At 48.6% G+C, this 60,948-nt stretch overlaps 1 protein-coding gene across 1 annotated transcript; it reads left to right on the top strand.

Annotated features, from left to right (window-relative positions):
- The first annotated feature begins 1,115 nt into the window (after positions 1 to 1,115).
- MAP2K6 (mitogen-activated protein kinase kinase 6) lies at positions 1,116 to 57,029 on the top strand. The gene is made up of 12 exons (XM_072881075.1): positions 1,116 to 1,495; positions 28,144 to 28,210; positions 29,151 to 29,199; positions 31,703 to 31,816; positions 33,412 to 33,531; positions 34,309 to 34,425; positions 34,887 to 34,938; positions 37,032 to 37,159; positions 37,881 to 37,958; positions 38,740 to 38,879; positions 41,829 to 41,874; positions 45,369 to 57,029. The coding sequence occupies exons 1-12, from the start codon at positions 1,480 to 1,482 to the stop codon at positions 45,444 to 45,446; spliced, it is 1,005 nt and encodes a 334-aa protein (XP_072737176.1). The 5' UTR covers positions 1,116 to 1,479; the 3' UTR covers positions 45,447 to 57,029.
- Positions 57,030 to 60,948: the final 3,919 nt, after the last annotated feature.

Genomic DNA, 60,948 nt, shown 5'->3' with positions numbered 1-60,948 from the left:
AAGACCCCCGTGGGCAACGCTTCCGCGCTCCCGCGTCGCCCTGGGCGCGGCCTTCCCCCCACGGTCACCTCCAGCCGCAGCCCGAGCCCCGGAGCCCAGGGGGCCCCGGGATCCCCCCGGGGCAGTGCCCGCCTCGGGCGGTACCACCTTCCCCCGCAGCCGGTGACAGAGGGCGGGCATCCCGGAGCCACCGCAACCGCCTCCCGCACCGCTGCGGGAGCGCACAGCGCGCAGGCAGGGGCGCAGGCAGGCAGGGGTGTAGGCAGGGAGGCAGGCAGGGAGGGATGCAGGCAGGGGCGCAGGCAGGGAGGCAGGCAGGGGCGCAGGCAGGGGCGCAGGCAGGGAGGCAGGCAGGGGCGCAGGCAGGCAGGGGCGCAGGCAGCGGCACAGGCAGGCAGGGATGCAGGCAGGGGCGCAGGCAGGCAGGGATGCAGGCAGGGACGTAGGCAGGGACGTAGGCAGGGATGCAGGCAGGGACCTGCTCCCTCGCAGCCACAGCAGTTTGGGGAAAAAAAAAGGCGAGTCGCGGCGGCGCGGATCCCCCGCCGACCCCGGGCACCGCTGCGCATCACCCCCAAACCGCAGGCGCGCACCGCCGGGAAAAGCCGCCTCCGCGGCGCTCTCGCTGTTTGCGCGCTATTTGCGCGCGACTTGCGCATCCCCCGCCTCGCGCTCTCCCCCCCGTCCCCGGGCGGCGGGAGGCGCGGGCGGCCGCGCGCAGCCTCCGCGGCCGCTCCCCCCCCCGCCCCCCCCGCCTCTCCTACCCCACGCAAGCTCCGCGGGCGCTCCCCCCCCGCCTCCCCTACCCCGCGCAGCCTCCGCGGGCGCTCCCCCCCGCCGCCCCTCCCCCGCGCAGCCTCCGCGGGCGCTCCTCCCCGCCTCTCCTACCCCGCGCAAGCTCCGCGGGCGCTCCCCCCCCGCCGCCCCTACCCCACGCAGCCTCCGCGGGAACTCCCCCCTCACCCCTACCCCGCGCAGCCTCCGCGGAAACTACCCCCCGCCTCCCCTACCCCGCGCAGCCTCCGCGGGCGCTCCACCCCCGCCCCTACCCCGCGCAGCCTCCGCGGCGCCTCCGCGGGCGCGCAGCCCCGCCCCCCTGCAGGAAGCGGCGGGCGGCGGGACTACAGCACCCAGGCGGCCGCGCGGCGGCCGTCGGCAGCGCGCCTGCGCACTGCGCCCCCAGCTCCAAGTTTGGAGCTTTTAGCTGCCAGCCCTGGCCCATCATGTAGGTGCAGCAGAGCCTTCCCTACCATTGCAAGGAGGGGGGGAGGAAACCCCCCGCTCTGCAAGCTGCCCTGCAAAGTGTGCAATTGCACGGCCCCCCCCGCTGCAAGGAGAGCTGCTGCAGCAAGTCAGGAAAACTCCAGTTGCATGAAGATTGAGCGCTTGCAGTTTGCATCTTTGTTGCAAAACTAGCTCCAGAAGAGAGGCAAGGCAAAGTCTTTTGTGCTCCCCTCCCCCATCAAAGCAAAGGGGAAAATGTCTCAGTCGAGAGGTAAGGCTCCTACTTCTGTTCGTTGCAAATATGCAAAAAGTCGTGCATGCATTTTTAAGTGCATGCATGCATTTTTCGGGATGCAATTGCATTTTGAAGTTTGAGGCTTTCAATGGCTCTCAGTTGCATTTCCTGTTTAGTATGTGCCTTTTTGCAGACACACACACACTCACACACACAGTTCCTGTAAGGCAGGGCTTGCAGTTCAGCTGTGCATTGACGTTATTTGAATTCTTCTGCGGGGATTACTGAGCCCTTTTTGCCTTTTGCACAGTCAGGACAGATAAAGGGTGTTGAAGAGCAGATGCATTCGCTACTGTATATATGCATGCAAAATGGGCACAATGCATGCGAATTTCAGCTAATTTCAAGTGCAAAATTAAATGAAACTTTTACAGAAGTCCGTGGAGGAGATGAAAGGTGAAACTTGAGTGGAGTTACCAGGAATTAAATATATACCTATGTTTCCATGGGAAAGTATTGTTCTTGTGCCAGGACTGAGATCATTTTCCACCGATTTCTCCCCCCCCCCCGCCTTTAATATTTGGTAACTTTTGGTCAGAGGCAGGAGTGTGGTTTGTAACACCAGATCGCTAAGAGCATGCAGAAGGGCTGCTTTATTTAGCATTTCGGAGCAGGGGCTCAGCGCTTCGGATGGAGCGGGAGGGGCGTAGTTGGGTAGGGGACAACAGTGATTTTTATTTTATTTTTTATTTTTTTGCCAGCGCGGTGGGGAAGGCTTGATCTTTGCTTTTTAACTTGATGATTATTCCGGAGTGGCTCTGCCTTGTGTCCTGCAAGGGGGGGGGGGAGGTGGAGAATTTAATATTGCAAAAATGCTGTGGGAATGCAATAGTCCCTGCAAGTCCAGGCTGAGATGTTTAAGGAGGAGTTGCTCTGGCCATTCATTGTGAAAATAGATGCACATATGTCAGCGGCTGGCCACACAGACACAGCTTTTGGAGCTTCTTTTAAATGTTTGGATTTGATATTGCAGCTGCCTCTCCTTGCATTTTGCAGCCCTCGCACGTATTAGGGAGTGGGGGGGTGAGAGACAGTGCATGGCCGGTGGGAGAGCGGTTCCCAAACTGGGACTGGGGCTTTTTTGGTGGTTGTTGTTGTTTTTTCTTTAAAAAAAAAAAAAAATCTGTGAACTCAGTGGCCTTCTACAACAAGCCTTGCTGGGAGGACATAGGAAGGAGGTGCTTTCACAGCTCTTGCCACACAGTTTTCCTTTGTAAGAAAAATGTAAAGTTGTTGTATAATTTATTCCTAATTTGGGTTTGCTGCAGTCATCTTTTCCAGCCAAGCAGAGAATTGTAAAAGTTTCCAATAGAAAGAGCCAAGGAAGTTTGATAATGCAAAATTGAATCAAATGATACCCACGGCACGCTGCCGCTCGCAGGAGGGTCCCTGCGAGACCCACGGAGGGGCAGGGGCTGGGCAGGGGAGCAGCCGCTTCCCGGGGGTCCCCGGAAAGCCTCGGGGTGGGAAAGCCTGACGGCACGGAGCCGGGGACGGGCAGGGACCCGTGCTGGTGGCCCTGCAGCCCACCCTCGCAGGGTGCCGCTTAGCCCCCGCGCTTGCCAGCACTGGCCTTGTCCGTCCTTCTCAGTACCAGGAAAATGGGAAAATACAAGTAGCCAACCCACAAAACATGATCTCAATGAATGGCATCATTCTTGAATCCATTTTCCGTCCATCTCACGCTCTGCAATATGAGTGTCTAAGTTTGAATTCCTTACACAGATAACTTTTCCAAGTTCAGCTGTTCAGGCTGAGGTTTTGCTCGGGAAGGGGTTTCAGCTCCGGGGTTTGCTCCAGAGGTATCGTTCTTCAGGATGAATTAAGGGAGGGATAATCTGCATTTCAGGATCAGCTTTCATGTGTTGCACAGGAGGTTCCTCGTCAGCTTTCTAAAATACTGCACAGAGCTTCAGCCAGCTGCTGAGCTCTGGAGCCCTCTCCCTACTTTGAATCATTTCCAAAGTTGTTCTGAGAATTTGCCAGAGATTAATTTTTTTAATGCTGCTTGTCAGGGGGACAGTATTCAGGAGGGTTATTCTCTGATCAGACTTATTCCCAGCAAGGAATCTCACCTAGTTAAGAGGGCAGAATCGCTCCTCGGACCCTACCCGTGCCACACGAAGAAGCGGAGGTGATCTGCTTTCTGCACAGCCATAGCACGGGCTGTAGAAGATAAAACTCTCCCTGGAGTTTGGAAGCAACAGTTTCATTCTGGCCCTTTCCACGGCAGATGCCTCCAGCATTGTGCTTGCAGTACTCAGCCACATTACCTGTGCCCCGATGGACTCTTCAAGACTTCGCAGTCAGCAAAATACAGGTCAAGTCAGAAAGACATCCAGGTGCAAACTCCTGCATTTCACCCCATGCTCATTTCTACCTTCATTCCCTCGTATAAGTTGCAAAATGGTATTTTTAGTTGGACGGAGCAATCCATAGAAAATAAGATTTCCCCAAGCACAGCAGGTCCCTGCAGTCTGTTTGTCACCTTCAGAGAGGAGTCTACTCGGACAAGTGGGACTTGGTGTTGATGGTAGTTCAGAAGAAGTTGAATCGTTGCCCAAATGTGGCACATTTGGCTGTCATGACTAATAGGATATTATTCTGGAAGAGAAAAAAAATGCGGAAGTCCATATTAATTACAAGCTAAACGCAGTTTGAGGCTATAAATCTGAACTCTCGTGACAGCAGATACATTCAAGAGTCTTCCAAATACACTGTAATGGGGGAATTATGCACTCGCGAAGCCCACATCAGAGAAGCAACCTGCAAATATGCAAATTTCTCCATTGAAATAAGAAAAGGGAAGGGGGAGCAGTTCCCATTAGAGCACTAATTCATAAATAGTACATTGAAATGAGCTACATTTAACTCAATATTGCTGTCCATTGATCTCATTCCTAATTCTTAGTATTTGTTGTTTCAAATACATTTTTTTGTTCTCCAGCTGAAAAGGGATACTGAGATTATGAGAATCGCATCCCATGTGATGCTGGCTGTGTACCCTATGGACTTTGACCAAAGGCCCTGCACCTATTAAAAATACTACATTTTATGTAAAATGCTCTTTTTTTTCCAGCTAGAAATCTCAATGGAACAGATGTAAAGCCTAAATGGCAGCTTGCTTTTTTTTTTAAATCCTAGGTAGGTGGCAGGTTTTTGCTAGTATAAAATTAACCCGTAAGCAGCGCGAGGCTCCTGTTGGTTGTGCAATGCGCAGTTTGCCTCGTCAGCACCACCTCAGCTTCTCGCCATTAACACACTCCCATGACATAGGCACTTGGCAAGGACAGGCTTTGCAAGAGCACAGTGAGCAAAGCTGTGGCACGGTCAGTGAGGTGCAAGCCTAGCAAAGCCTAGTCTAGCAGCAAACACGGCCAATTTCAGTTTGAGTTGTTGATTTATTTTTAATTTTTTTTTTTTTTAAGGCTACCATGTTGAATTACTATTTCACCCTGTTGCATGTGCTGCCTGCTCTGCTATACCACTTTTGTGATGGAGGTGCCTGTGTACTTGCTTTGGGTTAAGAGGGGTCAAACGCTTATAAAGAGGTTTAAAAGTTTCATGCAATGCAATGCTGGAGGAATTAACCAGCATGGGGAAAAAAGAAAACCAACTAGTTGGAGTAGAAAGTATTAGGCTAGAAATGGCGTCTGACATGAGCCAAATGCTCTACGCAGCTGAGCAAGTGGGAACCGAGGCGCCCGGTTGAGCCCCTCCCATGGCTGCATTTTGCTGCCTGCTCCCTCTGCATTGCACTGAGGAGGCATTCGCTTGCAACGCTGCTGGGCTGGGAAGGAGCTCTCGTCCCCTCCGCCCCAGGCAGCAACGCTGGGGGTGCAAAAACCAGAGTGCATTTGCAGGATGCCGTGTCCCGACACGGCACGACAGCCAGCAACGTGCTCGTCGGGGCAGCAGCTCCCCGGCGCTAAGCAGGCTGCTTGGCAGGGACAGGAAGACACAAGCATTTAAAAGCTCAAACTATAGAAGTAATTATAGCAATAAAAGTGATAAGTTGCAGGGAAAAAGGAGCAAAGATCTGTTTTCTCCTCCCAGCTGAAAAAAGTTTAGGTTTCTCACTGCCCCAGTAAGTGTTGCTCATTTGTTACTTTCATCACCAAAAAAATGGAGCTTCCTTTGGGGTGAATTCCCTCCCATGACACGTCCATAAACTGCTAAGGTGAGGCAAATGATACTCAATTAAAACCACAGGAGTAATTTAGAGACATGAGACACTTCATTCCTCCAAGAGCATTGGCATTAATGGAACACAGTTACCTTCAAAGGCAGATTTGCACATTCTGTGTACTGTGGTTGCAAATACACAAGATGACTAAAATGTTGCCTTTTTTTCCCCCCAAACGATACATGCATTTGATGTCCTTGTCCATTTTCTCTTCCTGAAAAGAGCCATAAAGACACCTATAGAAGCCTCTTAGAAAAGGATATAAAAATAACATCTGAAACAAGCCCTGATCCCTCTTTTAAGTTGGAAAAAGAAGGAAAAAGAAAAATAGCATGGGAGCTTTGACAGCACAGGAGTGGGAACACGCTTGCCACCCTCCTCTGTGAATGCACTTGGAGGACCGCAGTGTCTGTTACCCCGATCATTGGGCACGGTCATGATTCCCAGCCCTTTCCCATGGGGTTCCCTGCCTTCACCCCATGAACTTGCATTTCTAATGCTCGGCCTGCCCACAGGTCTCCTCCCGTTCCAGCTCCGAAGGCAAAGCTCTGCATCTCTGCTCCGGTCTCACGGGGAGCTAAAGACCCGTGGGCAGCGCTTGCAGGTCCTGCTCGGGCTGGGCAGGTCCCAGCTGCCCGATGGCAGCGGGTGGGACGAGGAATTCCAAGTAAGGGAAAGGGGTAGAAACCAGAGCACATAGGTGTCCCTTACCGCAGTCACTCATGTTTTGGGGGACAATCAGGGCATTGTACAAGTTTGGCAGCGTGGCCACCAGCAGCATCATTATATAAAGTATTGAGTCAGTCTCCGGTGGCCGGATAAATTGCAGGACTGTTCTTTTAATTTTAGACATGGCCAGAGCTATAATTAAAAAAAAAAAGTGTCATTACCTGTAGAGTTACTTAGCTCCCTTCCTTAGGGCCTGTCTGGGCATAGTTTAAGAGATTAGCATTATCAGCTAGAGCAACATTAGCAGGAAGGCAGATCTAGGACCCTGGAGCTGTCCCACGCTAGATATTATGCTCTGTGGTGCCAGAGTGGTGAAGGCCATTCAGTGCAATTTCCATATCTACTCATTGTGCAAAAAGTTGGGGTATTTTTTGCTTTTGTCTTCCAAATCCACAATATTCTTCATGTTGACAAGTGTGAATGGAAAAGTGTCTTCTGTTCAGTAATCCTGGCTCCGTAAAAAGCAATTTGGAGAGGGGAAGCCTGAGACTCTCGCTTGTAGGGCTTTCTTTTGTCTCAAAGCCAAAATTAAAGCTATCCTTCCTTTTAAGCTAGAAATTCCAAACACCCAGTTGATGTTTCAGAGGGTTCATCCCACCATGAAAATCTCTGGGGTGCTAAAGCACTTCTGAGTCATCTTTACTTTGGAGATGCTGCAAACAGATGCTGAACATCCTTCATGGTAACTCCAAGAAGCCACTTGTGCATCTTGGTCTGCTGGTGCCAGCAAAGCTGCAGCTGAACATCGCTCTGGATTTGCATCCCATAGTCAAGTAAGGGCCTGAATTTGTACGTGCATGGTAAGAGCAGCATCCGACCACATCAGGAGAGCAGTTTGGGGTAAGAGCTACTCAGGCTACTTTCCCCCCCCAGTTGCTGTAGGGGCAATGGCCATGGCTTATTAGGCTGCTGCAAAAAGCTGAGTGCGGTGAAGCCCAAGGAGCATTGTGCAAACAGCTGGAGGGAGCAGCCTCTGCAGCTGAGATAGTTTCATATTTGTAAGAAAGATCGCAGAGAGAAAGCATTTTTTCCCCTGTTTGAGCAGGAAAACTTCACTGAGCAGAGCTGATCCAGTTTCTTGCTGTTGCTGTTTTGTTAGCCTACTTAGCTTGCAATTTTCTAATCAAGGCTAGATTTTCCTAGCCTGCACCCAAGCAGATCAAAAATCATTAGAAGAACTGAAGCCCAAGCAGCATCCACTTTTACTGCACTCAGATGAAACCAGTGGAAAAAAAAAACAACACAACAAACCAGCAGAAGTTGAAGATGAGATGCCAAAGATAAGGCAGCAATAGAAAATAAGTACAGGAGTCAACACTTCACTGTGTCTGCAGTAAGAGGCCTTTAATGAAGGCTGAATCAGCATAGACTTGGTAGCTGCTTTTGAAGGAGAATCTTTTTCTAAACAAAAATATGTAATTGCACTCAATGAAACAATGCTTATCAGTGCCAAATGGCCTCAGAGCATCATCTGGCTGTTCTTCTGTGGAAGTCCCAGGCAACATGCTTTTGTGCTTATTTTCATCCTGCAGTGGGGTCTGATCTTGAAGTTCCTCATTTGTGTGTTTTCAGCAGGGTTTACTTGTCACTCAAGCAACAAGTTATATTATAAAAGTTCCAGCTTCACTCCACATTATCGTTCCTCTTCAGAATGTTTATTGCTTATCCAGTAGTTCAAGGTGAGATATAGAAAATGACTCAAAGAAGTCTTTTGTTGTTCTGACAGCTCTAAAGTAATGGAAGTCCCCATCTGGCAAAGACAAACCTTGCCAGAGTACCAGCTTCGAAAAGAAAGGGAGATAGAAAATTTTAAAGGGAAACGCAGCATTGATTACCAGGTTTCTTGCCCCGGACTTGCTCCATTATATCTGCTCTCATCAACTCTCAGCATCTCCCATCTCTCACACACAGGAGCCCCAGTAAGGGCCCGCTCGACTTGCATGCTCACGCAAGTACCTGCATGTAGGAGGTGAAGCAGGTAACAGGGCACACGAGATGAGAAGGTCCTTTTGGCACCGGCTCTGCGCAGAGGGTTTGTGCAGCGCCTAGCACTGCCCTTGGCACCGGCTCCTTGTTCCTGGGGCACTCCTCCAGTGCTGGCAACTGGCACCCATTTAGAGGCACACTTTCCAGCTTTGATTTCAACACAGCCCTTTCTTCCTAGGGCTGCTTTAATTGCCTACAATTAGGGTTTCCAATGCTGCAAAAGTATGAAGAAATAAAACCCAAATTTGGCTTTGAAAGGACTGGAATTGATTTCTTCTTTCAAACAGCTGATGCTGTGGCCTTTTAAAAAGGAACTGTCAGCCTGCATTTATGCCTGCTACTGCCCAGGGATTAAAGCACAGATATGTGACATTTATTGTAGTTTTATTCAAGGAGTGAAACACCTGTAGGAGCTGAGAACAGCTGCCCCCCTTCTTCCAGTTAGATGCATCATGAAGGAAGAGACAGGGGCTTTACATGCTATCATCAAAATGCCAAAACCCCATTGGGCAAAGCTACATCTTAAGTAGATTTGTTTAAGCACTGAGCCTCAGCACTTGCAAAAATGCCTCAGCAGAAGCACAAGCCACAGCACAGGGCTTTTGGCAGCCTGATGGGTCCCTGAAGGTTCAATGGGTCACTCCAGCCCCTGCACAAGGCAGCCAGGATCTGGCCAGCTGGGACTCTGTGCTGTTAGTGATGTGCAGAGATCTGAGCTTGATTTCCAAAGCCCACGCCGGTTTTGGAGCTAGCAACAGGACACGGAAGCCACAACAGTTTTCCTCCTAAGCTTGACCACCGCTGAAGTTTCGGACATGGAGATGTCGACTTAACCTGCAGTCCCCTCTTGTAGGTTGCTTCTCTGAATTGAAAGATGCTGATGGTTAATGCAGAAGCTCACTCCCAAGCAGACCTCAGTACTTAACTGTACTAATTAAATGTTTTCAAAAACCACAAGATTGACCTTCACTGCATGCCCACAGATTTTTCTCTCATTTAACAAGCACAGGGCTGACAGAGTAGCCTATTAAAGGAGAAGAAAGGCAATGCTCTAGATACTGTTGTTTTTCAACCTGTTCCAAAGTGTTTTCTGCTTTTTAACTAGAAGATATGGAAACCACAATCCCCTAATAACCTACCAGGAGAAACTAGGCTGGAGACAAAGGGTCCTTGGCTCAAATAAAGCACAAAGCCTGATAAAATAGTGAACATACTTAAAACTGAAGTTTATGCAGATATCTATGCAATAAGCCACGACAGCCATTATATATACAGGTACTTATGTAACCAGAGAGCCATTCTAGGTGGCATAGAGTTGTTCGTTGGGAGATACCCTCTAGAAAAAAAATAAAGGCAATTAACATAGACTCTGACTTCCTTACCTTTCCCAAGGACACCAGTAATTTGCTCATTGCTAATAAGACTTGGAACATCTCTACAGAGAACTTGAATTCCTGCCAAGGAATCAGTTTTACAAATTAACTAAAAGACCAGATTGGTGTGGTGCACTGCATGAAAGGACGTCACAAAACAGCCCCCAGACAGAGCAGCATCTGAACTGGAGGCAGAGCCCGAAATAGTCCCTGGCAGCTGGGGAGGGCGACACAGACACTGCATTCAAAGATGATTAGTAGTAAGTTGCTTTCTGGAGACAAGGAGGACTGAATTCACAGCAGGCACCTTTTTGGCAGAGGGAAGGACCTCTGGGCTTGCACCTCTCCAGGTCTTTGCAGGGTGACAGTATGGGAACGTGCCCTTGCTCGTAGCCACCTGAGCCACGCAGCACAGCAGGCTTGCTTCCACATAACATGACTTCAGTTTCATTCATGTCATTAGGCAGCTTCCTTTATAGCTAAGCATGTGATTTTTTTTTCTTTTTTCTTCCCCTCAAAAACATTTGGTACTTCCCCCGCAAGAAATCAGAAGCTTTATGTCTGATAAGAGGCTGGAACAGCTTCCTGCAATAGGAGAGCATTCCGCCTCTCGCTCTTCCTGCGCAGACCTCAGAACAATGCCAGCGCTTCCAGCATCAACAAGCATTTACTTTACCTTGTAGCACACTCATTTAGGGCCCATCCTGTGCAAGCATCTCCCTGGCCAGCACCTCCTGCAAAGGGAGGGCTGTTTTTCCAGGAGCTTGCTTTAAAAAGGCATTGCTGCAGCTGAAACACAAGGAGCAATCTGGGAGATTGAATCAGAGCCGATTCAGAGCAGCTGTAGCCAAGGAGGGCCCTCATTTGGACGAGTGGGGTCTGAAGAATTTTTTTCTTTCCCCTTAAAAGAGAAGCTAAATAGGGTTTTTTTCATACTCTGATCTTGAAACTACTTGTGCACGTGCTAAACTTGGAGCATATGAGTCCTTTTGCAGGAATCAGTGGGACTGAATGTGCTTGGAGTTGAGCACACACGTAACAATTTACAAGGTTAGGGATGTATTTTGTCCTGGTTGCTAAGTAGGATGGACTTTATGGATCTGTGTAGATGATTTATACTACCCTGCTTTCTCCTGCTTATCTGTTCTTGCAACTGAGAAAGCAGTATCGTATTTGAGAGCATGCATGTATATAACTGAAACTGCAGTCTCGAACCTCGCACAGGGAGTTCTATAGAGGCTTTGATAGAAAGGCTCATAAAAGGAGTTTTGTATTTACAGCTCCTGATTTAGAAGGCTGGGTGGAGAGACGTAACCTGACGAGCTTTGATCCACGGGGATGTATGTGGACAGAAAAAAGTCTGCCCAGTTGTGTCAGGGACACTTTATTGGAAGAAAAAAGAGGAGAAGACTTGCTGTCTTCTGCCGGGGTACTATGCCATAATGCATTTCTTCAGCATGATTTCAAAATGGAAATAAAATTGCATGATAAAAACTGGGGAGAGGCTTTTGTTCTTTACATACTGCTTGCTTTACTTTATTATATGACATGGAAGCAAGTGTATGCTCTTAGCAGGTGTCTGGAAGGAGAGCTAGAAGTTCATGCTCTCTGACCTCTGGCTAAAATCTGTTTGAACTTGAAAGAGCTTCCTTGGAAGCCCCAAGAGCTGCGCTGCGTGCTGCAGACCTTCACGTGCACAGCTTTGAGCTTCTGAGACTTCTTGCATGTGCAAAGATACATTGCTGAAGTGGTTGCAGGACCGGGACTTTATGTTTGTGGTTGGACAGACCTGCTGCTGCCGTAGTGGTGGTGGAGCAGCTCTGGTTCTCACGTGTCTCTGCTGCTGGCGGTTTCTGGGAGCCGCTGCTGTTACTGCTGACAGTGCAAACCGGGTGCAGTTATGCTCCTAGTGCCTCCTGGCCTGCTCCGGTGTTGGGGTAGTGCCCAAAGTTCAGTGCTGGAGAGCTGGGTGGGTGCTGGGTGCTGGGTGGGTTTGGCTTTCCTGCGGTTGCTCTTGGCTTCTCTCTATGAATAGGGTTCCTGTGTGTTTTTAAAGTAGGACCTACACGTTTGCTGGGAGGCATTGCCAGCAGAGGGAGCATGAGTTAGTTCCTCCCACCTGCGCTGTCCAGAACTGTCAAATACCATCTTTAATAATTTTGGTACAAAAATAAGCAAATAAGCTCATATATCGAAAAAAGAATAGCAAAAGAGATCTGTCTAACAGGGTAGCACAAAGGCAGATTGGTCAAAGTCTTGACCGTGTTGAAAACTTAATCACAATATTTGTCTGAGCCTTTACAAAAATTCCCCATGACAAAATGCTAAGCGAGGAAGCAGATCCTCTTCTTCCATGCCAGTGCTGCAGGTGCCGCAGCGTTGTGCTGATGTAGGAAAACCTCCGTGCGAGATTGCCACCAGACTTCTAATCGACTTATCTGTTTGGCCTGAGCCGTGAGCGAAGGACCGAATGTGAGCAGCATATCCCTGGGAAGAAAATTCAGCGTTGATTTGGAATTCTTCTGAGTGTTATTTGCACCACAGAAGAGGAAAGTGGTCCTAAAATTATCTTCGGTTCAACACTTTTAGTTGAAACAAACAGTTGCCAGCTGCCAAACAGAACAGCACAACTTGGGAACTGAAGCGAAGTAATTCAGTCCAGAGGTGTCTTGCACAACTTTGGCACTATTTATGAAATCTTTTCAACCCAGAGGTGCTATTTTCCCCTGAGGAGCACGGTGGATGGTAGACCACGTGGATTAATGTAGCCCTCCTGTTCATCAGGGACCTTCTGCAGAGGGTGAGGATACTTGCTAAAGAAGTGGCACATTCCTCTATTTCCATGGATATTCCCATTTGACTGTAAAAGTTTTGATACTCTATAACTCGCAGAATGACAAAATCAATGGACAGCTTTCTCTCTGTGGAACATAAATTGCCCATCTTGTCCTAAGGTGGCTTTACTCATGAGCAGAAAATTATAAACCCGAGTTTTATATGCAGCGCATCAGCTGTAGAAGATGGCTGATAGCGATGTAGTTTAAATGTCCAACATTTACAATATGCTGAACAAATTAAATCTGTGCTTGGTAAAATGAGACTGCTGTGGCTGCCTGGAGCACCCAGTAACAGAAATAAAACCGTAGCTCGGATTGCCCTGTGGTATTGATTAGATTTTATTCTGTCCTGCTGCAAGGGTGATGACACCAAGATCGGTATCCCACAGATAAGGTGCGATCCTGCTCAGCGAGCAAAGGAATCTGCAGAGAAATGGGGCTGCATTAACATGTGGGGAGCAGCCGTTCAGAGCTGAGAGACAAATAACTGTGCATGCTTTCCTGGGGACAGTGACACCCCAAAGGGCCAGTTTGCTGAGCTCCCCAAAGGAGTCCTTCCTGGCCCATCACACCCTCCTGATTTAGCAAAGTCCTGCTTTTCCCATGTTTAAGCCTCCTGGCTCCTTTTTGGCTGAACAAGCCTCAGCGCTTGCCCACGTAGCTTTGCCAGCGGATGCTACGGCACAGCATATTGGGCGCGGGGACGCGATGGCGAGGAACCTGCAACCTGGCTGGCACCGCCGCTTGCAGAGGGACTTCTGCCAGTGCCCATGTACGGGTTGTCCCTTTTGGTGGGTATGGCTGAGAAAAGGGCTGAAGCCTGCAGCCGGATACCCAGGGGACAGACACTTGCTGCAGCTATTGCAAAGGCTAAGATAACAGTCTGGCACAGCCTTTACCTACATATTCCTGTTCAGCCTGACACTTAATGCAGCTTTAATAGGAATGCGTGGCTCACAGTAAGCACGTGCTTAAATGTAAGCACCATCAAGACATCAAGACATAAGAACCTCCATAGCTGGAGCCACAAGCCTGAATCGGGCTTTTGAGTCTGCAGCACAGCAGAAATCAGCAAGCGGGTGGAAATGTCACCTTCGTTTTCCAAAGCGATTTGCATTTCCCTGGGCTGGCAGCGCATCTGACAGCTCCAAGAGGCCCTGGCTTGGACAGCGCGGTGCCGGTGCTGCCGGGGCGGCTGCCCCTAGCCCGCTCTGCAGGGTGCACGGACTCATCACCCCTCGGCGTCCGGGCAGCTGGGGCAGATGCAGAAGCTGATCTGTTTTTTCAGGGGAAAATGAAGCTCTGCGGCGGGGCCCTCGCTCTGCCAGTGATGCTTCCTTAAAAACACCTTGCAGGACCTGCTGGGAGAAAATCCCAGCTGCACCAAGTGCATTTAAAAAACCTGAAAACCAAAATTGAAACTGGAAGGAGACCTCGAGCAAAACGTCTGTCTGATGGGGAGGGCATCCTTATCGCAGCCAGACCTAAGAAAGTTGGTTTTTGAGGCTCTGCAGAGCAATGGGGAAAGGAGGTGGATGCTCCTTGCCTGTGTTGAGTTTTCCAGGGAGCGGTAGGCTTGGGATGTGTAGAAGTGTTTGTAGCTGGACTGGGGCTGGTGGATTTAAGGCAAATCCTGCTCCCACCGTGGCTGAGGCAGACAGGGCACCTGCCTTTATGCTGCATATAGGGGACTTGCTGCTGCCTGCTAAATATTCATATGGGAAGTTGGTCAGAGCCCTGTAGCTGCATGTGGTCACTCACTGTGGTGTTTTGAGGTGAAATCTCAGTGGATAAGGGGAAGTGAAAAAAACCAAGCAGAGTACTGGGAGTGATGCTCAGTTCGTGGGCGAACTCGCAGCATCCCCGCTCGCACGTTGGCCGTGGGAGCTTCAGCCCCTCATCCACGGGGCTGCATCGCATGGGAGCACCCACCGGCACAGCAGAGCCTGCCCGTCCCTTGGGAGACTTTTTAGGGTGCTGCTGCTGCACTGAGGAGCAGAGCCCACCCCGCCTTCCGTGCGAGGGGCAGAGCCAGGGCAGGGAGCACCAAGCTTGGCCAGAAGTCTGGGGTAAGCCTTGCATGCCGCGATGCATGGAAGTTTGGGAAGCACCTCACCCTTCTGCCTGCAGCGCTCTGCTTCCGCTGCCTGCGGGCACGGGAGGCATCCGTCCTCCTGCCACACGTCCCTCCCGCGCACGGGCAGCAGCCCACCTCCTCCGGTGCTGCTGGCAGGTGCTCTTTGGCAGGGAAAAAAACAGAAATGAAGGTAGCGGCAATGAAAGCAGCCGCGTCTTCCAAATCCTCCTGCACAAAAGCCCTTTTGTTCCCCGGGTGAATTCCAAGAGCTTTTCTCCAGTTTTGATTCCAGCAAACTCCCACTGCAAGCAGACAGCCGAGGGTTTGAAAACAAAGCAGCAACTAAACCAAAAGTCCCTCATAAAAAATCCCCACGAGGGCTGGAGGCTCTTGACAAACAGCTTCCCCGGCCTGCAATTCCTGTGGATTTCCTAATTTGAGATAAGCAGCAAAGAAAACAGGCTCTGGGATGGGGAGGCAGCGAAGCCAGCGGACCTTGGCAGAGGGAAAATACGGGCTTGATTTATGGTGTACTGGTGACTGCCCCTGCCGCTCGCCTCTGCAGAGCTCCAGTGCTGTGATTTCTTGTGATAACGGGGGCGAGGGGAGAGGCCGCGAGGCTCCCGGTGGCCTCTGTTGCTCCATGGGGTCTCCGCCACCATCGCATCTTTCCCAGAGCAACGGGAGGATGCAGCTGCCTGAATGCCGGAGGCGCAGGAGGCCCACGAGGGATGCGACCCGCTCCAGCGGCCACAAGGAGCAGAAAACAAAGTCCTTTTTGGCATCGCTTTGACCTCAATAAGATCTCCCCAAGCTTTTGGCTCTCGCAGCCTCATGTTGGGCAACCACGAGTGATTTGCAGGATTTGAGGGCATTTGAGACAGTGTGATGGGAGGAGAGGAGTGGAAGTGGTTTTTCTCTGTGTGTGATGAGGAAAGCTTGGGCGCACCCATGAAATTAAGTTGATGGGTGGAAAAATACCTAGGCAAAGCAAGGTGAGAAGGAAGAGGCTTTGGTCCCTACAGGATTTCCATCAGACTATTTGAGATGGGGCGTGCGTAGGCAAACCATTGAATTTTGCATTTTGTGTTTTTATGCATGTGCCTCCACGACCATCTCTGGAGGATCCAGCATGTCTGGAGCATCAAGACAGAGATGGCTCCAGCCTTGGCATGGACACGTGTCTCCTTTCAGCTAAAGGCTGTCACAGAGGTGTCACAGAAGTCTCACAAGCCTGGTGGGGGTTGGTGCTGCTCTCCCATCCTTAGCTTGAACCATCTCGATGGGTTTGGGCTAATAACTCTCAGGTGCCATGGGGAACAGGACAGTGGTGTGAGCCTGTGCTGCTTTGTGCCCCACGTGCAATGCGGGCAGCATTCTTTGGCAGCTGCCAACGTCCTCATCCATGGAAGTCCTTTGCTTTGGTGGATGTGAGTCAGAGCCCGAAGCAACAGAGGTGTTTTTGTCTTAATTCATTATTGCAGCACACCTGCATGCTAGGCGGAGAGGGGACACGCACAAAAACGAGGCTTGTGCAACTTTGGGAGTTGGACTCAATGATCCTTCTGGGTCCTTTCCAAGTCGAGGTATTCTATGATTCTATGATTAACTTTCCTCTGGCCATGGACGGGGTCGTTAGAGCTGAAACTGGAGAGTGCGCATCCCGGTGCCCAGTAGTCCCTTCCATCCACCACCTCCTCCCCTCTTTATCCGACGGGTCACGAGGCAGCGCCTGTCTCTCACAGAGCATCTCGCAGCTGGGGGGAATCAGCAGAGAACTGAACATTTCCACTTTGCACCCGCCTGGGAGATCCCAGCACCGAGGAGGAAGGTGCTGATCCCTGGAGAGCTGTGCAGGGGCAGGGCTGGTGCTGGGGGGCAGCTCGGGGCAGCTGAGCCCCAGCCGGGGTGCGATTTCCTGACAGCAGATGCTCCCAGCTCTGCTGCATCGAGTCCCTTTCCTGCTGGGTGATGTTGCCACCGTTTGCACAGAGGTGCTGCTGTTTGGGAGGAGCCATGCTCTTTCCCCCGGGCCATCGAAGTTCAAGCAGTTGGATGCACACGCCAGATGAGTTCAGCCAAAGTCTTGTAACAGGGTTTTTAATATTAAAGTCTCTTGTGCCCTATGCTGAAAGCCGTAGGCAGGCAAAACTCTCGTACCTACCATCTCCCACTTACATTAGCACCTAAAGTACGATGGATTTAGGAGTATTTTGCATTGCATCTGTTTTCTAAAGAAAAACTGGCTAATCTAAAGGCTGCCTCGGCAGTGCAGGATGTCAGGGGAGGACTCCGTCTTGCCTTGTCACATCTGCAGATACCAATGTGGCCCTGGCACCAGCTCAACAGGAACATGATGGGTGGCCCCACGCTGTGCCTGCAGTTCCCTCGCTGAGATTGGGGGTGATGCTGCATCTGGGCTGGGAAGGGACATTATCTGGAAAAGCTGTTTGTTGTCACCTCCCCATTTCCTCTGAACTGTTAGCATCAGAAGGAAGCACGTAGCTGCTCCTTGTTGGTCTGTGAGCGTGAAAATGGGCGCTGAAGGCCCTGTTTCCTCTCTCATGTTGGTATTCCTGCTAGCAAACACTGGAGCGGGGTGCATGGAACACATCGGGGCAGAGTCCTGTTGGGAAGTGAAGTCTAAGGTCCTGGCAATGGAAGGTCCAAGCCAATGCTGGAGCCCATGAAACAGCTCAGTGAGGTGGCAGCAACTTCTGTGGGACACAAAAGATCATCCTAAACCATCGTACCCTCTCCCTTGCAGCCGTGTTGTAGTACCCCCTGCATCAGACGGCCAGTCTTCATCTCCAAACTGGCATTGGGTGTTGGTGTCCCACACAACCTCCTGGAAGGTTGCTCCAGCACGTGATTACCCCAGTGCTCCCTGCAAGCTCCTACGGACTAGAGCTGCAGGGGGCTCAGTTTTGTTTGGTGGGGGATTACAGGAGGGTACAGAATTGGCCAAAAGCTGTATCAGCTCCCTGCCCCCTTCCCAGAGTCCCTCCGGCCCTGCGTTGAGTGCACGTCTTAGCACAGGATCTCATGTCTAATCTCTATCAAAGTGTCTCTTCCGCTTCACACTCAGAAAGTCTTAACTCTTCTAAAATTTAGAGGTGCACTCTTATCAGCGTGACAAACAGACTCTCATAACCAAAATGTGCAGATAGATAAGAAGAAATTGCATCCCTCTGGTTTCTATGTTGACATGAATAAACACAGCAGCCTTGTTGTGGTTTAGCCCCAGTTGGCAACCGAGCCCCATGCAGCCGCTCGCTCACCCTCCCCCTGGTGGGATGGGGGAGAGAATCTGAAGAGCAAAAGTAAGAAAACTCATGGGTTGAGATAAGAACAGTTTAATAATTGAAATAAAATATAATAATAGTAATAATAATAATAATAATAATAATAATAATAATAATAATAAAGATTGTAATGAGAAGGAAGACAACAAGAGTGAGAGAGAGAGAGGAGCAAAACCCAAGAAAAAACCAAGTGCTGCAACCGCTCACCGCCTGCCGACCGATGCCCAGCCCGTCCCCGAGCAGCGATCGCTGCCCCCCAGCCAGCTCCCCCCAGTTCCTATACTGGCCATGACGCCATATGGTATGGAATAGCCCTTGGGCCAGTTTGGCTGTGCCCCCTCCCAGCTTCTTGGGCACCCGGCAGAGCAGGGGAAGCTGCAAAGCCCTTGACCGGTGTAAGCACTGCTTAGCAACAACTAAGCCATCAGCGTGTTATCAACATTATTCTCATCCTAAATCCAAAACACAGCACTATACCAGCTACTAGAAAGAAAATTAACTCTATCCCAGCCAAAACCAGGAGAAGCCTGCAGCCCTTTTGCAGGATGTATTAAGAGGAAAATGGGCAGAGTAAGAGAGATTAGCCTGAATCAGGAAATTACCTTCAAAATTGAATTACTGAAATACAGAGCTTATTGAAAGGCAGGCAAATAGGTTCTGATATTTGCACAGTTTGGTGACATTTCTGTATGTTTCTGCACTGCGGGATCCAGAGATTAGTCTGCTGGAGTCCTTATTGCAAAGCTTTCTGCTTCGCCTTCTTCCAGCGTTTTGTTCTTGTGCTGTTCAGAGCTTCGCCACCAAACTGTCTCCTGCTGGCGGCCAGTCTTGAGGCAGGCGTGAAGGACTGACCTTGTGAATTTACCTTGCAGTAAAGCTGAAGATCTTTGTCTCCATTGTCTTTGTGCCTCAGCAGAGCTGACCTACGTCAGCCGCCACGACTTGAAAACGCAGCTCGCTCTTGCAGCGGAGACAGGCCCTGAGACGCAAATAACCCTGGCGTGATCCGAGCAGACGTTGCACAACCCCTGCCACGCGGTTCATTCGGTGCACCTCCGTCGCTCCTTGCAAAAGCCCTGCTATTTTGGTTTGGGGCCTCTCCTGCGCTGGGTTTATTACAGGTTGCAGGATTGAGTCAGAGGAGCGAGCTGAGCCCTGCAACAAAGAAACCCCGGGGCAGCTGCCAGCACAGCTGGGTGCTGGGGCACGGCCACCGACGGGGCAGGACAGCAAATTACATTTTCAGCATTGTAATGTGGGTGCTAACGGTACTGGAAACTAGCTTGGGATCGGCGGGTACAGCATTACTGGGTGAGCTGTGCCCAGGTCATGGCATGCCATGCTCTCCTTATCTTCAGGAGCCTTGGGAATTAAAATGGCAGATGAATGCAGCATCATCTGCTCAGGCTTTGTGCCAGCAGTTCAGGGTTTCCTACTGTACAGGTTTCCAGATGGAGATGCAGGGGTTTTCTGTCTCCATATTTTCATTGTTCAGACTGACTTTGAGAAAAGAAAGAGTCCACCTCTGGGCTGTGGCTCTGAGGTCATCTCCTCTTTGCCAAAGGAAATTTGGTTGCACTTGGGGTGATCTGTTGCCTGGTTAAGTCTCTGGGAGGTGTCTTTAGGAGCAGGTTCCCCCTGCTCAGTGCAATGTGTCTCAGCCATCACTCAGGACCAGAAAGGAGAGGCAGAGGGAAAGAGCAAGGAGAAGTGACTCAAGCTCTCCATTTAGCCTGCTGCCATTTCCAGGCTTGGTATGAAATGAGATTTACTTATTTCTTTATTTTTGGAGAAGAGCACCAAGAGGAGGAATGGACGACTAGGACTTCAGAGGAAATCAGGGCTGTCCCGTGGTATCTCTGCGCCTGGCGCAGTGTTTCAGGCGTATCCTGATTCTGGTACGCGTTGGCAAAATCCATCACAGTCATAGAAGGGCTTTTGCCTTTCACACTTCCTGTCCCAAAATGTGGTTCCTGGGGGCGGGGGCGGGGGGAAAGCTTCAATTCTTGAGATATAAAGGTGTGAGTTGCAGCGTGGACATGGGGCACAGCGATGGGGCTGGCAGCAGTGATGGTGTGCTCAGACCTGGATGTGCCAACGGCCACCAAATGAGCCGGCATCTCTGCGGCACCAAAAGGAGAGGAAGAAAGCCTGGAGCTGGGAGACATCTCAGGCCCACGACCGCGGCAGGCTCGGCTCCCTTCTCCTGAGCCGCCCTGAAATGAGTTGTTAAGGAAACAGATTTCAAGTTTGCCGTTTCCAAGGAGTTATTGCAAACAACCGCGAGGGAAGACACAGATAAAGGACGTGCAGGAAACGTCCCTGTCCTGCGCAGAGGACGTACCATGTTCCTTGTTGGAGCGTCTCCATTTGGCTCCGACTGACCCGGTTGCTCATGGCAGTGATGGAGGAGCAGCCAGTGGTGCTTGACCACTCTTACTTATTGACAGGACTAAGGAGAGAGCAGCTGAATTATATTTCAAGGAGGCAAATAAAGCACAATATCCACTTTATCTCTTCCCTTGGCTTTTGGTTGAAACTTTGACAAGTTTTAAGAATCTCTTGCACATTAAATACTTTTTCTGTGGCTTAATGAGGGGTTGGGAAACAGATTTTCAGGCCCACTTCCACATCATTGGTGCTTACATGAATATCTAGCTCTTGGTTTTCTCCAGAAGCTAGGGCTTGGCTAAAGCTCTGCATTTACAAACTGGGTGGTGGGCACAGCTCAGCCACTCACCCACCCTGGCCCTGGCACCCTGCTTTGAGCATCGCACAATGTTATTTTATGCAGCTTTACCAAAGGGTTACCAGGACACACAACCCAACCATGGAGGCAGAAGTGGTGAGAGAACTTCCCTTGCGTGTCCCCAGCCACCAAACCACTGTCACCAACACCAGCCTCCCTATCACCTGCAGATCTGTCCCAAAAACATTTAAATCGAAAAGGCACGGTCTGATTCCGTACTTTGACTGCCTGTATGGCAAAATTCAAAGGCTTTCACACAGACAAAGCCCGAGGGAGGAAGGCAGTGGTGATGCAGGAGGCACTGTGGTCATGGCTGTGGAGATGGTACAGCAACCCATGGGAGGGCAAGTGGGGCTGCCTCTGGGAAGTGGTCGCCTGGGCAGATACATTTGTACTATTAAAACCACTAGAAGCGGCTAGTTCATGATTTTACACTCATTTGTGTTTGTTCTCTTTGACTGAGGACTTGATTTCCGTTTCAGCTGGAGCAGAGCCAGCTTGTAAAAACAAGTCCAGGTACAGCTCTGGCAGCATGGCTTCTCCCTCAGACCCACTCATTTAAAATATACTTTTTTATCTACGTGTATTTTAATTTTTAAGCGCAACGATTTGGCAGGGAATCTCAGGCGTCTTTGCTCGGTGGCTGTTGTTTAGTCTAGAGGTGGTGAGTGTTTGACTGTGGGGATGCCAGGAATGCACCCGGCCTTCCTGCTCCTCTTACGCTTGGCTGGGGCATCCCCACTTGTGGGATTCCTTGGTGGAGAGACCTAGGCAGAATTAAAGGCTTTTCACCTTGAGAACTGGTGAGCAGTGACGAGCTGTTGCTGGGGCAGATGACTGAGGACCAAAGGAGATGTGCAAGTCCATCACCAGCCCTTGAACTCTCGTGTGCCAAGATGGGTTTGTACCAGCTCAGTTTGTACACGTAAGGCAACCATTACGTGTGCCTTAACCTTTAATAATTTGCAAGCATAAATAATGAACCTGTGAGATGATCTTTAATACTTGTTAAAAAAATGTGGTTTTTTCCCCTCTTTGGTCATCCTGTGTGAGACTGATGTTAAACAAGAGGTTGCTACATCTTCTACAACAGCAGTTGCTCCAGGTGACCCTGCTCTGCCCTGGGTGCCGTGAGCAGCTTTAAGATATCTTAGTGTTCATGTGCCTGGGTCCAGGCATGTTAATGGGTGAAGGTTTGGCTATTTCCACCCAAGGTCTCAGAGGTTTGGGTATTTCCACCTGGCCTTCAAGGCTTGAACTTCTCTTTGGCAGCATCAAATCTACCATTGTTTGCTGAATATATGGGCTGGAACTGGGCTATGGGTAAGAGATGCCCTTTGCAGTTGAAGACCAAGTCTTTGCATGAAGAGCTGTCTCCTGCTGGGCATTTCCAGGGCACCTGGGACAAAAAAAAGTTAATCTTAATTTATCGATTTTGCAAGAACCATCTCAGTTTGGGGTTTTGCACCTAAGCCATGGCCACGGGTCCTTCTCTACCGCAAAGTGGGTGCAGTGGCACTTTGGTGTCAGGTGAGATGTTGGTTGGGCATCCTTGTGGTACAGGGCTCAGTCTTGCAGAGCCCACGAGATGCCAGTTCACTCTTGTCCCATGGAACCACACCAAGCATTTCCATTTTGCCCTCATTTTAGGGGTGGGGGTTTTGCTTACACAGTTGAGTGCAGCTGATAGGGGAAAAGCAGATTATTTGGCTTTCAAAACCTTTCAAGAAATCAGACAAAAAATCCTTAGGAAAGACAGGAATAGTAAATGAGCCACTTTTATCTCTTAAAAAAGTGGGAGAAAGGCATTTTCCACCTGTGAAATTTTACCAGCAAATTATATGCTAAAGGGTGATATTTGAAAGAAAGTATTGCTACATGGCTCTTGAACACAGCTTTAATAATAAATTGTGGTGAAGACAGAACTGGTTAATATCCTTTGAAGGAAATAGGAGCTTTTTGTGGCAAGGAACCATTTACTTTGGATTATATCATAAAAAGTTTTTGACTCCAGTGAAAAGTCTGGAGACTGGGGAATGGGATTTTCCTTCAGAAGTAAAAGTTTATTTTCTGTTACAGCGTATGTGGGTAGTGAATTCCTCTGTCTTCCCTTTCTTTATTATGCTCTGTTATGCTTCCTACCCTTTTGCAGTGAAACTTTGAAGTTTCCTTTTTCTATATTGATATTTAACGCTGCCCTAATTGAAAGGGGCTAGCAACATTAATCTCTCTGCACGCTCTGTCAGTGCTGGTGGGAAGAGGTTAACAAGCCCATTGGAAGTTGTATTTTTCTCCCCTCCCTCAGGAATTGGGTTTAAGACCTTCACAGGGAAGTATTTAATGTGTTTTCATTAAGGCAGGTTTTCTTTTTCCTATTACAGTTTTGCTTTCAGACCTCGCTTCGTTCTCAGCATTGACTTTCTTGGGCTGGTCTAGCCAAAGCCCGTGCAGAAGGCACGCAGGGTGGGGAGGTGGGCGCAGAAGGTTGCAGTGACGTTGCAGCTAACTGCTTGCATTACTGCTGTCCTGATGGGTGCACTTGCTGAGAAAGCAGAGAGGTTTTTTAAAGACGACAACTTCTCTAGCACCAGTCAGTTCAATATTTACTGTGGGTAATTGCTTTGCTAAAAGAAAGTAGATTTAAGCTTGTGCTTAACGTTACAGATACCCTGGATGTTTTGCTGAATCAAAACTCGGTTCTGGAGATATCTCTCAGCATCGCTCCAAACCAGTCTGTTTTTTTCCCCTCAATTTTCTTAAAACTTGGCTTTTGACTCAAGTGCTTGTGGAAGTCTCCGTGTGGAAAATTGCAGGGAGAGCTCTCAAATGAGCTTTAGCTTGAAGGCTCAGAGACCAGAAAGCCACCAGCGGTTGTTTATGGAGAAAACTCATGACTTTTTGGATGCTGGGGAGCAGATCCCATCTGTTGATCAGCAAGGACTGTGAACCCTTCTGCAGAAGGAGCCACGTTTAGTCTTTATGCTTTTATGATGGCTAATTGGGGCTTTCCTTATTGCAAATCCCAAGGCGTTGCAGTGAACCCCCCCCCCCCGATCACAGAATCACAGAATCACAGAATTGTATAAGTTGGAAAAGACCTTTAAGATCTTTTAGGTCCAACTAAAGTTGGACCTAAACGAGTCCAACCATAAACCTAACACTGCCAAGTCCCCCACTACACCATGTCCCTAAGCACCTCATCCAAATGTCTTTTAAATACCTCCAGGGATGGCGACTCCACCACTTCCCTGGGCAGCCTGTTCCAATGCTTGATAACCCTTTCAGTGAAGTAAAATGTCCTAATATCCAGTCTAAACCTCCCCTGGCACAACTGGAGGCCATTTCCTCTCGTCCTGTCACTTGTTACCTGGGAGAAGAGACCGACCCCACCTCTCTACACCCTCCTGTCAGGCAGTTGTAGGGAGCGATGAGGTCTCCCCTCAGCCTCCTTTTCTCCAGGCTGAACAACCCCAGGTCCCTCAGCCGCTCCCCATCAGCCTTGTGCTCCAGACCCTTCCCCAGCTCCGTTGCCCTTCTCTGGACACGCTCCAGCCCCTCAATGTCTCTCTTGGAGTGAGGGGCCCAACACTGAACACAGCATTCGAGGTGCGGCCTCACCAGTGCCGAGTGCAGGGGCACGATCCCTGCCCTAGTCCTGCTGGCCACGCTGTTTTTGATACAAGCCAGGATGCCATTGGCTTTCTTGGATGCTCAGGCCCCGGCTGGTTTGTGTTTCAGGACTGAGCCTCGTGTTGTTATTTTGGTGTCTGAGACACCCGGGGCTTCTGTACAGCTTGAACGTGGATGTCTGGTGTCTGCCATGGGTTGCTTTTGTGCTTCAGCCTGCCTCTGAGTTGGGGACTTCTTTATTTAGTCACCTGTTTTTATCAGATTTGCAATCTCCAAAAGCTCAATTTCTCTGTCAGATAGGGCTGAAATTGGCCAGTGGATTTAAACTTGCCACAAGGGACACGGGCTGTCAAACACACACATGCGGTGATTTTCTTCAGGAAACAAAGCTAAAAATAATAATGATTCATAAAAACACCGTGGAAAATACTGGTTTTCTGGTGGATGGAACAGGTAACATCCAATTTTGTATGTTATTAAGCTGCCTCCACATTTTGAGCTCCTCTACAGATGACTTTCTCTGCAAACTGCAATTTAATACAGCGTCATCTTTCAAGGCCGATGTCTGCTATGGTAAACTGGGGGATTTTATTTTGACAGCGAGATACTTGCTTGGCTGTTGTTATTGAAGAGAACTGATCTCGGGACTTCCAATTATTTTTTTTTTCCTAAAAAAAAAGCCCTCTAAGTGTCAGTGTTTGCCTTTGGGGAGAAACTCCTTCAAGCATGTGTGACCTGGAGCCTTGTTTTTCGGAGCAGCTGCAGAGCCTCAGCTGAGCTCCCCCCACGTGCAGCTGAGAGCCGGGGAGCTGGGGCATGGGGCAAGGGGGGACCCCAGGTCCTGCACCCCGCTGCAGCCTGCCGGGGTGGCAGCCACGGCTCTGCGGAGCAGTGCTGACCGCAGCTCCGTCCTTCTGGTTTTAAGGCAGTGTCATGTTCAGGATTGCTAATGCGTCCTGCAAGACACTTGCAGACGCTGGCCCCAGAAGGCTTGGAGAGACAAGCATTTTGCATGTTGTAACAAAAGGAGCTCAGAAACTTTGCCTGATCCAGTTGAGAGGCATGAAATTGCCTGATCGCAACCCGAGACTTTCATTAAATAACCATGCGGTGAGCCACGGCGCAGTGGTAACCGCTTTCCCCCTCCGCACCGTGAGCTAATCCCGCAGGAGCTGTTGGTGCTGCAGGTGCGAGTCCCGGCCGTGGCAATTCCCGTTTGCAATCCCTTCTCCTGGTGCCGTCGTGAAATCCGTGTTTTATTCTTGCTACTGTTGTTGCTTTCTTCTTTCTTGAAAAGAAAACCCCAAAGAACGTTAAACTGTGTCTGTGTCTTGGCAACTCGAATACGCGAACAGATTGTGCTTCAAAAAAATGGCAAAGTTTCAAAATATTGTATTCTGTGAAGAAGAGACAAGGAAAATAAACTCCCCAAAGTGCAGATTTTATTTCACCAGAAGGCGGAAGGCTTTTAATATTTATTTGGGTTTGGCATTTTGCTACCTAGTTCTTCTGCTGACACCACTTGTGAACCACGGTGAGATTAAATGCTGTACAACCTGTTCTGGTTCACGTTCAAATTAGATTAATTTCCAGTAGGTTCGTTTTCACCCTCCCAGGGCTGCCTGAGAGCAGGTTCCTGAGGTTCAGGTACAGCACATGGGATTGTGCAAGCAAATGCACGAAGGAAAAAAAGAAAAAAAGGAAAGAACAGAGCCAATTTGTGCTTGTTTCTGTCTTGATTTTGGTTGTTGTGTGAATGTCACTGCAGCAGTGTGGATGGATGGTCGATGTGTAGAAGTATGCCAAGAGATGGCTGGTGAGTTCAGCTCTAGAGCTAAAGGCGGCAGTTCCTGCCTCCGCAGGCAAGTCGGCGAATTTCTGTGTCTTGATTCCCACGTGCAAAATAAGGATGAAGGTACTGCTTTTCTTGTGCCCGTGATTGTCTTGTTTGCTTGAACTGCAAGAGGATGCAGGCAGGTTTTTGGAGGCGGAGATGTCACTGGGATGGCAGACTTAGAAATTGCCAGTGAAACAGGGTTTTTGTTTGCCTGCACTGCAAGACCTATATTTTTGAGATTCCTTTTTTAGCTAAAACATGACAACAGCAAGAACACCGTTACCCATTTAGCATCCTGTTGGATCCGATGTGCGCTTGGCGCAGCTTGGGCAAGAAATGCTATCTAGAGCATCTCGCACAGCAGGGCTTGCTTCTCAGTTGTGCCTTCTAGAGAACTTTGTAGTACAATTAAGAAAACTAGAAAGAAAAGGGTCAAAGAACAGCTCTGCTAACTGTTGAAATTCCTCCACTTGTTTTTACGATGATTTTTACTTCCTTACAGACCAGCTTTTACCTCTTGGGAAAACTGAGAGCTATTCTTCATGTTTCTGAGTGACCTTGCATCTTTTATTTTGCCTTTTCTGTGCTAGACTGGAAGCTCCTTGGAGCAGAGAATTGGCTTTCCCCCTTTTGTAAATTCGCAGCTCTGTAGATTTCTAATAACAATAGCGAGTGTGCACAGTGGTTTTCAATAAATGCTTTTCCCATGAGGTGTCAGCTGGGTTGTCGTAGCTTGTCCCATCCTGGAATGACTCTTTGCCAAAAGGAGCGAGTACGATCCTGTCTTTTGGAGCAGACAAGGGGAAAAAAAAAAATTTAAAAAAAAGATTGGCAGTCTGAACTGACTAATTGCTTCAAAAAGGTCATTTTCAGTTCTGGGTGCCTGCACTTTGCTCTAGCACCCCTCTGGCACTGGGATGCACAGACATCTATTGACGTGAGTTTGTGTCAAGAGGAAAACCAAACTCAACCATGTGCAGGTAAAGTTTGAAAGAGAGTGTTGGGAATAGAGAATAAAACTCCAGCTTAAAAGAAAGACAGTAATTGATATAAATTGTTAGGTTAAAAATGTTTAATGCCTAAATTAGATGCTTGTGCCGTTTTTGGGGACCAGGGATTTTATTACACAGCCAAACAGCCAGATGTTTACCTTGGGGTTTTGGTGACATGACTTACATTTTCAGGTTATTTTATCCATGAATTCAAAACCCTGTGCTGAAATGTGGCTGTATATGTTTAGTCATAAAAAGGTTCTTGTATTTCTCTAGTCTGCCTGGCTCTTGTGTCTGCCGGCTTGGACCCCCTTTACAAGAGAGCCTGCATTTGAACTGCTTCAGAGCTTGAGCTTCATCCAGCTCAGAAAAGCTTGGCTGGTCAGTGTGAGCAGAAACAAATGGCTTTGAAGCCTGCAAACTTAATTCTGCTTTATTTTTGCTGTGTTTGCACAACTTCAATGACCAAGAGGTGAAATATCCATTTAAACAGAATCAGAATCTGGTTCTGGACTTTCAGATTCAATTCTAAAAAGATTTTTAATCCTGCCAGAGTTCGCAGTTATGTATCTGGAATGGTTTAAAATCTAAGCAACTTTTAAAGGGATCCTACGTGGGTAGGGCTGACGAAGGAGAAATACCTTTCACTTTGCATTTTCACATGGCCTGCCTTTGCCAGAGCTCTTGCCTGTTTTCTGTACCAAGTTGGCAGCCAGACCTTGCAGGTCTAAATGAAGCGTTACTGAACAAAGGCACTTTATGTTTTGAACTCTGTGCCCTGAGTCTACACCACCAGCCTGGCAGGGCATTTATGTTAAATAAGGTCAACAAATATAGACAAGCTGTGTTTTGCAAATTAAACCAAAACAAAACAACAACAAAAAAGCGCCTTTCTTTAATTCTGCCTCTTTCTTGTTTCACAGGCAAGAAGAGAAACCCTGGGCTGAAAATTCCTAAAGAAGCATTTGAGCAACCACAGACAAGCTCCACGTAAGTCTGCAAACACTAAAGCAGAATAAAAAGAAAACCACGAACCCCAGCTGCCTTCCAGCCTTTGCTAGTGCCTGTGCTGCCACGGCCAGGGGCCAGCGGCCGGTCATGGCCAGCACCCGGGGCTCGTGCTTGCAGCTCTGGGATAACAGGGACCCTTCACGAGGAACAGGGGCAAAACGCCTAGGTTAATTCTGGCACCATTAGGGAGGATAATAACGGCCCTTGTATTTCTCGTGTAGCCCCAGATACAACCAGGGGGTCTCAGCCTGTCACCCTTTATCCATCACTGCCTGTGGTACACGTCTCGTGCTGCTTAATGATGTGCCCAGGAAAAGAAAAAACAGAATGAGCACCTGATTTTAACCATGTGGCACTTCTGCCACCCAGTTTGAGTAACATGCATTTGGTCAAGACATACAAATGTATCCCCTTCCCTCCATTCTCAGCCTTGCAAAAGAAAACTGTGTTTTTAAGGCAATTTGTGCAACTCCTGCCTGCTTGGCTTTCTTTGCTTCCTTGAGGATTAACTTTTATTATCCTGTTAACCCCTGCTGTATGACTTAGGTAATAATTTACAGTGGTTTTAGACCTTTATGCCTGTTTAATCCATTTTTCATACTGGCTGGCAGAGATTTGGTGCTTGCCACCTGGCTTGCACTTTTGCAATGAATCTCTCTGGGTTCCCGCACGGGGAAGTTGGATGTGAGAAATGCCAACTCCAGCAGCTTCCTTCCTGACCCCTTTTTGGGGTGACTTTGTGGATCTTGGCTGTATCTGTTGATCCTGCAAAGCTGGAGGCTGGTTAGGCCGCTCAGGGCTGCTGGCCTGAAGGCGTGAGGGGATGGCCTGGGGGACCCTGGGGGTTGTGTTTACTCGTTGAGGGAAAATTGATCTTTGTAAGGAACGTTTCACATCTTTTCCCTTTTCTCTCCTGCAGGCCACCCAGAGATCTAGACTCCAAAGCCTGCATCTCTATTGGCGAGGAGGTAAGACTAGGAGTTGTGGTGAGAAGACCTCTGGGGACAGGTGACCATCCTGGGCTGGCTGCTGTGGTGCTGGCTGCTTGTCCAGGCGGGCTGCTCGTGGGGTTGCTTAACTTCAGCCCCCCAAAAAAGGGCAGATTACTAAACACCAGCTATTAAAAAAATGTATCTTGTTTTGCTTGAAATGGAAGGCAGTTGGTGGATGAGTAAAAGCTAAGAAGAGCCAGCCTGGGAGCTTGTGTGAGCCCTGACAGCCACCTCCAGCCACAGAGAGCCGACTAGCCTCTGGTGTTTCTCCAGCAAGGGCTGTCTGTGTGGGACCGATGGCCCCATGACCAGCTGGAGTGTGACCTACTGGTTGTCACCGCTCTGATGAACGTGCCCCCAAACGTTCACCTTTTGCATCCCATGACACCTGGGTCCCCTTCAAGTTTTCCACCTTGGAAATTCCTTCCTTGCCTCAATAAGGTGCAGCTAATCCCCTGGAAATAATGATTATAAAACAAGGGGATTGCTAACAGCAGATTTTACTCTCCTTTGCAGTTCCTTTGCTGACTTAAAGCCTTCATCCAAAGTATTTCCCTTCGCTAATATTGAAGGCCATCTCATGAGGAGTCTAACTCAGGGTAGATCTTCCTGTCCTGGAAGCAAATCCTTCTGACAGCATGGAAACGAGTCCACCTGATGTTCTAAAAAAATAGCAGGGAAAAAACAAAACTGAGGACAGCTATTTTGATAGGACAAAATGTCACAGCAGCATTCATAAAAGCACTTTAAAGCTGAGCAATAAATTTATTAGGTGCAAAAGATAGGCCTCGGTGTCAGCGAGTTAATTTATGAAGTGAAATGCTAATCCAATAGTGTTTTATAATGTCTATCTTTGGATGCTTTTCTTTCATTTTGGATTTTGTGTTTTCCCTGGCATGGAGCAGGGGCTGGAAGGTGGAAAGAGTGTGAGATGCCTCTGGAGCAAAATGGTGCAGCACCGAGGCAGAGAAAATGCCTGCTGCTAGAGCAAGCGCCCACTCCAAGAAAATCATTTCTCCCCTGCAGTCCCAGGGACGAGGAAAAGCTCAAGCGCTCCAAAAAGGCTCCATGCATGGAGGCAGAGAGCCCATGTTGGGCGGTGCAAAGAGAAACGCACTTGTAAAACCCAGAGCTGAGTCTTTTTTACAGACGCAGATATGTGGCTATCTCGGAGGGACTGACATGCCATGGCTTGCTTTTCCCATAGACCTGTTGCTTACTTGTCCAGCCAAGTTCCTTTAGGATGTGCTCCTTCTTCCACCAGCCTTTCTGCACTCACCCCTGATCCCTAGGGAAAGCCACTTTCCCTCCTCTCCCGTTAAACTTTGCTGCTAAATTTAAGAGTGGCCTTGAGAGAGTGCTTTTTTGTGCTTTTTTGGAGAGGGTCCTGTTGAACAGTAGGAGCAGTGTCTGGCAGTCAGAGATGCTTAAATCTCTGCCGTAACACAAAAATATTAGTCAGGGCTCCTTTTGCAGGCGATGTAGCTGTGAGTGAATGACCGGGAGCCCAAGCGCACAGTAACGCAGTGTATGGGCCCTGCACGCCATGGCATCCCCAGCCAGCACATTTCAGGCTGCAGGTTTTTTTCTGCTGTGCCGGCAAAAAGCGGTGTGGGATTATGCGCTGTGAATCAGTTCATTATAACCCGCTTCTTTCTGTAGGATGATTGACTGATGTGGTTGTGCGTTCAGCAAACAGAATGGCTGGTTTTTAGTAGCAAAGGCATATTTTAAACTTCCAAAAATAATAATAAGCAAAAAATAGAGCTACTGCACAATATCGTGGCAGAAAGGAGAAGGGCAGGTTAGAATGCAGGGCTCCAAACAAAGTCATCCTTTGTGTAAGGCCAGGAGAAAGAGATCTCGAATGCTAGACAAAATAAATCCTCTGAGGTTTAAAAATGGGGCACACTCAGCTAGTATTTGGCCCATCTACAGGTCTGGAGAAATAAGCTTTTACAGGCCTTAAGAAAACCCTAGAGATATTTCCATCATTGTTTGTGGGAGGAGGAGGATGGAAGGAAAAAAAAATAATAAAAGACTGAAGGTGATTCCTAGGGGAGAAGCTGCCGAGGCATTTTCCATCCCAGCCCTTAGAGGATGGAGGAGCTGAAAGTGCTGGCAGCTAAAGGTGGCTGGGAGGGGCACTCAGGTGTGGGTGGTGGGACAGCGTCCCACCAAAGGAGCGGTCCTTCCTGCGCCCGCCCTGCTCAGGGTGCTCGTCGACACAGGCTCCCTGCTCGTGTCGTTACGAGGCACGTCCTCTTCAGAACTCTGCTCATTACTGCACAGTAGTTAATCCTCCCGACAGCCCCTGAGGACCATGATTTTGTTTCTAGCCTCATGAACGCAGACAGGGAAGGGGATGCACAAAAGTGAATTTATGTGCCAAGCAGGGCTGATTTTAGGGGCATTTCGCTCCTTGCATAGCACGTACTCGCAGCGGCCACCTTCGCGCTGATGGTTTTTTCCCCCGCAGAACTTTGAGGTGAAAGCTGATGACCTGGAGCCCATCTCCGAGCTGGGACGAGGTGCGTACGGGGTGGTGGAGAAGATGCGGCACATGCCTAGCGGGCAGATCATGGCAGTGAAGGTAGAGTGAGCCTCCCGAGGTGCTTTCTGTCTGTATCGTTGTGTGCGCACACCCTCTGCGCTCTCGTTTGTGCACATTTCTAATCTTGCTCGTTCTGACACGTGCCTTTACTGAGATTTACTTCTTTCCTTATGAAATCCTCTTTCTACACAGGAGCAAAGAGTGCTGAGGTAGATTTGGGCCATTTAATCAAGAAAAGGGGTGTGTTTTAAAAGTATGATGCTCAACATGTTTCCAGCATTGTAGTGCACGCAAACATATCGTTCACCTTTGTCTACAATATTCCTGGTTTGGTAGGATTTTACAAGCCATTTGCCAACATTTTTTAAATATGTGTATTTTTTTCTAATGTAGATATACCTTCAGATTCAGGGCTCTGCACATTAATTGTAATTGTAAAGAAGAGTGTACTGTAAATTTAACTGCATGAGATAATTTTCTTCAGCTGGGACTTTTTTAATCTCTTTGGAACAGGAAATTTTTGTTGGGGTTTTCACATTTTGTCTGCTACCGTGGGATCTTGATTCATGACAGGCTTCTAGATACTATTATGAGAAGTTTTCGTAACAACAGTTTAGACTCATAAGCTTGCAGCTTAGGGAAGTAGTCATGGGAAAATTTGTATTTTGGGAAGGACCAATTTTTGCTTGGCTGAATTTTAGCTCAAGTTTCCTTTCAGAATAAGACAAAAGAAAAAAACGATGCAGAGCTGGAAGCTATGAGCAAACTGAAGGAAAATTCTTAGCTCCTCAGTTGTGGGTACACTTTGTTGTGGATGCTGGGATTTGTCTTGGGGCCTCCGTGCTCTGCATTTGGTCTTCTGGTTTACTTTGGTGTTCACCAAACTGCAAAAGACCTCTCTGAGTATGATGGAAGATCTGAAGAGGGTATGGCGGGAACATTCAGCCTATTACTTGCATCTGCGATACTGAAAAGTTTAATTCTATCACGTTACTGACCTCGAGTGGCTTTGGCCAAGGAGCCTGGAATATGTGTGTGACCTGTGTTGGACTGTGTCATGCCCCTTTGTGGTGCTTCCCAGCTGCGGGTCTCCAGGTATTTCACATAAATGACATCTCTCCCCTGGGAGACTGGGAAATGTCCGTTTTCCAAAGCCATGGGGAGAACATGGGCTCTGGCTGCAGGGCTGGAGCCCTCTCTCGTGACCAAAGTCTGCTGATGTAAATAGATGTGCACTGCAGCTCCAAAAGTCACAGGTTTCCACCAGCCTGGAATTTGATTTCCTGCTCCTTTCTCCTCTCCCAAGCCACAGTGACTTTTGGCTGTTGCAAAAAGAGGGGCATTTGCAGGGAAGAGCAAAATCGCCTGCAGTTTGGGCTGAGGTGAGAAGACCCCTTCAGCCACCATTGCCCTCTCTTGCACCAGGGTGCTCCTACCATGGGTGCTGTGCTTGTGATGTGCCTATGACAAAGAGATACAATAAAAGGGTAACACAAAGAGATGCGATGAAAGGGTAATGGTGTGATGTCAAGGCACTGTGGCCAGCATGGGTATGGCTGTGGCGAGTCCCCTGCAGCAGCAGCAGCGTGGTATGGAGGTGCTGACAGCCAATGCTAAAATGCTTTGTCTTCCAGCGGATCCGAGCCACCGTGAACAGTCAGGAGCAGAAGAGGTTATTGATGGATCTGGATATCTCCATGAGGACGGTAGATTGCCCCTTCACTGTCACCTTTTACGGGGCACTTTTCCGAGAGGTATGGCATCCTGGAGATCAGCTGCGCTGCCCCTGGGAGACTGGATCCTCTCCCAGGCTCTGAATTCCCATGCCTAGAACTCCCTCCAAGTGCCAGGGGTTTAATCTCCATCTAGACATGGAGACTTGGTACAATATGGATTTGCTCAATCCCAGCCTAAGGATCTGTCACATACAGTTACTTCTTGGCGAGCGAGGAGAGATGCGGTCCCACGCAAGGAGGAGCCAAGGGCCGCCAAGCCCCAGTGCCAGGAATGTGTGAGGGCCCTGTGCCGAGACGTTGGGGCTTGGTGGTGGGTTTGAGCAATGGCGACAACCGACTCACAGCCTGATCTGTTAGTGTTAATATTGTCCTGACTTGCAATGAGAAAGCCACATGGAGGAAAAATGTGGAAAGCTCTGAAGAGCAAGATTTATTGAAGAGTTTTAAGCATAGCTCTGCAGAGCTGAACTTTTCCTGGCTGAGCATTTGCAGTGACCTGAGCATGTAGGGAACCTCAGTCCCGATAACTTTCAGGACTCCTAAATCACTAGGACTCTGCTTTGGGAAAAGACAGCAGAAAATACAGCCTAAATGGTAGTGGACAGCACTTCATTCCAGCTGGGGAGGAGGGAAAGAGAAAGCCCAGTAGTGTTGTTGGATGACTTTTAAAAGACAGAAAGAGGCAAACAGGCCAGCAAAAGGCAAGTGCCAAAGAAGACCTTTGCACGTGAAAGGGAAGGAAAGGAAAGGATGCTTCTTTCAAGTGGGCAGATATTTGCGTTCTTTATCCTCCAGGGAGACGTGTGGATTTGCATGGAGCTGATGGATACCTCACTGGACAAGTTCTACAAACATGTCATTGACAAAGGCCTGACGATTCCTGAGGACATCTTAGGAAAAATAGCCGTCTCTGTGAGTATTAGCAGGGCGAGGAGGGAAGGGAAAGGGTGTTTCTCTTCTAAACCAAGTCCTACATGACCCAGTCTCCCTGCTGTATTTGCACTGGGAAAAGCATGGTCCACAGGCCAGCCTACGTGAACATTCCTAGCTGGCTTCCAGTATCTCATCTGAGATGATGTTATTTATAAGGCATAAGTATCCCAAATGTGCCTGTACACGTAATTGAGAGGCAGCACAGCGTTAGATGTGGGGAGGGCTCTGCAGTTCCTTTCCCTTCTCATTAGGGTCCTGGTGCCCCTGGGAGATCCCTGGGTACCCACCGTCACCCTGGGCTGCTGTGAGGGTGCAGGACTCATGGGACATGTAGTTCTCTCCAAGGAGGTCTGGTGAGGATGGGGCAGGTGAAGCCAGATAGCATTTCTTCCTCATCATGGTGCTGCCAGCTGTGATTCACTCTAAATTTGTTGTTTCAGATCGTAAAAGCACTAGAACATCTACACAGTAAGCTCTCCGTGATCCACAGAGGTAAGTGCCAGGCACACAGCCATGACCATGCTGGTGTCTGTCTGCCCTGCGCCCTGCGCTCTCAGCCTCGCAAGGGCTGGCCTTGCAGCCAGGCACAGGGATCCCAAAATACCCGAGATAAAATGGGCCTTTGACAGCAAAAATATTCCCCAGCATCTCATGGCTAGCAAAACCTAGTCAGAGGAAATGTCTGCTGGTTTGCTCTTTAAAAAAGGCATGCTGGTCCCAGCGTTTCCCCGAGGTGGAGGAGAAGCGAGCTCCAGCCTGATTGTGCTGGCAGAGAAGGGGCTGTTTCCCCCTGGGTTGCATTTCCCTAGTGCATGGTCTAAATCCATGGTCTGCTTCAACACCTCTGCAAAATTAAAACAGACTTTTCCTTCTGACCTTGGTGGGCTTTGGATCAGGCTTTGCGAAGGCTTCTCCCCTAGCTCGACGGCTCCATGTTGGTGTGCAGTGAGAGGCATCTCCATGCCAGCGGGATGCCTCATGCAGTGATCTAACCATCCTCAGCCCCTTCAGAGCTTCCCTGAGCACTGGTGGGGCAGAATAGTTTGATAGCTAAAGTAGCCTCAAGTGAAGTCATAAATACCCTCCTTAAACTCTTCTGACATTTTCCCCTCTAGAGCATCTCAAAGATGCCATGAACACACTTAGAAAGAAACACATTTGCAGTGTTGCTGCTTGACACCTTGATTTTTAAAGGGTCATTTTCAATTTGTCATGAGGAGGAAAAAGCCCTCTCTGGAGTGTGTGACTGCCGGGGAAAGGAGCGTCGGGAGCGCACAGAATTCAGCTCTAGCAGGCAGGCACATTTTGTACATTCTGCATGTGGCTGGGGGTTGAGTTTCTGCCTTCTGTATCGTTTACAGTAGGTGGAAAATGCTGCTAGGCTTCTGGATTTCTGTTTACTTGTTTGATTTCCACTGAAAATTGTCTTATTTCAGCATAGTAACAGATGGGTGAGGATCTCAGATACCTGAAGCTTTTGATTGCAAAATGCTGATTAGAGAGCAGATGTTAATGAACTGTAAACCACCCAATTCTAATAAGCAGGACTCAAAAGCATCTTCTGGCCTCCTTCGGATGGTGTTTCAGCTCTTCTGTTTAATAGTTTATCACATGTAGACAGAGGGCCTTCTTGCAGAAGAGACCTCTTATTTCTGGGTGGCAACAGGGAAAGGAGTGCTCCCTTTTGAGGATCAGCGCTGGGACAAGAGACAACAGGGTAGCCTGCGCTACCTGCGCTGTGTTGAGATTCCATCTGGGATTAGCCTCACAGGGAGCGATCACCTGCTGTGCAGGAAAGCACCTCTCATGGATTTCACTTACTAGCTTCTTTCTGTGCCTTAATTTCCCTTTCTGATGGTGATTATAACTGCCTTCATGCGCGTGATGCAAGTGTGATTGCACCAAGGATTATAAGGCCGTGATGGGAAGCAGATAAACCTGGCAGTAATAAATAGATGAGACACTGGCCTGATTTCCATAAGGTGTGGAGCACCCACACGCCTGCTGCTGTTCACATTACCTTCAAGCTTGGTATCCTTAATATTAGAGGCCATTTCTGAAGTCTTGATCCTTGTCTTAGTTTACTGCTCCCTCCATCCCCTCCAACCCCTGCTTCTCTTCACCCTTTCCTGCCCACCCCTCATCCTTTCCCCATGGGTTTTTCCTTTTGCTGGCATGAGACCAGATCCAGCTGGGGACTTGCCAGAGCTCCAGCCGTTTGCAGACATCCTCTGGAGATGCCTCCAGCCCTGCTGAGCCGTTCCCCTGTGAGCGCTCTAATGACCGTGGCCATCCCCTGCGCGGTGGGATACGATGGCTACATGCAGGGTTACCTCCCACCCCCCCAAATCAGAGAGGGGAGTCTGCAAGTGAAGGGACACTTGCAGGACATATGACAGGCCCATGAGGCAGTCACCTGAACTTGCAGTATCTGCAGCCAGCCGGGTTTCTGGCGTGCACAAAGCGCAGGGGTTTGCACGGGCACCTTTGGTGCCCTCTGCTGATAGGAAGCTCTTTGGCTTTTTTTGGCTTGGCACAGCCACCCATGCTGTGACAGTGACTGTGGTATGTGTTCCTTCTTGCAGATGTAAAGCCCTCTAACGTGTTGATCAATACGCAGGGGCAGGTGAAAATGTGCGATTTTGGAATTAGCGGTTACCTCGTTGACTCGGTTGCTAAAACGATGGATGCAGGATGCAAACCCTACATGGCTGTAAGTTGAGCCGCGGAGAAGCTGTGTGTGAAAGCTGCTGCGGGACAGCCAGAGGAACATGAGCCTGGGCATCGGGTCATCCTAAAGGGGGAAGGATCAGCCTCCGGCATGTGTCCTGGGGACTTGTTTTGGAAGATGTATCCCTGAAGTTACTTGTAAAGGGGCAGAAAGGGGAGACAGATCTCATGGGTTGGATCAGATCTCCTGGGCACAGCTTCCTGCTGCCTTATCACCTCCCTGTGACCTTGAGGAAGGCTCTGTAGTTACTCTGTGTTGCATTTTTGCCCTTTGCCCTGTGGGGACAATAGTACTTTCCACCTGGGAGAAAAATCAGTCCCCAGGGATTGGGTCGCTCAGACTCCTCCCGGGAGCTGCTGTTCAGCATTCACTCTCTGTGGAGCACTTGCACAGGGTGAAAATGGTCCTGGAGAATTGAGGCTTGTCATCCCCTACGTGCCAGTTGTGCTGGGTCAGCTCCACCACCCCAATCCCTGGTGCTGGTATCATCTGCTTCTGGTCACCGATTTCACTGTCTGCCCTTACTGGCAAGGATGTGGGACCAGATCTGGCCCCATGACAACCAAGGGAGCAAGCTGGTGGCATGGGCTAAGTGGTCCTGGCCTGCCAGCGTGAAAGACCCGTCTGAGGTCGGTGAGCCCTGGGTGCAGGCATCGCACTGGGGCCATCCCTGTTCCTCAACCGCCTTTGTCTCTGTTCACAGCCTGAAAGAATTAACCCGGAGCTGAACCAGAAGGGGTACAGCGTCAAATCTGATATCTGGAGCCTGGGGATCACAATGGTAGGGTGACCTGGGGGCTCGCAGCGATGCCAGGAGGGTTGAGTGTTGCTTGTGGATTCCTTTTCCTCCCCATAGCCCCTCCTGACACTGGTGGCAGCGGTTCCCTGGGAAGGTGGCGGGGTGGGAATGGGAATACAGCTCTGGGGGTACCAGGCATGCCACAGGGTTGAGGGGAAGGAGGATGGAGCTGCTTTGTCAACTCCTTGCTGTCGTCGGACGCGTTGGTGGGGTGCCTTCCTGGTGGGGACGACCCCACTGCGGTGGCCGTGGGCTGCCGGGAGATGGCAGCATGGGCTAAGGCGAGGGCGTCCGGCGCCGCACGTCTGTCGCCTTGGAGCAGGTTGGATTTCAAGCACAAAAAAATACTCCCAGCACTTAGCAATTAGCAAAGTCCCCCTCAGAAGAGGAGGGATGGGTAGTGTCTCCCACGCAGCGTTTAGGGGGAATCCATCTGCTTGCAGAGTCATTTTTATAGCACAGTTACCCTTTGCAACATGGGGTTGTTTTTTAACTTCTAACCTTTCCCAAGCGACATCTAACACAAGGGTAATGGACGATTGAATATGGAGACTGCTGGGTCTCCTCAGGCCTTTCCCTTTTGCTGGGGGAGGTTAAGCAAGACGTTGTGGCCAGGTGGGGTGAGGAAATGCCATGTATTTGTGCGGGGCCTAAAAAACCACACTCCTGGGTGGGCACACAGGAATCCAAAATCCGTGGGGCGGGAGGGCGAGCCGTGGGGCATCCACTCCCGATGCCTGAGGTGCAGGCTCTGTTTCCCCAGATCGAGCTGGCCATCCTGCGCTTTCCCTACGACTCCTGGGGGACGCCCTTCCAGCAGCTCAAGCAGGTGGTGGAGGAGCCGTCGCCGCAGCTCCCGGCAGAGAAGTTCTCAGCAGAGTTCGTCGATTTTACCTCGCAATGGTAAAATACCCCCTCGACCCCGCTCGCCCTGGTCCCGCTCACCCCCGCCCTGCACACCTCTGCCATGCTGTGGGGAGGCCGAGGAGGGCAGGCACGCGCGGCCTCCTGTGTCCCAGTCCCCACAGGCGTCTCTCTGGGGTACAACCCAAATTTTTGAACAAAACATCCCCCCGGGGGAAGGGACGGGCCTTCATGCCCTCACTGAGCCGTGAGGGCCGGGCTGGGGCCCAGTGCTGTGCAGGCAACGCGCACCCTTTGCCAGAGCACTGGTGATGGCGGCTGGGGGGGTCTTTCTTCCCCACCTGAGGGGGCGAGGAACCGGCTTGGTCGCTTTGGGGAGACACGCGGGAGGAAGGGATTTAGGAGACTTTCTCAATGCCATTGCCCCCACATCAACAGCACAGGGCGTCTGTGGCCGGGCTGGCAGCACGGGCAGGTGTAGGCAGCAGGTCCGCCAGGCCCCTCACGTCCCCGGGGCGGGGAAGGGGAGCAGGGTGCAGAATGGCTGTGTCCTCCTGCCTCCCGCTCCCGGGGGGGACACAGCTCCGAGGGCAGGGGCGGTGCAGGGTTTGCCCCGTGGTGGCCCCCGTTGGCGGCCGTCCCGCGACCGGGGCCCTCCAGCTGCTGCGCTGCTTTCTGTGGGACTCGGAGCTGGAAGCAGCGGGAGAGTTTGGCTGTGGTGTAGGAAAAGGGTTGGAGCAGATGCGTGCTGTCTGGAGGTTGCGAGAGCTGCATAAAAGCACAGGCTCTCCCAGCACCCGAGGAGACTCGCAGCTGCCCTCGTCGTATGGTTCAAAGAGAGCTGGCGGCGGCCCCACGGCTCCTGACTGCTTCTCCCTCCAGCTTCCCTGGAAACCGCCTGGGAGGCGTTTTTATTTTCCAGGCGCTGCAGTGCCATCCGCGGCTTGCCAAGTTGGCAGGTGGATGGTGGGTTTGCGTGGTAGCCAAGAAAGGACAGCAGATCGACAAATACAGAAATGTGAGACTGTTCCCAAGCTGCCAGCGTCAGGGCCTGGAGCCCGGCCGGCCCTGCTGTGACCCAGGAAGGGGATTATCAGGCACTCCTGCCCAGGGACTTTAAGTACCGATACTCAGATTCTTCGGAGTCTTGTTCAAACATGTTTTCGAGGTCCCCGTGATTCAGCTGCATGCCTCTCTACCGACCCGCGCTGGGGAATACCTGCCCATGCCCACACTGCTCTGTGTCTATCGGAGGTGGGAGCTGGCTTGGAAAAACCCTCTCACAAAATGCCCACTGGTTTTGCAAGGCCCACGCTGAGATTTTGGACCAGCTGCCTTTCTCCCATGCTGCTGGCTTGCTACTTGTTATTGCAAAGTTGCCTGTTTGTGCCAGGCAGGCTGTTGTTCCCCACTGAATATTTTGCTTTTTCAAGCACGGTGTCTTGCAGCTATAGCTGTGGATTGATTTAGGAGTAAGATATCCACAGCCGTTCATGATGGTTGCAGTGAGAAGAATGACCCTGCTGAGCAGCACTCATGTCTTGAAAGCTCATGCTTTGAGGAACACATGGCGGTTCCTCTCTTTGCAAATCCTATCCTCCAGGATCACTGAAGATCCCTCAATGCCAGTGGAGTGGCATGGACTCGGAAAAGTCTGCTTTGGCTGCAGATTGCACTAATTTTGTGTTGCTGGAGTCTGAGAATTTCATCTGACACCGAACCAGGTCACATCAACTCAATGTATTGAGATTGGCCTGGCTTAGGACTATCTCAAATTCAAGAGGTCGCAGAGTGAATCACACCAGCTGCTGCCTGGGGCAGCGAAAGTCTGATTACCTGTAGCTACTGCAGGGAGGTTCCTGGGATGTCTTGAGTCAGGATCAGATCCAAACATGTCTCTTAATTCCTGAAGATTTACATTGATTTCAGTAACTTGTCACCAGATTTCCTGGTATTGGTAACCTGGGAACAAGGTTTTTGTTTGTAGGGAGTCTAAATTAGGAGGATTATACCCAAATCCTGCTTCTGGACACACCTAACCTTCAAATTCACCTTAGCATCTCAGCTTGGGCTGCTTTTGAGCTCAGAGGATGTGACACATCCCATACCTTCAGTTCGGCAATATTGGCACGTATCGTTAGTAGGTTCCTCTGTTCATTCACAACATGACACTGAACATGAGCCTGCTACACACAGCAAGCAGGAAATATCTATTCAGTGTGTGTCCTCTGCTTCCTCTGGGCTCCAGCAAATCCCAGCAGAGGAGCGACTTATCATCGCTGAGGTTCTCACTTTTGTTTTGCTCAGTGTGACACCTTTTCCCCGCCACCGACGTGTACGTGTGTGAAGATCTTTTCAAGTTGCTCCAAGTGTCTTTCCCCTAAATACACTGTCAGGAAGTGAGTAGAGATTACGTCCTGTCTTTTAAAAGCTATTTTCTGCTGGAGGGAAACCAAAATAACTTCCAGCTACAACCCTCCAGAGCCATCTGTTGTAGGAGAGGAGAAAAAAAGGATGTCCCATGTAACCGTCCCCGCTGATAACAGCACGGTGATAAACAAATAGTTGTACACGTGCTTCAGAGCCACTCGGTCACCGCTCCCAATCAGAGGTTGGAGGCTGTATCCGTTCCCTTAGTACACTGGCCTACTGGATAGTACCCAAAAACCCCATTGTACCTGGCCCCCAGCAACAGGCAGTGTCTTGACTGGTATATATGGTGTCTCCGGATCTCTTCTTTGACCTTGATTGAGCTCACTGCACTTGTGTGTACCCAGCACTGCGTACCATATGGGGCCCATGTGCAGGCTGTGTTGGCTGTAGGTGTTCTCAAGGCCGAAGCTGTTCGCTTAACATACCGATGCGTAGTTGAACTTATTCTACAGGGACTTGAAACCTTGCTTTTGTCATGGTATAGTTTTATGGCCTTGCTTAAATTGCCTACAGAATGTAACTTTTAAAATTTTTCTTCTTTTTTTTTCATTAAAGCTTGAAGAAGAATTCCAAAGAACGGCCAACATACCCAGAGCTTATGGTGAGTATGCCTGCATTAAGTAGTGTATTGGTTCAGAGCTGAGATGGATTACAATGAGATGCTGAGGACAGGGTTTCCAATAGTGACTGGTGATTTGGGATACTTAACATCTCTATTTTCATAACAGATGTGAGAATCATGACACTTCAGGGTCTTGGGAGGGTGACTGCAAATCAGAGATGCTCTCTGAAATGTCATTCAGGTGCTATTCCAGTCAGATCAAGGGAGAAAAAGATGTAAAAGCAGTTAACAAATTTGCTAAGGGACAAGAATAAGGCTGTGAAGAGTCAGTTAGTGAGGATAAAATCCTCTTCTTGGATTTGTGTGATGGCTTCAAACACCTAAGTGAAATGGATGCACCACGGATGCTCCACATGGGCTGCAGGAGCTGAGTGGCCTGCTAGGCTTTACTGTCATGGGGCCTTGGAGAGGAGACTTTTTGGACAGAGGAATTCTTGGATGTTAGGGACAGAGATGAGTCTGTGACTAATAATTCAGGTTATTGAATTTCATCTGCTGCTTAGAGACTGGTTGCTGTGAGCACGTGTAGGACAGAGGAATAACTAAGGAAGAAAATGCTGATAAAGGCTTACAACAGGGGAAATGCAAGGCAGTGCGGGGCTTTGAGGTCAGATGCACTTAACTGCTGGTGAACTCCCAGCAGTGCAGACACTGGTGTATACTCAGCCAGAGCTCTAGGCTGGAGCTGGCAAGAACAGGGTCTGTGGTGAGATATTTCTGCTAGGGCTCCACAGCTTCATGGACTCTCTCTCTCCTGACTTTTTGGTATCAATCATAGTGCTCCTAACAGCCAGCAAAAGGCAGGAGAGCTTAGGAAGTCAGTGTTTCACTCCCATAAGCATGTAGTCCCATTTTTACTCTTACCTGCTTCAGAGCTTGCTAAAGGCAGGAAGGTGCCTAACTTGTTATTTCTGAAGATCCTGACCCAAATGCTTGCCTGTCCCTACATGCCCACCCCTGTCCAGTGCCACTGGCAAGATCTTCTCGGTTAAGGGTGGAAACTGCTGCAGAATTTCCTCAGGCATTGGCATCTTCTGCCCCATGACTTGTAGGACGTGTGCGATGCCATCCAGGGGGTCTGCCTCATCGCTGCCTCAGGCTGTCTGCTCGGAGGTGTTGGGACCTCTGTGATGTGAAGGTGCCAGGGTTTAAGGTGCTCTCTAGCTGCCAGACATGCTGGAAATCCATGTACCTTTTGAACGTGAGTTGTAAGCAATGAATAATTCCTGTGGCATTTCTTGCTGGGCTCTGTAATGCAATTAGACTATATATAGATCTGATTTACACACAGTTTGCCCAAATACTGGTTTCAGACAAAGGGAGGCCCGAGGTTTATGGCTTCCCCCTCCCCCCCCCCTTTTTTTTTATTATTGAATAAATACATATATATTTTAAGCAAATTTCTGAAGTTTGCCAAATGGCCTTTTATCAAAAAGGTTCACCGGAGCAGCTCCGTCTGTTGCAGCATTAACACCCATTGGCAAGCGAGCGCATTTCTATTGAATTAGGTTCTTGGATCACCTCTCCAGAGTATCTCAATGCTGTGGTATTTTATGGCTGACATGAATGTCGTGAGGTCCTGTGGTTGAGGGTTGCTGTTTTGTTGGGTTTTTTTTCTCCCTCCTCTCTCTCTTATGGCATTAAGTTGCGGTACTGGATTGGACTTGTCATTTAGACCAAGTCTTCTCCCTTGCTTTCCTGTGGAATTGAGGTTTCTCATGGAAAATATGACTCTGTGCTGCTATCTTGAGCATCAGAAAAACTGATACGGATGCTTAATTTCATTTTAAAACCCACTTCCCCAGGTGAAGTGGAGCATGAAACTACTGCAGGACTCCTCTCCGGTGGTCTGCACGTTGCATGGAGCACATCCCACCTGGCACAGGGTGTTTTGTGCTGTAACCAGACTCAGTCGTTGCAAAGGGGTTGGGTTCAGTGAGAGATGGGGCTGGAGGCCACCGCTGCCACCCATGTCATGCTGTGAGTGCTTCCAGGCTGCAGTAGCTCTGCTTTGGGTGCGACTTAGCTGGGATGTGAAAGCAGTGGCATCATGCTGGGATAATAACACAGCAGGCCATTTGGGCCATCTCTCCAAGAGTTATTCAGGACACTTCGATTCCCGTGACTGTCTGACCCAGGGAGACCTTAAATTATGTCTGGATCCTTGCCTCAACCCATTTCAGCTCTGTTTCCCACATAATTGTGCTTCCTCTTCCTTGCTGGTGTGTCTTTGGGTCGCTTCCCGGCTGCTCAGAGCTGCCTTTCTTTATTCACTGGATAACTTTCCACTCAAGCCCACCTTGGAAAGTATCTTTTTTTTGCTCTCCTTCTCCCTCCACTTGGCCACTGCCATAAATGATCATTGAAATAGCCAACGCTCAGGGACCGAGGTGAGGGGCAGCTTTGAAAATCCCTGGAAACCCCAAATTGTCTTTAAAAATCTGGTTTGAAATGAGAGGGTCAGGAATCAAACCAAGCTCCCCTAGCCTGCGTATGGAAAGCACAACAGCATTTTGCACAGAGTGGAGGTCACCTGTGAGCCCTTCAGGGCCCAAGCTGCCTTTTGGTTCTCTCTGACACCCTCCATACAAATCAATACAAGTAACTGCCAGGACAGTGGGTGTCACCAGTGTTTGGTGATTTAGGTGGAAGTTGGCTGATCTCAGCTGATGTGTTGCAGGCCCCGGCAGCAGAGTCACTGGTGCTAGCAGAGAGGGGCTTTGCTGTTGCTGTCAGGGGGCATTTGGTTGTGTTTTTTTTCTCCTTACACATATTTTTCCATTTGTGCTGAAATGTAGGCAAGATTTTCTGGCAGGATGTCTTCCCATGTTGGTCATGATTAAGTAGTTAAACATACAGCTGTGGATGGCTTTCCAGCCAGGGTGGCTTCCCTCTTTGCGGTGGTTAGGGGTAAAGTAGCCATCTCCTGCTGCGAGTATGAGCAATTGCAGGGAAGAAATGAGACCCAAAAGTCACCAGAGGGTAAATACACAGATAAAGCAGGAAGCTGAGGGAAAACCCACTGCAGTCAGCCTTCCTGCAAGGTTTTCCTTGCTCCCGTTGGAGCTGGCGTGTGGTGGGGTGGGTAACCACCGTCTCAGGAGGAGCACGTCTCCTCCTGGGGCACCGCAGAGCTGCAAGCCAGCGTGTGCCGAAGGGCACGACGTGCTAGAGATGGAGGCATTGTTTTTTAATACTTTCCCTTGCTTCAAGAGCAAGGCCAGCTCAGCGCTCCCAGCCAGGGCAAGGGTTTAGAGGGAATCTGAGAGGGCAGCACAAATCTGCAGCCTTCCTGAAGTGGCCCCTCGGGCTCCGCAACTTGCCTCAGCCGCAAAACATGGAAAGCCCAATATTATGATGCTAGCAACAAAATCTTTTTCACTGTCTAGAAGATTGTCTGAAAAGGTTTTAGGTTTGGTCCTCAGCATCGTGAATAATAAACTTTTCTGTTTTTTCTCTCTCTTCTTTCCCAGCAACATCCTTTCTTCACCCTGCACGAATCCAAAGAGACAGACGTCGCCTCTTTTGTCAAACTCATCCTGGGAGACTGAGAACTGGACTTGTAAATGAATTGCCCTTCTGTGGACTGGTGGGTGCAGGGGAGGGGCGCGTGGCAGGACTTGTCATGAAAGCACCAACAGAAAGTCGCCGTGTTTTGTTTTGTTTTGTTTTTATTCTGAGAAACCCCTGCCTTGCCGAAGTTTTTAAAAGGGTTCTTTGGTATCCATAGTGACATAGAACAAGCTGGTTAGTGAAATGAATTTTAATAAGGTTGGTAACCTTAAAACAAAAACAAAACAAAAAAAAATTTAAAAGAGTGATTTACATATTTAATGACAGTCAAAGTCCCTCTTCCTAACTTTCTCCTCATCCCCCTTCCCTTCCCCCTGAACCAGAATTTGCTTTGTCATGGTAATAGGTGCTATGGTAGTCATGAAGTTGTATGTAGATTTATATTTTGTCCCTTCCATTATTTTAATATTTATGTTAAGTGCTTGATGGAATAGATTTCTGTTTTGTATGAGGATGAATGTGTGGTGACGATGATGATGCTAAATGAGGCCACAGCAAGCAATAGTTGTAGGGCTTTGCTGGGGAAAAGGTGTCAAAGGAGAAGAGAAAGAAGAGAATTGTCTGTGTTGTGGAAAATATTTAATGTGCATCGTAAAAAGAATTTATAAACAAGGATCTCAGCTCAGCTACTCGAGCTGCTTTCGCAGGCAGGGTGTGAGGCAGCATCACTGTAAGGGAGGGAGGCCCCAGTGTCCCGTGAGGTCGCCTCTTCTCCGGACACCACGCTCTTGAGTCCTGCCGGCACGTCCCGGCCAGCCTGCCGCCTGCGGTGCACTGCCAGCCTCCTGCCCAGGGAACGCCCCTGCCCTACGTCCCACCGACTTACTCTGCTATATTGGGTGGGTAATGAGGTCTGGAGTGGGAAGACATTGCTGGGATAGTGTCTGGGACACAAGCCCCAGAGGGAAATAGATTGTCAGATAAGTTGCACAAAGATCAGGAGGAGGCTGCAGTGGTCCGTCCCCGCCTGCCCGCGAGCCCAGCAGCGTTGCAGCATCTGGGGCTCCCTTGGGCTGGGGATGAGCTGCTTTGCGCCTAAAAGGGAGTTCCTCTCTCCTTCTCCACATGGGAAAGGATAACAGTCTGCATAGCACAACATCTGTGAAAAATGGTTTATCTCCATGTGAGTTTCCAGGGCTCTCGGCACTGCATCGGCAGCAATCCCTCTGTGCTTGCCCACAGACTTTGGGAGTGCTAGCGAGCTCCCCTGGAGCCTGTGCCGGCATGCGGTTTGGGCCATATCCAGTCCTGGTCAGGATGCTGAAGGCAGCCAGGACCACTGGGCTCCGGCACGGGCTGCAGGTGTCCCCCACAAGAGCTGCAGCCTGAGAAACCACGCAGGGAAACCACAGCCCACCCGTACCAGGAGCTCGTTGCTGTTGGCCAGGTCCTCAGAGAAAAGCTGCTAGCCAAGGGCAGGAGCGCGGGGACTGTCGGAGTGGGAGGGGAAGACAGCAGATCACGCTGCTTTTAGGTAACACGGTTACTGTCTAGAGAAAGCGGGGACCGTGCACTGCAAGGTGTTGCTGTGAGTCTGGAGCAAGGCCACTGGCTCCAGATTGACACTGGTTTGACTGAGCCAAACCTGCATAGCTGCCTTGCTCGGCTATGAGGTCCTTTGCCTTTGCCCGTGGCTCCTTCCCATGGCCCTGCGAAGGAGAACGCCTGTGCGCGCGGCTGTGCCCGAGTGTGCACGCGTGCCTCATGCCCCTCCACATGCTCCCCTTCCCCATCCATCGCTTCAGTGCAGACTCTCAGAGTCAAATCCCAACTAGAAGCATGCCTTGCTCTGCAATATTTAAGTTGTGCAGGATGTAATTCGACCTGGGATCCAGACCTTTCTCTCCCAGTTTAGTGGCTCCAGTCTCTGTTGGTGCAGGCTGGGCTTCTGGACTAGCCTGGGCATCTGTCTGGGAAGCGATCCCTTGGAAGGGCTGATGGGGAAGGCAGTATTTAGAGCAGGGGTTCCCAAACGGTGGTACCTCTTGTGCTAGGGACATGCCGACCACTTTGAAGAGGTGCACGTAGACACCGCCAGTGCCTGGGCTGCCACCGTAACCACCACAGCCGTGGCTAGCGGTGCCCGCAGAGGTGGCTGTGAACCCTGAAATAGTGCAGCTCTGCCCTGGGGCCAGCATTGAAGGAGATAGGGGAGCATTGCTCATGGGGATTCATCGATCCTTGCGCCGCTCAGCTGCAGAGCAGGGTGGCTTGAGGAGGGCTCGCAGGAGGCGGGGTGCGGGGGTTTCCTTGCTGCAAAGAGCTCAAGGGTCGTGCAGACTTTGGGGAGGAGGTTTCCCTTCCTCAGCGGAGTTTCATGAGCCTGCCCGGCCCTTGGTAACGATAAGCTCCATATTCCGCTTTGTGTCAAGGGGAACCTTTCAGGTTACATTTTGTTGCGGATGAAGCACAAGGATGTTTTACTTCGCAGTGTAATTTTAAGAGGCCTCGCATGGCTCATAATCTGCCCTCTCATATTCCATGGTGTGTGTGTGTTTTCTCTCTCTCACTTTCTCAGAGTCGCAGAGCTGTTTTGATTGATTGTCCTCAGCTGCAGCTAAAAGTCCAGCCAGCCAGTTTATAGAGTTGGTTCCAGCATCAATTCTCGCTTTGAAAAACATGACATTTAAAACCACCCTTTGGTTTTCCTACATATGGATCTGATGCTTTTGTTAAAGATTGTTTTTGCCGCTTTTCTCCTGGAATATAAGTCTCATTTGGACACCACATCTCCTTGACCTCAGAGCACCTTTATTTCAGTGCCATTGTAATTGACAGGTTGAATTTATGAGATACTGTCAAAGTTCAGTATTAATAGCAGATATTAATGTCACCAGCGTTTTCCAATAGAAAATTAATGTCACTGTTGTCTGCAGCTAGTAACCCTCTAAAATGATTCCTACATGCCTCGACACTACAGGCTGAGTGCTTTCTTTTATGCTTTTTGCTCTTGCAGTGCTTGGGCCGTCTAATCCCTTTGTTTTAATGACATTACAATAGGGCATGCAACAAATCACTTCACTTCCCTCCTGATTCTCCATGACTTTGTTCCTTTAAAAGTCATTTGCGTCAGCCCAGAGTAAGTGTGAATCCGTATGACTGGTGTGAATGAAAAGAGTGATCTGAGTGATCACCACTGCAGAAGGTAGTTATGGCAGGAGAGAAGTGCAGAGGCTGTCTGTCTGTCTCTGCATCCCTTGTGGCACATGTGGACACAAAGCTTGGCCTGACCCAGGCTTTTCTTAGAAGCCTGAGCTCTTGGCACAGGGAGGAGAGCCAGGGACTCCTGTGTGCTTAAAAGCTCTGCAAACTTGCTGGGCTACAAGATGAAAATCAGACTCTTTCCTCTTTCATTCGATTGTAACCTCTGTGAAGATGAAAAGCCTTTGGTGAGTGCTCAGAACTTTGCTTGGCTATAACACGAGCACAGGGTTGCCTAGGACAGGCATGGTTTCTGGGACATTAAGCCTTTCCCAACAACCATGCCCCCTGAACAGCCAAGGTGTTAAGGCTCAAAGCTGTTCTTCAAAAACTGTTTTGTTTTCAGACTGCACAGGACTGCGGGCAGCATGTTAGATTGTCCTGAACTGGGATTTTTAAACTGCAAAAGTAGCAGGTCTTGTGCCATAGACCTGAAACAAACCAAACACACACCAAGGAGTGAAGAGGACAGAAAAGCTGCTCGGAGCTCAACACTGAGCTGTGACCTGGACCAGCTGTGTGAATTAATACCAGCATAGTTAGCCATTTGCAAGGCAGGGAGGGCCTCTCCGCTCTGCCCCAGACAGTGGTTATCGGGCTGCATGAAAGATGCATGGCCCGTCCCTGTGGCCAGCAGTGGGGGACTACCAGGGCACGATGTTCATCCTCTTTTTTCCTCCACCATATGGCTCCTGATGTTCCTGCAACCTCCTGGACACTTGAGGCCTTGCCATTGCTAGAGCTCTTGAAGTGTCACTGGCAGGAAAGCTATTTTCTGGGTCCCCAAGAGTCCACTGGTCCCTTAAACTTGAAAGAGGAGTTGGAGAGCATTTGCTGGTTACTGTTTTTAAATGCCAGGTTTGTGCTGCTGCAGTGGGTGAAATGCCCGTCTTTTCTGGAGTTTTTCCAGGTGTACAAAACTTTACACAGATATCTATGTACTGTATTTCTGCATTTTTCTTGACTTTTGTCGGGTTTGCTGGTGAGGAAGGAGGCATTTCTGACTTGTTAAAGAGGTGGTGGTTAGAGACTTGTTAAAGAGGCAGCTGGCCTCCCCTGTGTGATGGAGGAGGCAGTTGGTGGGTCACTACTCAGAAAAAGCTCTAAAACAAGATCCGCAGTTGAGCTCCCAGTTCTTCAGCAGGTGCAGAGGGAGATGGCTGTGTGCCTGTTGGGTGGGTGCTAGCTGCACCTTGTCGTGGTGGGAAGGGGCTGCCAGGCTCTTCGCCCAGGCAGCAGAGCAGTGCCTGGTGCTGAGGGCAGAGACACCCGCATGCACAGCCTTAGCTGGGATTTCTCCATGCTTGCTGCAAGCTAAGTATGTACCTGCACGTTTCCCTTCTTTCCTAGACATTTTGGAAGAGGAAATCCTGCTCGGTCAACGCAGCATTGCTTTAGTGGCTGGTCTGATGTAGTTCAGACAAGGTTCCCACCAGCTCCCTTGTTTAATAGACCTCTTTTTTATTAAAAACAAAACCCAAACTCCTCTCTCAGAAAAGCCAGCCAAGATGCTCTTTTTTTTTTTCTCTTCCATCTTGTTCCTCTTAGAGGAGCTCTGGGAGCCTGTCTTGGTGCTTTCACTCTTTCACATGCCAAAGATTGCTACATCCCTCTTAGTTACGCTCCTGCCAAACCAGATCTTATAGTCTTGCCTCAGAAATCATCCACTTCCCTGCTCCTTGGGGTTCCTTTTGTTGCTGTTGCTTTTTCATTGAATTTCCTCATGTTTATTGACATGTCTATTGTTGAGCTTCCTGGACACATGCAGCTCTCTTTTTCAGATACAGAGAAAGACAAATAGTTGCCTTCCCTGGTCTGCCCCTGCTGTTGGGGAAATACTGTTAGTGATATGATTCCTACAGATGGGGATGGGTCTCATTTAGAGCTAGGGTCATGGAGGGTGTAAACTGGCATTGCTCCATTGGCTTGGCTGGAATAAGGCCAGTTTTGTCCAGCTGAGAATCTGTCCTTAATGTCTAAACAGTTATTACACACTAATAAAGATTAATGATTGTAAATCCCCATGGATTATACATAAAATGGCAAGTTTTACTCATTAATCTTTATTGCCATATTATAGCTGTTTATGTTAGAGGAGTCATCTCTCTCTGTTCTGAACATGCACTTAGGAGGTGGGGGTTGAGCATGGGGGAGATGAAGGGTGGACAAAACAGACCAGATGTCCACATGTTTTACAGTCTGTGTCCTCCCCCCAAGTTGGTTGTTTCCTTGAAAGCCGTTAACCAGCAGCAAAGGATGTATCACAGAGCTTTGTCTGCTTCGCTGGCCTCTGGCTGAGCTATAAAATCCAGATTGTTTCTGGTGAGAAGGGATCAGATCTCCTAATTAATATTTCAGCTCAGCCTTTACTGGAGCAGATGGATAATATGAAATTTGACGTGTGCTCTGGCAGGCCAGAGCTCTGCAGCGCAGTGAGATTTGCTCTCCCGGACCGTGGCTGGAAGAAATGCTTTCTGTGCAGTAGGCAGCTGTGTTGCAGGTTGAAAGGATGCTGCTCCTTCACATAACCCCACACCATAAAAGCAGCTGATTTTGTTAATAAAGAGGGCCAGAAAAATCTCAGTTGAATCTCAGATTTTATGTGTTTGCAGATGTGTATAGTCACAGCTAGGAGGTGGTGGTGCCAGTGGTCTGGACACAGAGGTTCATGTGCTGTATAAATGAAGAGGACTCTAAAGAGAGTGTAGTAAACTGCAAGGGTGGTTTTAATGGCATAGGGACAAAATGAGTCCTCGGGTAGGCAGCTGGTGTCAATCCACTCTGCCAAGGAAGGTCTGGAGTTGATGGGGAAGGCTGGAGCAGAAAGACAGGGCAAAAGAGGCAGCCACAGACTCGATCGAGTACATAGCCTGGTGAGAGCAGCCTGACTCCCCTTTCTCTTGCCATGTACTCCTTCAGGCCCAGATTTGTAGGTACTGGGTTTGCTCACAAGTCCCAGATTACCGCTGCATCCCCACCTCCAGCAAGAGAAACAAAATCTAAGACCCAAAAGAAACCCACAGGGAAAAATTGCAAGGGAGCTGCTGATGCTTGTTGCCTGCTGCGTGGCCTTGTGCATTGCTGCTTCCCCTGCCGAGCTCATCGGTGAGATTCAGAGGTCTGACTTAAACACTGGGGAAAGCATGGGAAAGGCCTCTGTGGCTGAGAAAGGAGAGGGCAAACATTTTAAGGTGGTCTCTAATTAGCCTACTGGTGGAAATACCTAACTTACAGGCCACAGGGATAAATGAATTCTTCAGGGGCCTATGCAGCCGGCAGGGCCGTTCCACCAGGAACAATTTTGGCTGCATGTCATTTATTACGTGGCCTCCTTTAGTGCACTCCCGGGTTGCTAGAAAGCTCTTTGCCTCCATCGACACCTTACACCTCAGTCACCTTTACGTTTTGTATTTTACTGTCTGGGATTTTACCAGCAGCCTTTTTTCTAGGCGGTTGGTCAGAGTGAAGGCAAGGGAAAGGGGTCTCCAGCCAGCTCTCCGCAGAGCGCTTTGGGAGAGGAAGGAGCTGCCTGTCTGTTATCCAGTGCCTGCTTAACAGGAAGCCACAGCCAGGGCTAGCTACCCTGCAGGTACCCAGCCGAGGCGAGAGCTTCTCCTTTCGTGTTTCGCTGCCATTGCATTAAAAATCCCTTTCTGGAAGTAGAAAGGGAGTTGCAGCAGCCTCGCTCCAAGGTGGCTCGCCCTTGCTGGCAGCCGGGTTGCAGGACGGGCTGCGTTTTCCTTCCTCGAAAGGCTCTTGGTTTTCTCTAAACGATGGGGCAAAAGTCCAGCGGCTGCGAGGTACCGGGAGGATAAGCCGGGAAAAGCTTGGAAGTGTCTTAAACGCGCTGGAAATAGAGATGGAAATCTCAAAAGATCAGATGTCTTTCGGCAATTTCCAAAGCTATGTGGTTTTAGCCAGACCTGAAAACCCTTCCTAGAAGTTTATTTCAGGGTATTTTGATACGTTACTTTCGCTTTTGGGCCTAGCTAAATCCAGGAAACTCAGAATAGTGTAATTTTTAAATAAAGTGTAAACACACCCCAAGTATTACTGAACTGATCAGGAAAGTTTCTGTTTGGTTTCTTTTACAGGAATAATTAAGGCCAGCTCAGGGTTTATCCTAATTCAGTCTGGTTTGCCCCAGATAATTTTATTTTTGAGAAAGTAAGAGATCAGACCATGGTCTTTCCAGAACGCTGTGACCCGTCATGCAAGGGTACGCACCAAATTGTGCCAGAAGGCGGATGGAGATAAGTGCTACAGTAAGAGGCGGCCAACGTCTGATGGCTGGAAAGAGTGGTCTGGCAGCAAGCATGCCCGTGGCCTCCAAAAACATAGGTAGATACAGTTTCCCCAGGGGTTGTGTGATGGAGGTATCAGGGTCTGCCACGTCTCGGTTTTTTCCCTCTAGTAAAGAACATTCAGCCATCTCAGAGTGTCCTGGAACAATATCCGAAAGCCTTCGGTATTTCTCAGCTCAGTTGTATGTTTTTTTTCAGGATGGATACTGTGAAAAGTCAGGAAGGGCCAGGTGTCCTTGATTTACACAGCCAGAGTGAAGAGATATAAGAGCCAAAAAGGTGTGTTTAAAGATAAATTACAGTCTCTGTCATAGCTGTTAAGTCAGGAACAAATTTTCACATCTACAGGTGCAGCTGCAGAGCTCTCCGTCCACATTTAGCCCAGATTTACTCGTGAGTCTTGCATAAATATCTAATAGCATGGGCCGTGCCATTTGGTGGGCTTCTGGCAGACTGGGGCTCTACAGGCAGAAAAAAGCCTGGTTCAGAATACAGTATTGCCAAAACTGGGATTTGGCTCCAAACATTTCCTATATAATCTATGTATGAAGTGAATTTCCAGAGCTCTACCACCATTTTGTTTCCTCCCTAATTGTGAATCGAGCGGCTTGTGCTTGGTGACAGCTGTCACTGTGCCAGTGGGGCTGCTGGAAATAGTCACAACACACAAAATTGGTGGAATTTTGCGTTTATTTTTTAATAGCAATACATTGGGGGGAAGCTACTAAATGTAGTTTCTTGCAAACTGGAAATGCGTTGGAGCAAAACTTGTCATTGCTTGTAGGAAAAAATAACTGTCTAAAAATGTCCGAAGTCTTCAATTTAAGGAATTACAGTTTTATTGGCAAAGATCCATGTTTAGCATCAAAATATATGAAATTTCTAGCATTTCTGTCTCAAGGTGTGAAATCTGCTTTTTGTGGAGACGGTAGTAAATTTGTAACAAGGATATTTCTACATACTATCAGCTAGAAAAAATAAAAAAGATATGAGCACAATGGAAAAGCAACCGCTTCCCAGTGGCCTGCTGGTATTGAAGAGGGCACAGGCAGAGCACCTTTGTTTTGAACACGTTAGAAAAGAGAAGGCTTTCCAACCTGCTGCAAGTCCTTATTTTACTTTATTTTTAGGATTTTTTTACAGTAACATCATTTGTTTTATAACTGTGAAAGTCTCTGCTTTTCCTTACATGTGGGAGGCTGTTTATTCTTTCTCCTGTTCTTATTATTTATTATTTATCCATTTCTGGTACTATCCAAGATGTGCTGAAGGTATCTCTCAGCCTGTCCTCGAGCCATATGGAATCACTGTAGTATCTCCTAACAGCTGGGATGGCAAATGGCAGTAGATGGCTAAATATTATTTTAAATTATATTTATAGCAATTTGGATTTTCTTTTAGTGACCTGGTTTGCTCTAGAATTAGGGATGTGGATAAAGAATATTTTTTAAAAAATTGCATTTTTCAATTTTTCTTTAAACATCTTGGAGTCTTCTGAATAAACCTACTCACTCTTTTGCTTTTAATAGGAAAAGCACCAGTTGGGTTGTAATTGTTCCTTCAAGAGGGGATTGACTAGCATCAGGGTTCAGTTTAACTGGTAAAAATGCTCTGTGTCACAACATCATTAACCAAAAGCGCAGTGGACTTCTGAGAAAATGATAATTTTCCACCTGAAAAATAAAATCCGGTTTGTGATGAACTTGGTTTGTCCAAGTCTCATGCCAGGCTTTTCTGTATCAAATTTACATGGAGTTTTCCTTTAGCTCTCGAGCCAATGAGACTCGGGGTTGCCAGGATTGCTTCGAAGCAGGGCTGAGGGCCACCCAGGCACCCGCTGGCCAAACGTCTGCTCTGGCTATGGAGGACACGAGTCCTACAGAAATGATGGAGCAACTAATGAACGTCGTCTTCTTGCTCTGTAAGAGATGTTGAGGTGAAATCCCGTAAGCGTGACCTGTCTGAGGCAAGCAGGACTGGGGGCTCAAAACCATCAGCTTTTTGTTCTTTTTATTCCCTTTCTCCTCTTTGCAAAGGTGCCTCGCTGCTCTACTGCTTCAAAAGCCTCCCCAGCCTTTCTGATAAAGAATGCTGTGGTGCATCTGTTTTCAAACAGCTTGCATTGGTTTTCTGGTTTGTTTTTTCTTCCCCCTGTGTATAAGAAATGTTGGGTAGCAGAATGTGGAATTCATTAGAAGTTCATAAAGCAGGGACCTCAGAAGGATGTGGGTATAAATGCTTTTCAGGCATCTGAGGTGAACTTTAAATGGAGCTTTGGCCCTCATTTGCTTTCTGCTTTTCAAAAACCATTTATGAGAAAGTGGAGCTGTCAAAGCCATGCATGAACTTTGCCTTCTTGCAAATAACTTGTCTCAAAGTAAATTGTCAAAATGCACAAGAAACTTGTCTCAAAGTAAATCCAGTAGCTCTACAAAGCTGGAAACGTATGTGCATTGGAGTGTGTGCATGTGCGTGAGCGTGTGTGTGTGCGTGCACGTGTTGTGCACGGGTGGGTGGAGTGAGTAAGTCTACCATTTTGGAGATTTAAAAAACACAATGCAAGTATTTTTAAAAAAGGCAATGTAAAATATTTATTTCTTGGCAAAAGTACATCAGACCACATCTCCCATCCTTCTTTTAATTGCTTCATGTTTGTTTTTGTTGTCTAAGTCTTTGCTGGCCTGTTTCCTCTGCAGTGCTCATTGCTACTTAGCAGCCCATAACCTCACACAACCCCTCTCGCAGCGAGGGAGCGCATGGCACAGGGGAGCTCGCAGGAGCACAGGCTCTGCGGCTCATCAGGAAAAGCACTGGTGTTCACGTCGATGGGAGGAATGGAAAAGGTAGTATTAGATGAAAAGGCAGGACAATGCAATATGAGCAATTTTTGATTTTTAGCCTTGCTGAGGAAACTCTGTCCTCATGAGAATCACAACTGCCCACATCCTAAGGCAAGACCCCGAATCGTAGCTGTGGGGGAGGGTGGATTGGTCCAGAGACAGCAAGCTTTGAGAAAGACTCTCCCTGCCTTGGCCAGTTCTTGTGAACACATACTAGTGGTATATTTAAAATAAATGAGGTGTTGTCATCTTTGTGAGATGGCACCCAGGTTCTTATCAGTGCCGGTTAAGGTCCCCTCGGGCTTTGCCCAGGGTTTGTAGCAGTGCAGAGCCAGCGGCCAGGAGGCAGAGCCTCCCCGTGCCATGACGAACCATCGCCCCTATTCCTGTCTGCAACCAGGCGAAATTTCATCAGTCAGATATTGCAAAGTTCACAGAGTACTCCCTGCGCTCTGGAGTACTTCGGTGGTCGCCCGGCTGCCCACCCGTACGGCTTCACATCCGCTCCGTCTGAAACACTTCTCTTAACCTGTGTTGTCTTCATTCATCTCAAAGCTGTTCCTCGTACTATGAAGACGATAAATAGTAGGAGACTGACAGTAGGACCACGTGTGTAACGTTAGATAGGCTTTTATTTAATGTTGTTGTTGTTTTAATGAGATGCTTTTAGGATCCGTGTTGTACTGGATTAAGAATATTGGTGGAACAATTGAACTGGTATTCTTTAACCCTGACTGCCCCAGATCCTTTCCCTCCACCCTCTTCATTTAAAAAAAGATTAGATTGGGAGAATATATTTAACTTGGAAAACAAACCCCCAAACCTTGCTGATGGAATAAGTTAATCTTCTTTACTACGCTTCGATTTTATTTCTCAGGATATCCAAAGGTTTATCGCTGCTGCTGAGAGAAGGGGACAGTACACCTTTTTGAAACTTCAACCACTGTAACCGTTTTCCAGATGTGCGTGTGTGCGCGCGCGTGTGCGTGTGTGTGTTAAACTCAGCACTGTGTGTGCGTGTGTTCTGCTGAATATTGTGTGCATCTATGAAATGCTTCAGACAACTGCCTGGAAGTCAAAACCAACCACCTCTTTCCAGTCATATGTTTGCCGTGACTTTTCCTAACCACACTTGAACTAGTGGTCTTGGATTAAATATTCAAAGAGCAGGGCATCTTTATAGCAATGGTATGTCAGTCAAATTAAGAAAAATGTACACAAAAATAAATAAATGAAATTTAAAAGTAACGCGCTGTCAGTCTACCTGTATTTACTCAGTGGAAGTACTACCAGTTGTTGGGGATGGGGACACGCTTTGTACTGCTTTTGCTATTCATCTGGAAGGTTTTTAAGGATCATCTTACTCGTAACAGCTTATCGTACATTACTGAAAACTCAGGAATGCTCAAGCTGCTCTACAGAAATAATTGACACTCTTTCTGCCATTGGTTTTTCTTTCTGCGCTTCGGCTAGCGTGGCTGGCGAGAGCAGACACATCCACATCCCGTCCAGCCCACATCAAAGACACGAGCCCCGGCTCCTGCCGCGGCTCTGGCAGGGCGCTGGTGCGATGAGAGGAGCCGGCTTCCTGCCTCCCCCCCCCCCCCCCAAAAAAAAAGCAGCTTTCCAGCCGGGATGGGGGGATTCAAGGGGCTGCAAGTGGACACAGCCTCCGTGCCCAGCATTGCCTGGGGGTGTGGGTCTTGGAGCTGGGCTGACACCAACACGTGCTGTTGGGGTTGGAAGCCCGGCGGCTCGCTCAGCACCTTGCACCGATGTGGCCGAAGCGAGCGGTGGGTTTTGTGCAGCTCTCGGCCCCTGTGCTCGCAGGCTGGAAAACGGACACGATGCTTTGCTCTGTCTTTCACCAGGTCCTGGATCCAACTCTTGATTCCACTGCCAGCCCCATCACTATTATCTGCAATTAAGCCTTGCATTTCTTTAAAGGTTAACTACTAGGCTGTGCGTTTGTCATGATGCAAAGCCAATTTTCACCCTTAATTTATTAGGCTAAGTCAAATAGCATTTTGCTTGAGTAAAGCATGCCGGTCTGGGTCATACTGAAACATGAATCGCTATTTCCCTCTTTCTCATGTAAATAAAATTATGCTTCCATTTATATTAGAATTGCTGAAAACAATATATCAGCTCCCTCTGCTGATCCTGCAGTTCCAGTTAAGGCAAAAGCACTAGTTGCAGAGCTGATGTGCTCAGGAACGAACTAAACAAAAATAGACTAGTTAATATAATAACCTTTAAGGGCACAGGAAAGGAATCGATGTTTATCGCATAGAAGAAAGCGCAGTGGCCTGGGCTGAATGCTTTCAGATCGCAGGGAGAATGTTACCCGGCGTCGGTGATGGGAATGCCGGTGATACAGAGATTGCCATAAAAATGTCTGAAGAGAAGAGTTGCAAGAGGCACATTGCCATTTCTGGGAATCCTAAGCAAAACAGCTGCCGAAGTTTTATCTGCACTGTGGTATGTGTGTGTGTGTGTATGCATGTTCTGTTTAAAAGGAAAAAATTAAGAGCCATACTTTTATTTTATCAAACCAAATTACCCATGTATGTTCAGAATATTTATGCATCAGTACTTTTTTTTTATTAGAGCTTTATCTCACTGTAATCAATTCCAAATACAAAACTATTTTTATCGCTGAAATGCAGCAGTAATTTATAAGATTTAGACGGAACGCGCACAAGATGCCAAAAGCAATTTTATGGAGCCTCCTTTGTTGTCATCTACAATGCATCAGTTCTTGCCTTCAGCCTCCCATCAATTTTAAAAGCCCCAAGATTAAAAAAAAAAAAAAAGGAGTAAGTTACTGAAGCAGCTGCCAGCCCCTGAAATAGTCTGGAGATACATATGCACCTTTGGGATACAGTTTGATTGAACATGGCACAATAATGTAAGCTGTGCTGAGCTTTGTAATACAATTATTCTAGTTGGCAAAATGGCAGATCTTGTTCCCTCTGTCTCCCTTGCCTACTATATAGTATTTCATATATGTGCAGAAAATGAAATTGTGAAATAATGTCCTGCATTATCACAACTAACGTCACATTGAAATGAGGAAAAGAAGAAGAGTGAAAGTTGAGGTCCTCACAGCTGAACAGGAACTCCAGCCCTGTACAAGACAATATTTAAACGTGTCCAAAGCATATCTTTTATATAGCCATTCTTTGGGTTACTTTCCCAAAACAGAGTCGCTCACACTGGACGTGACTTGCAGGGCCAACGTTGGGTTGGCAATGGGTTCTCAGAATTTGCAGGCACCCATCTTAATCCACTCTGACCACCAGCAAAGGTAAAACTTTCTCTGAGAGAAATGCACATTAAGCTGGAATGAAGTCCCGAATACCTTTTAACAGCAGCAGTCTTAGGGACTTGAGTTAAAAAAGGAATAGCCATTTTGCAGAAACTGAAGCATTTGTGAGGCTGGGGCTCCTGCCTTTTGGTCTCACACCCATGCAAGACAAGGGATTGGCCTTGGGGTTTCTGTACTAATAATGGTGATAAATTTGCTACTAGAGGCTTTCTGAAATCCTCAAAGCTAGAAGGAGGTGGCTGCTGAAATGGCTTTGCTCGGTGGTTGTGCCTGTGCGAATATACACACAATTTTGTGGATTATTTTCTCTTCACATGGCACAAGAGCAATCCTCTGGCATAGCAAGTAGTGCTCACAGAGAAATGTCCCTGCCCTTGTGGAAAGTAACTTGTCCACTGAACGTGTCCTCGTTTTCTATATATGCAGTACTTGCTGAAATTGGAAAGAGATTGTAAAGAAAAAGCAAATGCTGAGACATAAACAATTTGCAGTTGTTAGAGATTATAAAATTGGAGAGAGATGTGTTTCACAACTCTTCTTGCTAAAGAGAGCCTGGAATCCAGCGTTGATTTGTGACTTTTACTGGGGCACGCTTTGGCCTGACAAATGGCATTTTCCTCATACTTCTCCATGGTGACAGATGTCCAGGACTATGGACCAAGGATTTGAAGAAACTGCAGGAATTTTAAGCACACAGTACCTGCTCAAATATAGTTCTTGCTCTGCAGGTTGGCTCCACTGCTGTTTGATTTCCTTGTGGCTGTGAAATTTAGCAATTAGGCTTTATAAAATGGGGCATGGAAATAAGAGTATGTGAGGTGACACACACTCTTCCTCGGCATGAGCAGCTCTGCCATCTTCTCTGTATCATGAAAAATGCGATCGTAGTTAGCCCAAGCACAGCAGCACAGTGCTCCCCTCCTCGGTCTTCTCTTTTCTCCCCTCATTTGGCGTCCCTTCTAGGTGTGCAGTAATATTTGCTTCCACAATGCAAATATGCCAAATGAAGCACTCTGAAATCCCCATCCCAATTTTCATTCCAGTCAGCTGCTGGTGGGCGCTCGCTCCTTCCAGCAAGACCCCGGTGCCCCTCAGGAGCATCTGCAAGAGCAGTATCCGTCTACGTGTTCATGGTTATCGTTTTTCAAACTGTATCTTTGATCGTGCCAATGCAGACATCACTTCTGCTCTCTCAAATTACCCTGATGTTTCCTGCTACAAAGCCATGTATTAGCGCTCCAACACACTTTTGGTTACAGTTCTGGCTCTTGGGCTCTCCGGTGCTGAAAGTGCATGGTATGACGCTGAAAGCAATATATTGCAAAGTTTCTTAAGAATACATTGCATCTAGAGGTGATGTAGTTTACCGATGTTAAAGATACAGATGTTTAGTTCTGTTTCTTTTGCTTGCCAAATCCTACTAAAGTTATGAGAGGAATAGCCAAATTGGAAGTATTTTCAGTCTTAAAAAAGCATCCCATTTTAATACTTAATGATTGGTTTTAACATATTCCTGTCAATAGGTCTCTTTCAATACGCTTCTATTAACACAGGTATTGAAAATAAATGGAAGAACATTACAGAATGTTAACAAATTATTAATGGCAAACATTACTCAGACACCTTTCTTGTTTGCCTACCGCTTTCACATTAGAGTGCTTTTGGGAAATAATACTAATGATAATAAAAAATATCCCTCTTGAAGGAATCATTACTAAAGCATTTTGCATGCAGATTACTTCAGGCTTCAGCATTGCAACTCTTGGCTAGGTTAGGAGATGAAGGCCAAGATTTGTTGATTGAG

This window comes from Ciconia boyciana, chromosome 16 (genome assembly GCF_034638445.1).
Source record: "Ciconia boyciana chromosome 16, ASM3463844v1, whole genome shotgun sequence".
In the NCBI taxonomy this organism is placed as follows: domain Eukaryota; kingdom Metazoa; phylum Chordata; class Aves; order Ciconiiformes; family Ciconiidae; genus Ciconia; species Ciconia boyciana.
This window is presented reverse-complemented; position numbering and strand designations above follow the sequence as displayed.

Coding starts and splice junctions, on each gene's coding strand:
- MAP2K6 (XM_072881075.1), top strand. Junction 28,211..29,150: donor CAACCACAGACAAGCTCCAC/GTAAGTCTGCAA, acceptor TCTCTCCTGCAG/GCCACCCAGAGATCTAGACT. Junction 37,959..38,739: donor GGAGCCTGGGGATCACAATG/GTAGGGTGACCT, acceptor CTGTTTCCCCAG/ATCGAGCTGGCCATCCTGCG.